Genomic DNA, 72,089 nt, shown 5'->3' with positions numbered 1-72,089 from the left:
TCCGTTTGTTTCATTGAAAACGTTTTCCGGAAAATGAAATCTGGAAAATGTTTTACAGAAATGTAAATCATTTTCCAGAAAACATTTTCCAGTGTTTGGATGGTACATTGTAAAATGTTTTACACTGTTTGGTTAATTTTTTTGAAAACAGTTTTCAGAATCTGTTTTAATAAAGAAGCATACATATTCGATATGTTTTATTCTTTATTATTTTTAAAGGTTCATTTTTTTAATATATATAATTATATTTTATAAAAATTTGTATTTTAGATCATATTAATAATTTATGTTGATTGTGTTATAAATACACTATTTTAGGTTTATTTTATGTAGGTTTATTTTATATAATATTAATAATTGATTAAAAATATATTATAAAAGTTTATAAATCCTAAGAAGGTTTAATTAATAGTACATCAAATTAAAACAACAATAGTACATAACATTGTAATAATAATAATAGTGTCAAAATATATAATTAAAGGGTTTATGAAAATTAAAATAACAATAATATCCAATTGTAATAATGCCAAGTCTAATTCATGGTATTTAAAATGAACTTATAGCAGTGATTGTGAATACTATAGGTATAATAGCGTTATTTTACAGTGGAAATAATTTGCCAATTGGGAAAAGGAGAACTTGCAAATCTAACAAATTGTTTTCATTTTATTGGCAATAAAAATGAACCAAAACCCTGAACAACCTTCAGTTTTGGTATGGAATTGACTTTAATCTGAGCAGGTTCCCTTTCTCGAACTCACTTGGTATGGATACAAAGGAACTTCTCATAAAATCAATAAGTTTCTGTATGGAGGAAAAACCATCGGTCAGTAAATACCATCAAACAGAAAGAATGAGAGAAACATTCACCAAATATATCCCAACATGTTATTATCGATGGAAATCAACAGTCCCACAGAAGTTCTAATAGATTAGTATCCTTTATGTTGGAAGCTTCTATGTTCCATTTCATGTAACAGCTGATGCATGTATACAATAAAATAAAAAAAATATCATACATTTTTCTAGAATAGAAATAAAGGGCAGAGCTCAAAAGGTAGATAAAGACTGCCTTAGCATCTTCATAAGTTGACATGTAGCCAATAGATACTCTAACCGCTCCAGTTGGTTTTCCATTTATTACATCATTGTCATCCCAGCAAACATGCCCAGCCTGAACTCAAAGCAAAGCAAAAGTAAGACAATCATGCAGTAGGAATAGGTAGGGTAGAATGAAACAAGAACAATAAATGGTTGTTGTTGCAAAATAAACTCTAAAAGGGGAGGAAAATATCCTTCATGCAGTCATGTCCTAAAGAAAACTCACTCGTTTTCCTGTTCTCTCTAACTGTCCACTAACTTCTGCAGTTCCATAAAATGAGGTACCAGCGGGAAGCTTAACAAGAAGCAAGTCCACCAGATCAATTAACAAATAAAGTGAACAAGAGAAGAGACTTAACTCTAAAAGAAAAATACACTATCAAAGTGAAAACAGAATATGCTGAATAATAAATGCACAATGGTTTGCAGAGGCAAAATATTCTAAAATGCAAAGCAGTATTAGACCTCAAGTTTGACAATCTGCTATCCTAGACTACACTCAAAGGAATGGATATAAAAAGGAGCCTTGTTGCTCAGAATTGGTACATCCCATTTTTCATTTTCGACAATCCAATAATTTCGCAACAAAAAGTTAAAACCAGAAGCAAGACTGAATATGATCGAGAGAAGCAAACAATCAAATAAACTAAGGCATGCTGTGACAATTGGGGAAATCATTTCAATCCATTCAGATCCACAACCTAATCCCCAATCCCTAATTCAGTTATTAACTTATCAACAATTCAACACCATACCTATGAACATTGAACAAGATTAAGCGCATTCGGAGCTATAAATCTCCGAGAAACCACAACAGATATGGGATTTTAAACAATGGGGAATCGATCAAAACAATCCCTAACCTGAAATAAGCCCGAAATCTGAATTGGGTCGGTTGAATCTCCCCACTTTGGACCCTGGAATCAAAGACCTGCTAACAAAGAAAGTAAACCTATATTCAGGAACATGCACATTCAGCATTTAAATGATTCAAGAGAGGGCAAAGGGTGGTAATGGGTGAAGAAAATTACCTTCGGTGAACTTGATAAGGGTGTTTCGAAAGAGGGGTAGGTGCAAGAGCTGCCATTGAAATCAGATGGATCTTAAAAAAAGCTAAAGAAAAATATAAGAGAATAATAAAGAGTGCTTTGGTGATGAAAAAGAAATGAAGGAATTAAAGGAAGAAACAGTGAAGTTTCGGTGTGGACCAAGGGACGGGAGAAGGAAGTTCAGAATCAGTGTGGAGCAAGGGACGGGAGAAGGTGGAAAACGGATTTCCAAACGGTAAGTCATTTTACCAAACGGTAAGTCATTTTACCGTGTTTTTCCTTTAAGTTTTCCGCTGACTGGAAAACAACATTGACCTTTTATTTTACGGGAAACAAACATAGGAAAAGGCCCCAACCAAACATACCCCTAAATGTTATTATGAAATCTATTATTACAAATATGAGAAAAGAATCTAGACCTCATTATCTCTATTTCTTTTTCCTCTTCCTCTTCCTCCCCATGAAAATAAAAGAGTTAGACATCAATTAACCGTTGTTCAATCACTAATTGTGGTTTTCTGCCCAAATTAAAAAGATAACTTATTTATAGCCAGCGGAATTTAAATGTTACTATTAGCAATACAACATTTATAATTGTAATTGTACGTATACGTAACAAGATTGAAATTTTTTCTTAAATTCATTGTAATAAAAATAAAGGACGATATATAAAAAATGATGTAGGATAGAAAAAGAAAGCGGTCTTCCACCTGAGTTGAGGCCAAGGAGAGAATCAAAGAATTTGGTGAAAAGTTGGGAGTGAGTGCGTGTTTCCTGGTATGGCACCAATACCATAATATCTAAGATGGCATGCGTCCATTTGCCACACTTTTAATTATTACTTAATTTCTTCTTCTTCCCAGTTAATTATACTAATCTGCCAATTAATTATTCTATTAATCCTCAAAGACCCATAATTATACACACAAAACTTAATTTATGTCATTGTTATGCTTGAAAACGTCACACATTGCGTAAAACTTGTACTAATTAATTGACACATTTTGTTAGGTAAACACTTTAGACCGGTAGGCAATTATGATACCAAAACCGACCAAAACTCATTAAACACCACAATTATACTAAAGATTAATCTTAACAGATACAATGAAATAAATATAAAAATTATTGTTGACGCGTGTTGTTTTAATGTCAAATAATATCATTAATCTCAAAAATATAAAAGAGAAAAAGAGAAATAATATAAAGAGAGTAAGGGTCGATCCACAGTGACTAAAGAAGATGCTAATGAAGATTGCTTTTGATTTTTGAATTGGGCGAAAATAAAAGTAAAAGTAAAAAATGAGGGTTTGAAAGAAAAAATTGTAAAGAAAGTAAAATAATTAAAGAAAAGAAATTTAAATTAAAAATTCAAGATGATTAAAAATAGCCTCAGACTTCCACTTTGCCTCAAATTCCAATCGATCATTGAATAGGATTTTACTTTGGTTAAATGTCGGAAAATCAAATCTATTTTAGAAATCTCAATCCTTGTTTGGATTAATTGCGACAACCGTTGTTAACTCAAAATAATTTAAAAACGCTTGGAAAAGCCTGACTTAAATTATGCTTTCTTTATGAAAGTCGAACTCTATCCCAATTTTCCCTTAGCATGCTATCGTTAAGTTTGTTCTAGGAAATTTGAATCAATTGATTTTATAATCTCAACGATAAACCATAACAACATCAAAGCCAAAATCTATTTTTAAAGTGAAAACGTTTTGATTTTAAGAAAGACCATCCGCCAATCTAATTTCCAGAAAATTGAGAAATGTAACCTGAAGGGTATGAGGTGTTTTTCAATTCTCACGTTAGGAATTGAGTAATCTTTTCAGCTTTTGGCTTATAAAAACTTAGTTTTGCATGTTTGGAACCATACTTAGCATTTTAAAAAGAAAACTTGCAAATAAAAATAAAATAAAATAAACTACAGTAAAAGAAAAGTAACTTTAGAAAACTAAAGAAGAAACAAAAAAATTCGGGAGATGAGAGATGATTTTTTCAGACTTACACCCGATGAGTATTTATAATCTCCTGAAAAATCCTAAAAGATAATTCTTGAAATTAAATCCTAAAAATAAAGATAAATCCCGAATTTAAATTCAAATTCGCGGCTGAGTCTTCTGTCTTCACGCAACTGCTGACTGAACCTTCTAGAAGATGCTGACTGGATTTCACATCAGTGCTTTCATGCCCGGTTTCATGCGCACTATGTTGCCCATGATTATGGAAAAATAAAAAAATTGCATAACTTCATCTTTTAAGTGTCCTTTTTAGAATTTAGGGTCATGCATAGAAAACAAGTAGAAACGCCCAAATAAATAACAAAATCTAATGAACAATGAGAAATTTACTATAAAATATTAACTATTTAAAACACTAATCAATTGTGCAAATGTTATTATGGTTGCATATGTTTGTTTGAGTTGTGAAAATATGAATTTATGTTATTATGGTTGATGGTTAATGTTTGATAGTGTTTAAGATTTATTTATGCAAATATTTTTGTGTCTTCTTTTTTTAATTTTTGTTTAGTTGTCGGTGACATTGATTTTAATGTTGGTTACCGCCCGTCAGTGATTATTAGTTCTCTTATTTTTTATATTATGCCCTTTATTTTTTTCTTGAGTTTTTCTAATTTTGAATAAAAATATATATCATTGTCACACATTTTTCTCTGTTCTTGCGGAATGATTCTTATGGTTTTTGGTGCGTTTTTCGCATACCTTTGAGTAGTGGCGGAGCCACAACTTGGTCAAGGTGGGCACATATCCGAATTTTTTCGATTAGTTACTTATTTTACTGATAGCGTGTAACATCCTCAATACCGGGTTAGTGACCAAATTGTAAAATTTTAGAATTTGGTGATAAAAGTAGAATAGTTGAATAGTTCAATCTTTATTTGGAAATATTTCCTAAAAGTTATTAGTAATTATCAAAGGAATTAAAGGGAAAATGATCATTTGACAAGAAATATATTTTTTCTTTCTTTGATAAATATGAATCATGTGGGGGGTGGGGGGAGAGTTATCTGAAAACTCTCTTCTTCTTCTTTCTTCTTCTTTCTCTCCTCCCGTATCTTCAAGCTCAAAGGTGAGTTTTCTATTTAGTTAATTTATGGTTAAATTTAAGGTTGAGTTATGATCATTATATGATAATTAAGCTTAAGGAAAGATTAATTTGTTCTAAAACAACAAGATGAAATGTATAGAAGAGATTAAAAAAAATAGGTTTTTAGATGAATTTCTGGAAAAGAGTTAATAAGTGAATTTGAGAAGAAATTTGACTTGTCATCACTAAGAATAAGAGATTTATGAAGTTAGAAAGGATTAATAACAAAGTTGAAAGTTTAGTAAAATTCTTAATTTTAAGAATCATGATGAGATATGAAAGATAAAGATGGTTTTTATAGATATAAGTTGGTTTAAGTAATGGTAGTTGAGTTTAATGACATGATAGGGGCTTAAAATAGAAGAATTGAGTGAAGAGTTGATGATTTTCGAACTTAAAAAGTGATTTTTTGGGCAAGGGGTATCGGTACCCATTCAATAGGTATCGACACACTCTTAAACGAAATTTACAGATTTCAATAGGGGTATCGATACCCTAGGGGGAGGTACCGATACCACCCTAAGAGAAAATGGAATTAAGCTTTTCGTTTAGTCCAAGAAATGAAAGTAACACTTTCTTTAGTTCAAGAAAGGAAAAATTGGAGTATATCAATTGGATTATTGATATGGATCTATGTATTGTTATGTAGATATAGAACGTAGTATCGTTCCAAAACAATCAAAGAATTAGGATCGAATCAAAGCAAGGCTAAGGTGAGTGCAATTTAATTTGTACTTATATAATTGAATAAACATTAGCTTGCGATGAGCCAGTGATGGAGTTACTATGGTAAGAAGTAACTCCTAAAATATTATTTGATTGGTGATCGATGTGATGATTTGTATGATTATGTGATATGTGTTATAAGACAATGATCTAAGTGACTACATGAAAATGTTACATGAACCATGTGATATATGCTATGAGAAATGACCCATGTGACTAAGTGTGAAATGATATAAGTTATATGATTACATGTATGTATTAATACATCTTGCTTGCATTACATGTTATGTGATATGATATGAACCTATGTGATCTGGGTTATATGAAAAGGGATCTATGAGATCATACAAGAATGTTATACAATGATCTATGAGATCATATAAGAATGATACAAGTGATATGAACTGTTATAAATGATAATGCCCATGTTATGTGATATGAGAGCTAGTGGTATAGTTGGCATGCCAAGAGTCGAGGGTTACCTATGTCTTTCGGGACATATGTACAGGATTACCTATGTTCTTCGGGACATATGGACAAGATTACCTATGTTATTCGGGATATATGGACATATTACCTATGTCATTCGGGACATATGGACAATTTACCTATGTTCTTTGGGACATATGGACAGATTATTATACGAGCTTTGGTGACAACATAAGTGTGCACAACCTCATAGTACTCGTATACCTTGAGTTCTCACGAGTGTACCATGGGCTAATAAATAGATAATAACAAATATAATATATGTGATGGAAATGCTTTTGGTGATATGAAATGCGTTATATGAATTATATGATGTTATGTGTGCATTGGTTATACAATGGGAAATATGCTTTTATATGATATGATAGTATTAATTATTTATGCTTTGATATGAGTAGAGTAATATCATATGTTTTTATGACTCACTAAGTCAACGACTTAGCGTGTGATTGTTTCACACGAAGGTTTGGAAAGCAAAAAGAGAAGTAAAAAGTAACAAGATAGGTCAGTTCTCCTTACCGAAGATCAGATCAGAAATGTAGTTGAATTACATGTATTTTGTTACATAGAATTTAGTTGGCTTGTAATATAAAACATTTGAATCCGATATACTCTGATCGAGTTTTTTAATATTTTAAACGTATTTATGTAAATGATAAATGTATAGCTATGGAAGTTTAAGTATTTTGTGAGTTTTATATGTTTTGCCGAAAGTTACTATAGTAAGGGCATCGATACACTGTAGCAGGGTATCGATACCATTGTTTAATTCTAAAAAAATTTAACATTCGGTACTGTTCACGATACTGTGCATAGTACTATTTACAGCACTGTTCATTATTGTTCACAGTACTGTTCTTACAGAATAATACTGTTCATACCATATATTACTATTCATAAAAACGTTTTTGACTTAAATTTTTATAAGAAAACATAATTTAATCGTATATTATTGTATTTTCTTAATATAAATCCAAATGATCTGCTATTTTGTAAAAGTAAAGGTTTTGAAATGTCAGTGTGACATATTGGACTCGTATCCAGGTCGGATACGGGTTGGGGTGTTACATAGCGCCCAACTTGAAAATTTTCATACTCACCCTGAAATCTAAGTTTTCTTCAATTAGTTACTTATTTTATGGATGATCGCGACCCTAAAATTTTATTTATACTCATCCCATTTAAAAATTTTATGTTGTTAACATATGTGCCCACCTTGAAAAATATTTCTAGATCCGCCACTGTCTTTGTGGTCATTCTGGTGCTCGTATAAAAATCATCACACCATTATTTTTTGATTGGTTTGCCGGTGATCATGTATAGACAGATTCCCTCTTTGGTAAAATGTTATTTCTCGATATAATTAGAATTGTGTAATGAAGCAGCCTACCAGATTGTTTGGTTCGCTCACCACTCCTTTACCACTTTGTAAAACATCCCATTCGACAAAGATAATGAGTTTTTATGAAGGCTATCAGGTTCTTTTGATGTTGGTCGTCATTCTAAATGGAAGTTTTTGCTTTTCTTCGTATCTTTAGGTTTAATATTTTTTGTATTGGTATTTTGGTGATTATTGTCTCCAATTTTCACTTTATATTTGAGTATTTTATAATTCTGATTCATTCCATTATTATTTTTTAATGAAATCCAATTGTAATTGTTAGAAAAAAGAGATTAGTTTATACACGATGGAATGATGGCATAAAAGCATAAAAGTGTATACATGGTAAGAAGAAAGAATAGCATGTTTATTAATTGGTAGGTTCTTCTAAGCTAAGTATGGAATGAATTCATAATTCTTAAATAATTCTTGTGATGAAAATCAACTATGATTGGTAAAATTTCTTGCACATGAGTAAATACTATGTTAATTGAGGGTATAAGTGAAGCTTGTGAAATGAAACTAAATAATGCTTTTGCTTAAATTCTACGATCCTATAAAGGTATAAATGTTTAGTTTCTATTAGTTTGAGGTAATGTAATGACACAAATGCATGAAATGCATCCTTACTGCTTGAATTATAATGGTGATGAATGTCTACTAATATTCATAGGTACATTTTCTAATAGGTGGATTACTTTAAATGCATGAATCTTGATTGTACGCTGGATTATTAAGTGCATGTTAAGTGTAATTTGATGACTAGTGTTGTTGATTTGAATAGCTAGGTGAAGTAGTAAATAATTTGAGTTTTCTAGAGTTTAAGAAAATTGTTTTTTAAGGTTCAATATCGAAACCTAGTGTTTAGTATCAATAATGGGGGGTTCAATGTTGAAATCAAACCCTTGATATTGATACTTAACTCTGAATTTTAAAATTTTATAATTTAATCTTTAATTCATAACTTTATCAATCGATGTCAGAATTGGTCCATATTTTTCAATCATAATTTCGAAAGATAGTGTGTATAAAAATGTGTCTAATCAGTAAAATAATTAATATATAAAATGACGCATAAATTTTGTAAAATTCATGAATTAATCCCTAATGATTCTAATAAGTGATAAGATAATATTTAAAGACTTTTAAGTTTGTAATAGCTTGGTTAAAGGCATATTTTGGTCTAAATAATATAATTATACTTTAGAATAATTTAAAAGTTAGTCTTCTAAGTTTTAGATAATTAGATTTGAATTCCTAAAGTTTGAAAGGTTTATAATTGGTCCCTAATCATTATATGGGATTAATAATGAATTAATAGGACTGATTATGCTTAAAGTCATTATATATGATATATTTCTATAGTATGATTTGTGCTTAAAGTTATTAATAATGAATTAATAATGAATTAATTGGTCCCTAATCATTATATGGGATTAATAATGAATTATATATGATATAATTTTAAAATAAATTGAATTTGGGTAAATAAAATGTTGTATTTGTTCAAAGATAACTCTCAATCATTTGACATTGAATGCTCACACCCCTTACATTCATGGTGCTTGAACTCGAGACCTCAAGAAATAACAATAATTCCTTTATTATTGAAGTCGCTTGGTTCGTACCTATCTTAAGTTAAATTATGATTAAGTTCCTAATGGATCACTAATTGTTAACATAACTTTTAAAAGAGTAATTTGTATGTTCTAAGTTCACATTTGGGTTAATTATATTCTAAATTAACTTAGTTGAGTTCAAAGTACTAAATCTATTGAACTATATTGATTTACATTTTGATCCCTAAACTTTTAAAAAATCAATATGGTCACTAAGCATAAATTCAACTTGTGATTTGCTAATGATGCATAAATATGATAATTTGGTTATGTTTTGTGTTTGTAATATGATTATAAATGATCTCTTAATGTTTGGTTCCGATTTAAGTTTAGATAACATCCCAATCTAGTTTCCGTCTAGCCGGGTTGATGATGTTACACATTTAACATAATTTATCATAATTTCACTTATCTTAGCCTATGGTAAGCAAGTGTATTCGGATACACAGATCTAACATCTCTTCATCAATGACAAAAATATTTCTTACATCTCACCAAAATACAAAGTCTTTTAAAAGAACACAGACCATCCCTCTACCTCACCAAATATAACCAATATCGTACATAAGTTCTATAGATCCTAAGTCAAGTTAACCAGGACAACAATTCTATCACATTTTCCCTTATCAATTCATTTGGAATGTAACAACCCGGATATTTTCAAAATAATATTTAATTGAAATTAAAGGTTTTAATTGTAAAAATCGGTAAATTATGGGGACTAAATTGAAAGATTTTAAAACTTGGAGCTTATTTTAGAGTTAAAGAAAATTCAGGAACCAAGCCCTGAATTTACCCAAGAAAGTTAGGTATGTTATGTTATAAACGTGATTTTCTGTTTCAAAACAGAAAACCACACCTCAATTTCTCCCAAATTCCCTTCCCCCTACGCCGGTTTCCGACTTAGATCCCGACGCCGTCCGAATTCCGATCGTCATTTTGAAATCACCATCGTGTTGGTTATCGAGTCAGGTTCAATCCCCTTAAATTAATTGAAGCGAAACGCTGCCAAACGTCAGGAATTTCAAGTCAAAGCATCGACGTTTTTTTTAGCTCTATCGCCGGGAAAATCTCAAATTCACCGCCGATCGTTGCTCTGCTTACGACACCTCCTGCACCATCGTGTTCCTTGTACCGTTTTGAGTCCGCCGGTGTCATCCTCGGTCTCAGTCGACGACGGCGCGTGAGGAGGTGGAGCAGTCAAAGATTCGGCCGAGTTGAAATCGAGCTCTCCGCCGTTCAAAAAATTTGAACCGATCTTTGTAAGTATCTCGAAATCGCTCAAAATAATTTTTAGAAATTTTTCCAGGATTTTTAGAGCCTCAGAGGAGGTCTCACGCGCCACATGCGCCGCCGTAGGGAGAGTGGAAGCTGGAAAACCGGTTTAACTGGTTTCGAACCGGTTTTGGTTTGACCGGTCTGAACCGGTCTAACCCCACCCGACCGACCCGACCTGACCGTTGACCCCACCCGACCGTTGACCATTGACTTTCTTTGACCAGAACCTTAAATGGCTTTGACCGACCCTTAAAAGACCGCAAATATTTTCCGAGTATACCTATTCTGATAGTTTTCGACATCCCAAATCCGTTTCCGAAGTCCGTTTCACCAAATTCGAACCCGAAGGCCTCCAAATCGACGGTCAAAGTGGTTGACTTTGACTTTGACCAAGATTTAAATTTTCGAAAAGACATACTTTATGTTTTTCGACATCCTGATTCCGATTCCGCAATCCGTTTGGCCAAATTCAAACCCAAAATCCTCCAAATTGATAGTCCAACCCTGAAAATGCTTATATACTTAAGAATTTAGCTTTGAACAATTAAGTAAGATTTGAGGCTGATAAATTATTATTATTTGAAGGTACAAGAGACTCTCCGGATCGTTCGACAACTCGACCCAGCTCTTCTAGATCAATTAAACCATGTGTGCCAGTATTCACCCGTAAGACCTGTAAATTTTATGATTTTAGAGATTATTTATGTTACACATAAGTAATATAGTGTTCTTATAAAATAAGTTCGAAAACTGTAGCAGAGCGTTGTGAAACCAGCAATCAATAGATCTACTATTTGAACCTATTATCGAGGTGTGTTCCCTAATTATTACTGAACTGTTTTATTGGTTTTAATATGAGGTACACTGAGTTCTTTGGTTACTGTTTTATTGATGCACCAATTTAATGTGTTGATTTATGGAATTTGTGTCATGGTGCAATTGAACTTTTGGATTGAATTACAATAGTATAGCTCTGATCAAGCTAATAAACATAATGAGCCTAATGTGACTCTTGGGGCCCCAAGATACATTAGGTTGGCTTCCCTTGTTGTGTGCTTAGGGTAAGCTATATGGACTTGGACTTACGGGCTTAAGGATACAAGCTCTAAAGATTATCCTTAGGTTGGCTTTCTTTTTGCTGTGTGCTTAGAGTAAGCTATATGGAAAATAGTTTTGGAAATTACTGATGGTGTACAAGAAAAGAGTTTAAACTATGATTTTCAAAAGTTAAACTCTTTTATGAATTAGTTTTGGAAACTTAGTCGAAACGTATAGGCCAGGTCTAGGGGGTTACATTTATTGGTATCAGAGCTTTTGGGTTTTAAACCGCGGACTGTGTATGAGTCCACATTGAAAATACAGTTTTAGAAATATTTTACAAAACAAGTTACTAAGGCCATGTCACAAGTTATTAAGATTTTAACTGTGTTCGAGACTCCAAGTGCTTGTCTAACCCTAAGTTTTATCTCCTGTAGTAAACTCGAGATCCACCAAAAAAAATGAGTGTTAGACGTGGTCGTCGAACTAGCCGTGGACGAGGTCGAGTGGCTAGATTTGCAGATCCGATCGATGAGATACGAGTAGATCCCCCACCTCCGATAGGTGATCCTGCTCCTACGACCCCAACGAATCTGTCTCCTGCCGTTGATATTGGCATGACTACACCGATCATAGGAGCGACCGATATTGAGTCAGAGTCTACCGGAGTTGCTTTGGATGAGAATTTTGGTAGACAATTTCTGCAGTTGATACAGGGAGCAGTCAGAGCTACTGGTGTTGTATCAGAGGTTCCTATTTCGCAGACTTTGATTTCCAATGGAGTTAGAACTTTTGGGGGACAGATTGGTGGATCTCCTACTGAAGCTGAGGATTAGCTCCAGAATACAGAGAGACGCATGTATCAGTTGGGTTTAGACTCAACTAAGAGATATCAGGGTGCTGTGGCGATGTTAGATGGCAATGCCTACACTTGGTGAGAGTCAGTGACCAGTAGTGTTCCTACCGATCGTTTGACCTTGAATTTCTTTAAGGATCACTTTCGGAGTCGTTTTCTGGGAGAGCGCTACTTAGCTCAGAGACGTCAGCAGTTTCAAGACCTGGTTCAGGGAGACGTGACTGTTTCTGAGTATGAGATCGAGTTCTTGAAGTTGCTGAAGTATGGATTCAGTATGGTACCTACTGAGAGAGATCGATGTCGTAAATTTGCCCTTGGACTCAGATACGAGCTGCGTAGGCAAGTTGTAACCCATCAGGATGAGATATTTGATGTGCTGGTGGGCAGAGCCAAAGATGCTGAAGAGGTGGAGGTTTTAGCTTCTGGTAGAGAGCGTGTTGAACAGGAATGATCTAAGAAATTTTCAGGCCCTATTGAGTCATCAGCACAGTCCGGAAAAAGGACTCGTACTTCAGTCCCTCAGAAAAACAATACACGTTTCAGGCCTACAGCATCCTCACCGTTAGTTGGCAGTCGAGGCGGTTCCTCGTCGTATTATCATGGGTTCCTCTGTGAGTTTTGTGGTAAACAACACACAGGAGAGTGTCGTAAGAAGATGGGTCTTTGCTATCAGTGTGAATCTAGTGGTCATTTTCGGAGGGATTGTCCTCAGCTAGCTTCGTTTGAGCAGACCGCTACCCAGACTCCTGTGCGTTCTCAGACTACAGTACAGACCCCAATTAGAGATCGTAGTCAAGGAAAGACTCGAGGATCAACATCCATGACAGACAGTAGAGCCCGACCTCAGGAAAATAGAGGGCCAACAGTTTCTGAGGCTAGACAACCAGCTTTGGTTTATGCCACTAGACGTCGGGATGACAGAGATGAGCCTGAGGTTATTGCAGGTACATTTACTATATATTCCATTCCATACTTTGCATTACTGGACAATGACTCCACTCACTCCTATGTATCGAGCTCGGTATCTCGAAACCTTCAGATTCCGATCGAGAACACTGAAAATAATGTTACGATTACGAGTCCAGTAAGATAGGCGATATTAGTGAATAAAGTATTTCGGCGTTGTCCTCTGGAGGTTAAGGGAGAAATGTTTCTCGCTGATCTTATGGAGCTTCCTTTAGAGGAGTTTTATCTAATTCTTGGGATGGATTGGTTGACTAAACACAAGGTAAATCTGGATTACGAGTACAAGAGAGCTACTCTGAAAACTTCTGATGGTCGGACTGTTGTGTTAATTGGTGAATGTCGTGGCTATCTCTCCAATATAGTTTCAGCGATGGAAATTGATCATATGATCCGGAAGGGATATGAGACTTTCATTGCTTGTATTTTGAACACCAAAGGTGCATTGTCAACGATCGAGGAGATTCGTACAGTTAGCGAGTTTCCTGATGTTTTTCCGGAGGAGTTGCCTGGGTTACCTCCTGATAGAGAGGTAGAGTTCGAGATTGAGACTTATCCGGGATCTGCACCTATTTCTATGGCACCTTATCGCATGGCTCCAAAAGAACTTAAGGAGTTGAAGGTCCAATTGCAGAATTATTCGATCGAGGATTTATCCGACATAGTACCTCACCCTGGGGAGCTCCAGTTTTGTTCGTGAAAAAGAAGGATAGGTCGCTAAGATTATGTATTGACTATCGAAAATTGAACAAGATGACGGTCAAGAATAAATATCCACTACCCAGGATTGATGACTTATTTGATCAATTGCGAGGAGCTACTGTATTCTCTAAGATTGATCTTTGTTCGGGGTATTATCAATTGAAAGTTAAAGGATCTGATGTTGCAAAGACGGCCATTCGCACTAGATATGGTCATTATGAATTCTTAGTGATGCCTTTTGGTTTGACGAACGCTCCTGCAGCTTTCATGGATTTGATTAATCGGGTGTTCCGACCATATTTGGATCAATTTGTGGTGGTCTTCATTGATGATATTCTGATCTATTCTCGTACTGAGGCAGAGCATGACGAGCATTTGAAGATCGTTCTACGAACTTTGAGAGAGCATCGTCTTTATTCCAAACTAAGCAAGTGTGAGTTTTGGCTTCAAGAAGTGTCGTTTCTGGGGTATATTATTTCAGGGCGAGGTATTCAGGTCGATCCAAGCAAGATTGAAGCTATTGTGAATTGGAAACGACCCAAGAATATCTCTGAGATTCGCAGTTTCTTAGGCTTGGCTGGTTATTATCGACGTTTTGTTGAGGGCTTTTTGATCATTGCTTCTCCTTTGACAAAGTTGTTAAGGAAGAATGTGCCGTTTGACTGGGGTGAGGCACAACAGGAGAGCTTTGAGAAATTAAAGGTGGTATTGAATCAAGCACTAGTATTGATTCAACCAGAGTCCGGGAAGGATTTTACAGTGTATAGTGATGCGTCACACTCAGGACTCGACTGTGTTCTAATGCAGGAAAGTAAGGTGGTGGCTTATGGATCCCGACAGCTACGACCGCATGAGTGTAATTATCCTACTCACGATTTGGAGTTGGTAGCAGTAATTTTTTCCTTGAAGATTTGGAGACACTATCTTTATGGAGAGAAGTGTTACATTTTCACGGATCATAAGAGCTTAAAGTATCTTCTGACCCAGAAGGAGCTTAATTTGAGACAGTGACGCTGGTTAGAGCTTTTAAAGGATTATGATTGCGTGATTGATTATCACCCTGGTAAAGCTAACATTGTAGCGGATGCTTTGAGTCGAAAGGCGGTAACATAGTTGAGATCTTTAATGGCCAGGATGAATTTATATGACGATGTCACTCTGTTAGCAGAATTGCAAGTTAAGCCAACCTTGGTTGATGAGATCAAGGCTAAGCAGCCCTTTGATAGCTCCTTGTTTCCCATCTTTGAACAAGTAGAGCATGGGACAAATTCAGATTACGCAATTGATCGGGATGAAGTTTTATGCTTTAAAGGTCGGTATTGTGTGCCGGATGATGCTGAGTTGAGGCATACTATCCTTATTGAGGCTCATAGTAGTCCATATACTATGCACCCCGGTGGAGATAAGATGTATCAGAATTTGAGAGAGAGGTATCATTGGGTCGGCATGAAGAAGGACATCTCAAATTTTGTGGTGAGGTGTTTGACTTGTCAGCAAGTTAAGGCAGAACATCAACATCCATCAGGTTTGTTACAACCTATCAAGATTCCTGAATGGAAATGAGAGCGTATTACTATGGATTTTGTTACTGGTTTACCTATGACTCCTTCGAAAAAGAACTCAATTTGGGTGATTGTTGACAGACTTACAAAGTCAGCTCACTTCATTCCTGTACGGATAAATTATATGTTGGACAAGTTGGCGAGGTTGTATATTTCAGAGATTGTCAGATTTGCATGGTGTTCTGTTATCTATCATTTCAGATCGAGATCCGAGATTTACTTCGAGATTTTTGAAGGTTCTACATACGGTTTTGGGTACGAGATTGGATTATAGTACCTCCTTCCACCCACAAACTGATGGTCAATCTGAGAGAGTAATTCAGATTCTGGAGGATATGTTACGGGGTTGTGTAATTGATTTTCGTGGTAGCTGGGAGAACTTTTTGCCTTTGGCTGAATTCGCTTATAATAACAGTTACCAGACCAGCATTCGTATGGCACTTTATAAAGCACTCTATGGGCGTAGGTGTCGCACCCCGATTTGTTGGACTAAGTTGCGTGATAGGAAGACTTTGGGACCTGAGTTAGTGCGAGAGACGGAAGGCACAGTCAGATTGATCCGTGACCGTCTGAAAGAGGCATTTGATAGGCAGAAATCTTATGCAGATCAAAGGAGGAAGGATATACAGTTTGACGTTGAAGATCAGGTTTTTCTCAAGGTATCTCCATGGAAGAAAGTATTGAGATTTGGATGTAAGGGTAAACTGAGTCCACAATTTATTGGGTCGTATCGTATTCTGAAGAAAGTTGGACATGTTGCTTATCAGCTAGAGTTGCCTTCTCATCTTAGTCGTATTCATGATGTTTTTCATGTGTCTATGTTAAGGCGATACCATCCAGATCCAGATCACATCATTCAAGTTGATGAGGTAGAACTGAGACCTGATTTGTCATATGAGGAGGAGCCCATCCAGATCTTAGAAAGAGATGAGCGAGTTCTTCGGAATAGGCGTATTCCAATGGTCAAAGTTCAATGGAGTAATCGAGGCCCCTCAGAAGCTACTTGGGAGACATTGGAGTCAATGGAGGCTCAGTTTCCTCAACTATTCTCATAAGGTAAATTTTGAGGACGAAATTTCTTGTAGAGGGGGAGAATTGTAACAACCCGGATATTTTTAAAATAATATTTAATTGAAATTGGAGGTTTTAATTGTGAAAATCAATAAATTGTGGGGACTAAATTGAAAGATTTTAAAACTTAGAGCTTGTTTTAGAGTTAAAAAAAATTTAGGGACCAAGCTCTGAATTTACCCAATAAAGTTAGGTATGTTATGTTATAAACGTGGTTTTCTATTTCAAAATAGAAAACCACACCTCAATTTCTCCCAAATTCCCTTCCCCCTACGCCGGTTTCCGACTTAGATCCCGACGCCGTCCGAATTTCGATCTTCATTTTGAAATCACCATCGTGTTCGTTATCGAGTCAGGAGCAATCCCCTTAAATTAATTGAAGCGAAACGCTGCCAAACGTCAGGAATTTTAAGTCAAAGCATCGACGTTTTTTTTAGCTCTATCGTCGGGAAAATCTCAAATTCACCGCCGATCGTTGCTCCGTTTACGACACCTCCTGCACCATCGTGTTCCTTGTGCCGTTTCGAGTCCGCCGGTGTCATCCTCGGTCTCAGTCAACGGTGGCGCGTGAGGAGGTGGAGCAGTCAAAGATTCAGCCGAGTTGAAATCGAACTCTCCGCCGTTCAAAAAATTTGAACCGATCTTTGTAAGTATCTAGAAATCGCTCAAAATAATTTTTAAAAATTTTCTGGGATTTTTAGAGCCTCAGAGGAGGTCTCACGCGCCGCCGCATGGTGAGTGGAAGCTGGAAAACCGGTTTAACTGGTTTTGAACCGGTTTTGACAGGTTCGAACCGGTTTGACCGGTCTGAACCAGCCCGACCGGACCCGACATGACCGTTGACTCGACCCGACCGTTGACCATTGATTTTCTTTGACCAGAACCTTAAATGGCTTTGACCAACCCTTAAACGACCGTAAATATTTTCCGAGTATACCTATTATGATAGTTTTCGACGTCCCGAATCCGTTTCCAAAGTCCGTTTCACCAAATTCGAACCCGAAGGCCTCCAAATCGACGGTCAAAGTGGTTGACTTTGACTTTGACCAAGAATTTAAATTTTTGAAAAGACATACTTTATGTTTTTCGACGTCCTGATTCCGATTCCGCAATCCGTTTGGCTAAATTCAAACCCGAAATCTTCCAAATTGATAGTCAAACCCTGAAAATGCTTATATACTTAAGAATTTAGCTTTGAACAATTAAGTAAGATTTAGGGCTGATAAATTATTATTGTTTGAAGGTACAAGAGACTCTCTGGATCGTTCGACAGCTCGACCCAGCTCTTCTAGATCAATTAAACCACGTGTGCCAGTATTCACCCGTAAGACCCATAAATTTTATGATTTTAGAGATTATTTATGTTACCCATAAGTAATATAGTGTTATTATAAAATAGGTTTGAAAACTGTAGCAAAGCGTGGTGAAATCAGCAATCAGTAGATCTACTATTTAAACCTATTATCGAGGTATGTTCCCTAATTATTACTGAATTGTTTTATTGGTTTTAATATGAGGTACTCTGAGTTCTTTGGTTACTGTTTTATTGATGCACCAATTTAATGTGATGATTTATGGAATTTGTGTCACGGTGCAATTGAACTTTTGGATTGAATTACAATAGTATAGCTCTGATCAAGCTAATAAACATAATGGGCCTAATGTGACTCTTGGGGCCCCAAGATACATTAGGTTGGCTTCCCTTGCTATGTGCTTAGGGTAATCTATATGGACTTGGACTTACGGGCTTAAGGATACAAGCTCTAAAGCTTATCCTTAGGTTGGCTTTCTTTTTGTTGTATGCTTAGAGTAAGCTATATGGAAAATAGTTTTGGAAATTACTGATGGTGTACAAGAAAAGAGTTTAAACTATGATTTTTAAAAGTTAAACTCTTTTATGAATTTATTAGATTTACTGGACTATGATTTGTTTAATGTACCTATTGTGATTTTAAGGTAATATTGGAACACACTGAGCCTAGCTCACCTTTCGAAAATGTTTTCCCCCTTTCAGATACTGTTGGTTAGATACATCGGTTCGAGCACTTGGAGGATCAACATATCTCTTGAAGTATATCTGATTGTAATGTTTTATCTTGCTAGTTGACTTTATTTTGGTGACATGGACCTTATTTTAAAGTATCGTATTTTAGGATGACGACACTTTTGCTATTACTATTCGGTTTATTGTGATTTTGATTTTGAAGACTTGTTTTAAATTAATTTATTACTTATTGGTATTATATTTACAAGTTGGGTTTTGATGGTATAATTTATTTCATGACATTTATAATGTGATTTTACATTGATTGAATAACGGTTTCAGAAAATGTCTTTAAGAATCATAATGTGATCCACTAGACTTAGTCGAAACGCATAGACCGGGTCTAGGGGTTACATGGAATGTATAATACTTCAAATAAGGTCATTTTCACATCATAATCCATATATTTGTTTGTCATTTTCACATCATATTTCAATTTCATAAGCTATCATGCTCGAAATATGAAAAACATAGAAATTCATATCATAAGCACACAAAACATGTCTTAAGGATTCACGGGTAGCTGAAAGCTTGATGCTCATTTGTGTTTTATATTTAACATATTCTAAGCATATTTCCCTACACAAATTAGGTCAATACAACCAAACACATTAACAGACACAACTATGACTACATTCGCCTAATTCGAGCTTAATTTATGACTAAGATGTGTCAATTTACTCGTTAGCTTCTTCTCTTCGAAGTTCTTACTTCTTCTTGAATGTTAAAGACATATTCAACACAAAGTTTTAAGGCACACATTAAACTCATAATCAAAGCTTATATTTTTAAACATACATGAACACAATCGGAAAGCTATCAAACTTATTTATTTGAAATGACAAAACAAAGAGAGTGTAAATTTATGTAGTTTAGTGTGATAGTTAATATAAAACAAATAATCACAAAATAGTAACTTATCCTTAACATACAAAATGGCATAGACACAAGTTTATATCCTCTTGAATTCTTTTTCATTAACACCATTCAAATTGGCATTAGGTGCTTTGAAATTATTACTTGTAGTTTTAACTTCTTCAGAGGTCCATTGTAATTTTGAGTTGAAGGATCTTATTCCATCTGTCTTATGTTCCTTGCCATAGTATCTCATCTAGGAACCTATTGAATGACTTTATTAGTAAAATATAATGTTATTCTTCCTAGAGAATAGTCGCGTCTAGAGTGTGCACGTTTTCTAATCTTCTACGTTTTCACCTAACACCTATACGCAAACAAAGTACCCACTTCACCACTCTACCAATTTTATGCTTTGATTTCAACTCACTATATATTTTAATTCATCTGAGTAATTATTTCGTAAAGATCAAACCATAAAACAAATCACAAACTTGCAAAAACAGTGTACGGACTAATATTAATATATATATAAGTTATAGACCCTCTCTGCCAGCCAAAAAGCACAAAAATGAATAGTAATTATGTCAAGACAACCTTGTAAAGCTAATTTGGTAACTTAGTTAATGAACTGCACAAATAAAAAAAATGAGAAAGAAAAGCTTAGTAATCTATAATTAATAGCTTATTCAAAAAACCTAGCTAGGTTATTAAGAAATTGATGCAGAGGGATCCGAGACAAATGACGTTGAGCTGTCATATTGCACTTTGATGGCATTGAGATATCATGAGTTGACATATCAACGCAAAGGCAGGAATTGATTGTGATATGTTTCTCATTGGGGTCGTTTTGAGTGTGTTTCAGTCTTTTAGCCATAACTTTAGGTACGGGTGTCAGAATCGCACATAAGACCCTAATCCGGAAAGCTCTTTTCGACGAGCACGCTGTCCACTCCATGTGGCCTTTTTTCGACCTCAAATTCTACCGTTTTCCCCTCCGAATCACTAGATTTAGATATTTTTTACTATTTATGGTAATATATCGATTGTCAATTAAGAAGTCATTTTAAATCCGATTTCGGCCGGATTTTTTGCAAATTGTTTATTTTATTTTGAAATTCAATTTAGAGTGATTTTCGGGATTTTGTTATTTTTGGTAAAATTCCAATAAACAAGATTTTTTGCTATAACAGTCCGGCTTGTAGACTGATTTTGGATAGTTTTGATTTTATAATATTTTATTAAACTCTAGAGACTTTTTTCTCTGGTTTTTTGATGAATTTTTTCTTGTGAATCATCTGTTCGAACTAGTCTACCGGATAATTGTTATTCTGTCTGGCGTCAGAAATGTAGTTTTATATGCTGTCTTACCTTGAGCAAGCTTTGTTTTCTGCATTAGTTTAAGCAGCCCTTTCTTCATAAGCTGATTTACATTGCATACGAGAACCAATAATTTAGACATCGAGGATAAAGCAAAAAAAAAAAAAAAAAGTGGGAATAACATTCATTAATTCTGTTTCAAAGAAGAGTATGTATATATAATATATCTATATATAATTTAAGTTACAGGGATTAATTATTATTTGTCTTGTTTTATGCATATATTGGACGGTATATACATTCAGTGTCCACAACCACTAAACCAGGAACAAACTCCAACAACAGAATAAGAGCAGTGAAGTGAGTTCAAAGCTCTGGGAAAATCAAGGTATGTCTGTCTGTCTCTCTCTCTCTCTGTGTGTGCGTGCGTGTGTGTATATATATATATATATATATATATGAAAATATAACTTCTGCATGCCATTGCGTATAAAAATATGTAGAAACTGTGTATTTTTTCACGTTTCGGTTGGTGGTTCTGAGTTTTCAGGGTTTTTTCTTCGATCTGTCTGTAGGTTAGTTCTTTGACCAATCAGTCTTTGCTCTTTGGTATATACAACATGTGCCCAGGAAGTGATATTGAATCTCTAGGAAAAGATTTAAACGGTGATCATCAGCACCAGCTGTTGAGGAGCTACAATGAGGAAACAGGTGATGGAGATAAATTAATTCATTCGTGTTTACAAATGATTAATGTCAGTCAATTTCTCAGAAGGTTGCCATTGAACGAGGCAAGAGAGCCTTTAAACCAGGCAAGTCTTCTTCCTCCAATCTTTCTTTCTCTCTATGTTTCATTAGTCATCATCAGCACCAAAAATCATTAACTTTTGGTCAGATTGAGAATTTAATGAATTTCCATTCATAGGTAAGAAAAAGGAAAGAGATTGAACTGTTTTCTTTTCTTTTCTTTTGGCTGTAAATCATGTTGTTTGAATTCCTCTTTTGGGGTTTCATATGAAAGAGATGCTTAGCCTGTTGATAGAAACCATTTACGTACAACTCAACATATTTAAGTAGTGTACTATGAAAGTGACCATACCAGCTTTGCAAATATTCCTTTCTTTTCTCTCTTTTAAATTCTAAGACAAGGATTTGCCCCTTGAGAATAATTCATGTTCCTTGGTTTATTTTCAACAAAATTTAGCATCATAACATTTGTTATTTCAAGTATATAAAACACCGCCTTCTTTGTTAATACAAGCAATTCTGGTCTGGGAATTGAACATTAAAATATGGTGTATAGTGGAACCCTTTAATTAATTGACAGACTAGTTTACATTAATTGTGTTACAGAGATTTATCTTTCCTTTTCCCTAAAAGAAATTTTTTCAATAAAGTTGATGTACTGAAATTTTGTTGTATAGAATAGCAATGGTACTATAATAAAAACTTCATTGGCCACTTGTACTTTTTAATAATAACCAAAAGTTGAAAGTGGGATTTTTTAAAAATTTCTTTTCCTTTTCCTCATTTCCCTAAGCTGGCCATGAGAAATTAACTGATGAATGTTGATAGGAAGCTTAGGACTTATGTGAATATGGTGAAAAAGTTAGCCGATGAATGTTGAATTCCATGCAGGTGGGAGATGAATTGCTGTCAATTGGAAAGATTTCAGGCCCAATAATGATGGCATCGATGCTTATACAGTCTAGAACAATTATTTCGATGCTTTTCCTTAGTCATTTAGGCCAAGAAGAGCTTGCTGGAGGGTCACTTGCAATGGGGTTTGGGAACATTACAGGGGTCTGTCATCAAAGGTCTATCCTTTGGGATGGATCCCATTTGCGGCCAAGCCTACGGCGCCAAACGATACTCGGTCCTTAGCCAAACTTTCCATAGAACATTATGCCTCTTGCTACTCATTTGCATACCTATCTCCATCCTTTGGCTAAATGTTGAACCCATATTTCGATGGCTAGGCCAAGATCCCGATGCTACGAAAATCGCCGAAGTTTTCTTGGTTTCCTTCATCCCTGAACTGATAGCACAGGCTCTTCTCCATCCGATAAGGATATTTCTTAAATCCCAAGGCATTACCACCCCTATTACAATGGCTGCTGTATGTGCAGTCCTTTTACACCCTTTGATCAACTACATTTTCACTGCGTATTTTCAATTAGGGGTGAAAGGGATTGCATTGGCTCTTGCTTGTACCACTTTCAATCTAAACCTTGGACTCATGGTTTATATGGTCGTGTCGGAAACTCCGTTGAAACCTTGGCATGGTGTCAAAGTTCTATTGATCTTTCAAGGTTGGAAGCCATTGTTAACACTAGCACTGCCTAGTCTCTTTTCAGTGTGCTTGGAATGGTGGTGGTACGAGATCATGTTGTTCCTTTGCGGCTTGCTTGACAGCCCGAAGGCTAGCGTTGCAGCAATGGGCATCCTCATTCAAACAACAGGCTTTTTATATAATTTCCCATACTCACTAAGCAGCGGCATTTCTACAAGAGTTAGTCAGGCTTTGGGTGCTGGTCAACCGTCTTGCGCCCATAGGGCGGCCAACATCGGTCTTGTCTTGGCCTTTTTATTCGGCGTTTCTGCCTTCGTTGTCACGACAGTCCTGAGATCATGGTGGGGAAAGTTGTTTACCGATGAACCACAAATTCTTGATCTGATATCCACTGTGCTCCCAATTCTGGGGCTATGTGAAGTCGGCAACTCTCCACAAACAGCGGCTTGTGGTGTCTTAACAGGGACTGCACGTCCAAAAGACGGTGTTCGCATAAATTTGTGTTCGTTTTACATTGTCGGATTGCCGGTCGCAATCCTCACAACTTTCACATTCAAATTGGGGTTCAAGGGTCTATGGTTTGGGCTTCTAGCAGCACAGATTTCATGTGTGTGCATGATGATCTACACATTGGTTCAAACCGATTGGAAGCACCAGGCTAAACGGGCCGACAAGCTAACCACGGCTGCAGCAGACAAAGATGATTTAGAAACCAGCCTACTAACCTCTGATCATTGACTTGGTTGATAGACTGCTTTTTTAACATTTTATTTTTCAGGTAGAGCAGTAGAACATATCCTTTTTATTGAGAAATTGCAGAGCACTGACAGATTAAAGACTAAAGCAAAGGCCAATATGGCCGAGCTAGATTCTTGAATTATTTGTTGATCTCAGTTCACTATCCAAAATAATTATATAAATGAGTCATTGAGTCCTCTTATAAGATAGTTAAGCACTATTTGATTATGTTATGATTTGCATCAGAAAAACAGACTCTGAAAGTAGTCAATATTGCATTTCATATGACAAACAATAGGTTCAATTAGCAAAGAAAAAAGGGTAACAAACAAGAGTAATTGTGTTTGGCATGAAAGAAAAACTATATTTGATCAAATGTGAAAAGACCAACAGTCACGGTTTGACAAAAAGCAGTCATGGATGGCATATTTGGCAGAGTGTGTATCTTAACATATTTTTTTCTCTCAACCTTTGAAATTAAGACCATGCAAAGTGGACCATTAAGATTCACTTGATGTAACGCTTTAACAAAAAATAATGGAAAATGGAAAAACCAGAATCATCGGAGGGGACGAAGAACATATATCCATAGACTAAAAATCAAACTTTTGGTCTTTGGTCTTTACAGCAGTTGATGCGGCAAAGTAAGCTTCTTGCGTTTGTATGTTATTGTTACTCTTTTTTTAACTTCACCAAAAACCAAACTAATTTTTTGTTTCCCCTTTTCTATTTGGAATCACAAAGATGAAATTTTAGGCGAGAGTTGTTTAGGTAATTTATTTTCTTTCCGAGACCGAGTCTAGAAGAATGAACGGTTAAGAACTCATGGAGAAATTTATTTGGTGACAAAAAAGACTTTTTGAGAGAGAAAGTCAATGAATTTTTGGAATTGGGACGATATTACAAAGGCTGGGGTTTTATTTTGCATTTCTCTGCTTTTTTTATCCCAATAAACAAGACAAAAAAGAGAGAGAATTTCAAGAGAAAACATCGGGTTGATAAGTTATATTTCAGAACCTTTCAAAATACCAAGTTGATTTCGAGAGAAATAACCTCGTGGTTTTGACTATCAGCACATATCCGTCTTTTCTCCACCTCAATTCTATCTTCGCAATTCATTCGATTTCGCTGGAATCCTGTAGAACAGAGGATTGGGTTTTGAGCTGAGCTTATTTGGTGAACTGGGTATGGTTCTGATCAAGGAAAAGACTGGATTCTGAAGGGGAATTGAAACTGGAATTCTGGTTATGATAAAATGGGGAAACTGGACATGAAAATGCAGCTGCCCTGCACACTGCAATGAACGCTGTGCAGGCATTAGGGAGGGGATTTGATGTTAACTTCGATACGAAGTTACTGTATTGTAAAGGCGTGACAGGTTCTAGGATAGTTGAAATCGATGATGAACATGGTAGGGATATCTACCTGGATAATCAAACTGTTTTGCCAAATGTTTCTAGAGATATCAAAAACTCCTCGGAGCCTTTTGACCGTCATAGTTCTGGGGTCTGCAACTTCCATGAGGTAATGTTCTGGTGTTTTATTCATAAATTATGCAAGGGGGTTCGTTCAGATTCAAAACTGTCTTCTTGTGTTTCAATTGTAGTCAAATATCTTGAGGCTATGCCTTCTTCCCTCTAATTTATCATGGTTTAGTTTTTCTCATGCATGAGCTTTTTAAGGAATTATTTGATGAAGTACAATTATCCATTGGTGTCAATTGTGAACCTAAAAATCTCTTGGAACTAATTCTGTTCGCCCTGCTAATTATCTCCTACCAAAATGCTTAAGGTCGTGGACTCATGTCTGATTGGTAGTGTCCAAGTTTGGTTTTAAGTGATTAACTGCTTCCATAAATAGTTAGGGTGACATAAAAACGTACATAAGAGTATCAAATTTGATTATGAATTGATGGACCTAATTAGTTTTAAGAGAGAGAATGCTGATTGAATTACTAACTGCACTGTGATCAATGATGAATTGTAGCATTAGCATAACTAATGTTTCTGATCTTAATATAATTACCTAAACAATTTATTTCCTATTATTTGTTTTACTCTTATTTCTTTGAACATGATTTGTGTTGCTTTAACCTATTCTAATTTGCTATTCTTAACTTCCAATTTCAGATGGTAGAGTATTTTAACAAAAAAGCTGATATCCCTGGTGGTTTTCCGCTTGGTAGTTTTAATTCTGCATTTAGCTTTACTGGTTCAATGACTACTGATGCTGCAATGACTACTGATGCTGCAATGACAAAGGCACTTGCTATGGATGGATTTTACATTCCAGTTGCCAAGTTTCAGCTTACAAAGACCCCATCATCATTACAAGAAAATGTTAAACAGGCTGTCCCGACATCTTGGGAGCCATCGACTTTAGCTAGGTATGAACCATTTGTTGTTAAATGAAACTTCTCTTATAGGTTAAGTTCCTAATACTGCTTTATTTGATAGTTTCATTGAAAGTTTTGGGACTCATGCTATTACTTCAGTAACTATTGGTGGTAAAGATGTGATATACGTCAAACAACATCATACATCACCTTTGTCTACCAAGGATATTAAAAGCTATGTCCAGGGTATTGGAAACCAGAGATTCTCCGACAAAGAAAGCCTTACAAGTTCAGGTCAAATCAAATTGAAGGATAAGGCTAGTTCCAATTTTTCTTTCATATTTTTCCATCCTTCGGTTTTCTTACTTTCTTGACCTTTGCTGACATAATATTGGAGCTCTGTAGGGTCTTGATTCTGGCATATTCAACAGTCAAGGGATATACCCTCAGCCTACATCCTTGCCACCTCTTAATGGGAAAGAGGTATGAAGATGTCTTGACATTTTATTAGTGGAAATCAATTTGAATTTGCTATGATTGGGATTTGGGATGCTATTTTGTTATATTCTGTGCCCTTGGGGTCATAAAGTTGAGAAATCTAATTTGGAAAAGAAATTTTGCATTGTTCTTCATACACATAAAAGAGTTAGCATCAGTGGCGGATCTAGAAATTAAAAAATGGGGGTCCAAAATTTTAATATCCTATTCTAAAAAATTTGGGTATGCAAATTTTCTTATTTTTTTCTATTCCTATTAACAAATTAAACTAAATTTAACATTTTTCTCAAAATAATGGGTGTGCAATGGCTCTCCTAGGGAGCCATGTACATCCGCCCCTAGTTAGCATGTAGGATATTAAGAACCAGGGGGTGATTGTTATTTACGTTGAGATTCACAACTGAAACTAATTTAACTGTCAACCACAACTGCATTTGCCTGCACTATTTGTCTGAAACTCTTTTATTAAACTTGTTAGTTTGTATTCACGGTTTGTTTTTGCCAATGATTCAATGAATGTGGTAGCTTCATGATTGGTTTCATCGGAGTGGATGGTGCATTTACTGTTTTTCCCATTATTGAATCAGATCCAGATAGCCAACACTGTGTAGTAGGCCATGGTTAGTTTGGACATCTGGCTGTTGTAACCATTCCTCTTAAAATGTTCCCATTGCGATGTATTGAACTATTATGAAATCATTGCTCATTACTGAGCATGCTGGAGTGCCTAATATGTACACTTTATTGGTTTTTTGTTGCCAAATGATATTCTAGCATGACTTGTTGTAAGATTAGATTGTTGGTGCAAGCTGTTTATAATGTTAGAACAAGCACATAGCTGCTGGCCCCTGGCGAGAGAATTATTTACGTGATTGAGGAGCAAGCTTATCTGCTTTCTACTATGAAATGTTTGCTTTAGTGTTTCTTTTTCTGTCAATTCCAGATGTTTAGCTTGCCAGACCTTATTTGCATTAAGTCTATGAATCCTTGATCTCATTTTCTGGAATTCTTATTGTTGTAGGATTTTACTGTCATTTTTCGGAAAAGGGGAGGAGATGATCTGGAGCAAAACCACACCCGGTGGGCGAAAACTGTCTGGCCCTCTCCTGATGTCATTGAAATGACTTTCTATCCTATAACGGCTATGCTTGATGGTGTAGCTGGAAAGGAGCATGTAGTTCGTGCTATCGGTCTCTATCTTGAATGTAATACAGCTACATCTTTGTGGTTAATTGAATACAATCTTTTCTTTCAACAAATTCTTTGTACTAACTGGATTATTTGCTCTGATTGTCGGCAGACAAGCCTCCAATTGAAGAACTGCGATATTTTCTGGAGTTCCAAATTCCTAGGATATGGGCTCCTGTACAGGATAAGATTCCTGGCCATCAGAGGAAGGAACCTATCTGCCCATCTTTGCAATTCAGCATGATGGGCCAAAAGCTTTATGTTAGCCAAGAGCAGGTATAGGCTTTTGCAACTTAGCTTTTCATATAAAAACTTCATTCATGGTTTTGCAGCATATGAACCGATCAAACATCATTGTTATGATTCTGGAGTTTCTGGTCATAGGGCATTCATTATAAACAACCCCATGAAAGTTACAAGGGAATTTTGAAATGAATCGTTCCAACAAAATTTTGGATTAATCTGGGCTCAATGTAAATGCAGATCTCAGTTGGGCGTAAGCCGGTGACAGGCTTGCGGTTACAACTCGAAGGGATCAAGAAGAGTCGTCTGAGTATTCATCTTCAACACTTAGCTTCTCTTCCAAAGATCCTGCTTCCACACTGGGACACGCATGTCGCAATTGGTGCTCCCAAGTGGCTGGGACCCGAGGAGCAAGACAGAGATGGTTTGAACCTGTGAAATGGAAGAACTTCTCTTGTTAGTACTGCACCGGTTGAAAACCCGGAAACCTTTATAGGTGACCTCTCTGGCATCTACATTGTGACGGGATCACAACTTGGAGTCTTGGATTTCGGGTCGAGAAATGTCTTGTACATGAAGCTCTTGTATTCTAAGCTTCCTAGCTGCACAATACGAAGATCTTTGTGGGACCACACTCCAAACGAGAAATCAAAGAAGGCCATTGCTACTATGGGTATTACCAACTCCGGGGACTCAGGTATGACCACACAAGAAACATTTCAAACAAGTTGGCAAAATTCGTCGATATGTCTTAGATGAGCAAAGGGCCGCAAGATCCACCCGGTCATTGGTTAGTTACCGGTGGAAAGCTTGGTGTTGAGAAAGGCAAAATTGTTTTGAGAGTGAAATGCTCCTTGCTGAATTATTGAACCTAGCCAAGGTTTTGCAACAAGCTCTTTTTTGGCATGTACATTGCGTTCATGCTTGTAAAGAATTGTGCTTTGATGAGAGTTTGGTTGGAGTAGGTGGTACCTATTAAGTTTAGTTCGATTCGAGATAAAAGGTTGAACCGTTCGTTAGGCTTGTTAATCAACTACGTATTAGCTCAATTATTTATAATAAGAACTCACCAATTATTTATAAATTATAAAGGATATTAATCAGAAAACCATAAAAAAATATGGTCAATCAACAAACAAATTTCAGACATTATCTTATGGATATTCCCTCCAAAGTCCAAACTTAGTAGTTGGAGGGCACTATGCATACATTGAAATGTATATATATATAGGCTATGGCACTTGCTCGCCTATTTCACACATAAAGCCAGCGGGATCCACCTTGCTACCTCTGCGTAAAACTCTTATGTGACCTTATACAATAATTTTTCAATTGAATTTGTCTTAAAATTGGCCTCCTTCAAATGTTTGTCCGAATTGCCAACCACCAGGCACCACATTGTAGTTTGTGATGGTCCTGCTATCGCTGGCTGTGACTTTGAAAGGCTTTGGCCATTCAGGTAGGCATTGCTCTGCCAATTTTGGCCCCAGTTTCTCGACTTCGGTAGCCACTCCGTCTTCGAACCCTTGATCGAGACCGATTTTATATCCCCAGCACCTCTGACGTTTGTTATCAGAACTAGGTTGAAGTATGAATGCCCACTAATGGTGTATCGTGTGCCTCCTTTCTTCACACGAGATCCTGCAAAAGGTTAAAAGAACACTAGAGTATGGTTGAAGATATGATGAGTGAGTGATGATTTGAATCGAGCTGAATTGTGGTTTATGACCTTCTGTAGAGAACGGGTACGATTCCGGCTCGATATTCGGCAATCTGCAAGAAAGCCAGTTTGGCCAAATCAAATTGTTCTCGAGGGGGATTGCACCAGCCACCATTGTCACTTGATAAAGCATAGTTAGGGGGACAAAAGTTGGTGGCGGTCACGGTTATGGTTCGAGTAAAACACCATTTAGGATCATCATTGCACCGGAGCTCGTAACAGGAACCGCAGCTCAGGCCATTGTTGAAAAGTGAAGTGCTCAAAGCTACTGTGCTCGTTCCATACCCTTGATTATACAAGTTCCCATAACCACAAGCTCCCCCTAAAACAAACATGTATAACACAGAAGTTCCCTTTTTTATGTAGAGGGAAAGTTTGAAACTCACCCATCGTGCCGGTAGCATCAGCACCACCGTAGAATGTGGCATGTGAAGTTTGCAAGCCGCCATTTTCGGCTCCATTAATGCTATCGAATCTGCAGTTGCAGACAAGAAACAAGCAGAAGAAGAAAAGGGGAAATAGTTGCAATGTTATCGTTTTGGTGGCCATTTGAGTAAGAGCTAGCTATAGCTCAAACAACCGGCTGAACTTATTGCTTGCACCAATAGGTTGAGGATCCGAAGCGGAAAGTGTGTAACTATTTATACAAAAACCACCATTGCTATGAAACGTAGGTAAGCGGTGAAAGAACAATAATTAGGATTAATAATTAAGCGATGCATAAAAAGGGCACATGCAAAATTTTATTTTGCATAGGACCTCTGTGATTGGTCCCGATCTAGCTGCCATGGTATTCAATATTTGCTCAGCGCCTTGTTTTAATGGATATAAATTTAGATAGATAGATACATAATGTTTACTTAAAACTTTTATTTCCCTCCAAAGGGAAGCCGTAACTATGAAGGAAGGTTGAGCAATGAGTAGAGAGCACTGATCCGAACGTGCAGTTTTCTAAGTCACGATGAATAGGAGTGTCGGGCCGGCTAAACCCTTAAATTACAATATAATTTTTTAAAAATACGAATTATGACATAAAATCATACATCTCAAAGTGTTGGCCGAGCTGAGTTGTTCTATTGCAGTCTCGTAATTGCTTGCAGTTGAAGCCACTTAAAACAAAACTAAAAACTGTAATGTCCAACCACCACCTCAACCATCGGAGGAGTTAATTTCCCTATCATTTATCAGGTATAATTATTTGAAGTTGGTTTGATGAATGGTGAATTGGTGTAGTGTTGGTCGATTTTCAGCCACCTATCATATTCAGGTTTTTCTTTTTCTTTTTCATTTGTGTTGAACCTTTTTTTAAATATATTTGTGTTGAATGTTAAAAACAAATTAATATGGAGTTATTGTACAAGATAGTAAATCAGGTGATGTGATGGGTGATTTATTTTACCATTATTTTGTTGATAATTACTTATATCTAGTAAACTCGATTCGAACCCGATTATCCGAATTAATTTACTCGACTTAATATTTGATATTAACCCGAACATGATCAATTTTTATCCAAAACCCTAACCATACCCGATCCAAAATTTAGCAGACCCAATATAGATACATATCTAATTTGACTCGAATAGAAAACAACCTGAACTGAAATTTACCTAAACCAAAAGCAACCGGAATCGAAAATAACACGAATCAAAGACAATCGGAATAAAAAATAACTCGAATCGAAACCAAGCCTAACTGAATTTATCCCGATCCAAAAGTAACCCAAACTGAAATTAATCTGAACCGAAAGCAATTCGATCCGAAAATATGTATATATTTTATTAGAATTATAACTGAATTAAGCCTAAATGATAAGATCAACAAACAAGAACACATATTTTTACAAGAATATATCAATAATTCTATATATATTTGATTAGACTTATAACCAATTCAATTCGAATTTACGTAATCCAAAGGTTGACCCAAATAAAAAATCAACCGATCTGATATTGACTCAATCCAAAAGAAAACCGATCTGATATTGACCTCACATAAAATCTAATTGATCTGGTATTAACCCGACCAAAAAATCAACCGATCTCATAGTTACCCGACTCAAAAATTGACCCACCCGAAAATTGACCCGACACACTACCAGACCCGACCTGATTTACCATACACCCGAACTAAATCCGAACCAGACCTAATCCGACCCAAATAAAATTAAACCGAAGATAATCTAGACCCGAAATGATCCGACCCAAAATAAAATGACCCAAACCTAATCCGAATGACTCATTTGCCACCTCTATAATTACTCCTTGTTGTTTCATTGATATTGTTGATTTGAGTTGTTTTTCTTGAATTTTATGCAAGACTTTAATTTTTAAAAACAACATTAAAAGAACAAGTTATGTAGTTTTTATTTTTCTGAAATCAAGGTTGGACTCATGAGCATGATTTGGGGCATGACGATGTCCGACGTGACAGATTTTGGTGGTCCAGTCAGCAGCAACTTCCAGAAGGCGATTCAATCAGCATTCTCTGGAAGGATGGACGGACGGAAATTACTTAGGATTTAAGTTTGTGTTTGAATTTGAAATGAATATTTGGGGATTATCATTTTATTATTTAGGATTTTATTATTCGAATGATTTTAAGATTTATCTTTAGTTATTTCATTTTTCTTTAGGTTATTTGAAAGCTATAAATACCTCTTAGGATAAAGCTTAAAATGTAGATTTGTTTTTGTTTTATTTTTATTTTATAAAAGTTTTCTTCTTTTCATCTTTGTTTTTACTTATTCTTTACTTTATTTTATTTTAAAAACGTTAAGTATGATTTCTATCATGCTTAGCTAATTTTCTCATTTAGCCGATGACTTAGCGATGACTCAATTCATATTATGAGAATTGGAAAACACTTAATATCTTCGGATATCATTCTTAATTTTCTGCAAACTTGGATTGGCAATCGACCTTTCCTTTAAAAATCTTAACACTTTCATTTCAAAAGTCAATGTTGGCCTAGATGTTGTTTTGATTTAAAGTTGGGAGGAAGAATAGGCTGGTAGCAAGTTCGACTTCCTATGAACACACTTAGCGGTAGTCCACTAAGGGAAATTAAGATCAAATTCGATTCTCATTAAGACAACATAATCCGAGTCGGGCTTTTCCAACACTTAAAGTTATTTTGGTGCTAACAACGATATTCGTAGTTAGTCTAAACAAGGACTGAATTTCAAAGATTGACTTGGGAATAACGGTTTACCGGAGAGAAAAGTTATTTACAAGGGTTGGACCTTGTAGATTGTAACCGACATGAATTCCGAAGCAAAATCTCTTTTGATGATCAAAATGAATTGAGGCAAAGCGAAGCTTGAGGCTATTTTTCATCATATTGTTTTCAACGGTTATTTTCACTCTTTGTTATTTCTTTACTTATTTAATTTTACTTAGTTTTTATTGCCAAATTCTCCTTATCTTTTTTCTACAGTTTCCCTAAATCAAAATCAAGACAATTCGACATTGGAAATTTCTAAGTTCCTGTGGATCGATCATTTCTTCTCTATACCACGTTTCAATTTATTTCATTTGAGAAAAAAGAACATTTTATTGACAATATATGATGTTTGTCATGATGTTATCAACTAAAATCAAATAAGATTAAAGAATTAATTTTAATTTACTATTTTTGTCTTTAAACTCATGATTCAATACGATCTTAATGCAACTCATGTCATAATCTTTTTTATCTCATAATATTTTAATAGCATATCAGGCATGAAAAAAAATTAATTTTTATATTATTCTATCTTTAATTTCTTGATGCCTAATTAACTAACTAAACAAATAATATTGATCTACATCAATTCATTTGAGCACGTTTATACATTTCTCACTTACAATCATTGAGGAGCCATGATATATATCTTTTATGATTACATAAACAAATTTCATCTTAAGCACTCACATCGCACTACATGTTTATTGTCATGTTCAAGCACAACATTTATAATTGTCTGATTAAAGACAATGCTTGACAATGTTAAAACATAATAATCATCGTGTTGAAAACCGTAATAATTTCATGTTTAAGTTAAATAATTGTTGAAGATTAATATATAATATTGATCCATGTATTAATCTAAAAACGAGATGACCTAATATTTGCTCTCAACACATGTATATAAATTTGATTTATAGCTTATTCACATATTCATCTCATGAAAATTTATCAGAGTTCATATTAATCTTATTTTATTATTGTTCTCACAATAATAATCGATTAGAGATATTTATAATAATTGATAATATTATTCAATAATATTAATATATAAGAAGAAAGCAAATTTTGATGATAATAAATTTAGTAATCCAAACATTATTATCATACAATAAGCCTATGCCATTATTACTAGCAAGAGGTGGACGAAAAGACTCATGGACTCTCTCATTTGATGGACGAGAATCACATGCTACCGCCTGCCTCATCCACTGAGTTGACTCAACAACTAAAACTCTATTAACCAGCTCCTAAAAATCAGACATACCCAGAGCTGTAAAAGAGATTGAATTTCATTATTCAGACCATCCATGAACATACATCACTTATCTCCCTCTGTCTTGATGTACCTGCAATCTATGAAATTCTTGCCAGCACAGTTCCAGATGGCTGATGTGTTAACTAAACCTTTACCTACTTCTTTCTTATTGAAGGTTTGCAGAGAGAATTGTTGCCAGCTGGCTTGGTTGTTACGTTGCTATCAATTTGTTTGGGCTAATTGACTGTGGTTACTTGATCTTTCTGCTCCTAGCTTTAAAATTGGGTCAAACTCTGGTGTTGATTCATAGCAGCAACAGGCTATATTAATTGAGGAAGAGTATAGTGCCAAGATCAACTTTTGTCTTCTAGGCAAATGATATCTTATTGCCTAAATTTCCCTTCCTTTTTTTTTTATCTGCCGATTCCTTTTTCCCTGTGCTTCAGCTTTTGATCTTCCATCTTCATTCAGTGTATCTGCTTGAACTTCGTAGCAATTCAAGAAGGGCTGCTGCTTCAACAACTCTCTCTTCGGGGCAGTCAGAATAGTGGTTTCCCACTAATTTTGTAACTCAAGGTAACTGCACACTTCAATTTGTGTTTATTAAGAAACGAATCTGTTTCTCCAAGATCTACAAAGTATTATCCAACCAGGATTCAGTGGTTATTTTCCTTATCATTACTCAATTAAAAAAAAGTAGTTATTTTCGTTATCATTAGATCATGTAAGTATATTTGAAGCAATGAAAATAAAGCGTATAATATCACTATAGAAGACGCGGATATATTAATAGTAAAAGTAGGTAAAAAGATGATATTATACAACGTTACATGAGTAAATGAGATAACATCGACTAAAAGTGCTATCCCTATGGATTCTTAACATCCATTTTTATTATGTAGCTTTCATTAGCTGACGAACTTCCATGGCCAAACTTTCACGTGACGCTGCAAATGGGACAGCAAAAATAAAACATTCACCAGTTAATAAATTGAAAACCATAACCAACGAACTCGGTGAGCATTAAAAAAGAAATTAGAGGCATAGGAACCTTTTGCAGTCGGTGCTGGGGCTGATCTGGTAAGGGATGCTGACACCGCACTTGGCTGGGAGTCCACTTGCAAGGTTTAAGTCGATGCCTCTTATGCTGTTAGCCGCACTTTTGAGGCAGTTGCAAGCTGCTTGGCGGTCTGGTGTTGTTTGGGCTTCGGCGTTGAGGGCTTTGATCCCACTGCAGCATGCTGAAGGAACAGTACCACCGCCTGGACCCTTCAAGTAAGGAATGCAGGGTGCCAATTTGGTTGACTTCACCACAATTCATGGCTCCTTGAGCCAGGGGTGCACCAACCACAACCAAGCACACCACCACCACACATACAAGCTTAAGGGACATAGAGCTAGCCATTTTGATTGATTACAACAAGAAAAAAAGCCGATCTTATACAGCTTGTAAGGAAAGTGCTTAGTGGGTGCCAATGCTGATTGCTGATTTCTGGTTGCCGATCGTTGTGTGATTACCGGTTATTGCTCGAGGGTTTTTATAGCCGGGAAGTTGAGAGAAGGGTTATACGACAGCGTTGGGCGTTGGTGGTTGGCTTAATTCAATGCAACATCAAATATTTGAATCCACATGATCATTTACCATGTGGATTGGGGTTATTGATCTAAAAGCCCCCATTAAGACCGCATGAGGAGATAAAGTGTTTTCCCAATCAATTATGGGCAACCGTCACTCACTTCCTGCTTGATTGCTGTTTTCTTTCAATTCAATTAAAAATCATGCCCAAGGACTGAAATATTAGTTTAATTTTTTCTACCTGCCTTCTCAGAAATATAACCGTTCTTTTAAAACTAATCAACTTATTTTCGACATTTAATCTCAAAGTATTTGTTTTCTTTGATTATGGGATTAAACCTCGCATAAATTTAGAGTAGTAATGGATTTAGAAATATATTTTAAGGTGGCAACACATATGTTAATAACACAATTTTTTTATGAGGATGGCATAAATAAAATTTTAGTGTGGGCACATCAATAAAATAAGTAACTAATCGAAAAATTCGAACTTCAACGTGGGTCCGTGCCCATCCTAAGTATATTGTGGATCCTCCATTGATTTCAAGTCCTATTTTATCAATTATACTTTGATTATATTCAACATTCTCAACGGAACAATTGGATTGTATTGACTATTTATGATTTATCTTTTTTTAATTTGGACATAAAGTTGTAATTGTTGATTAAGTGATTATTGGTCGATATCAAGATCTTTTGCCTTCAAGAGGAAGAAGAGTGAGAGTAGGACATGCGGTGCTTTCTCTCCCATCTCAATCTTGGTCGATAGGTTTCGTAATGATTTTTAATGTTGATGTCAGACGCAAGATCATTATAACTACTTTTAGGTTGATGGATTCAGTAGATATGATTGACTGATAGTATATTTAATTATGATAAATCACCTAAATTTATTAGAAATCATATTAAGAGATCACAATCTTCTAAGGAGGTCAGATATTTGAGGTATTTGATAATGAAATTAAATATTAGATAAATTTTGAGATCAGCTTTATCTACTTTTATCCTATTGAACTTGTTAAATAATTATTTAGGAATGATAAAATGTTAAGAACTGTAAAAGTAAAAGTAAATATATTGCAATTTTCAAAATTTATAAAGAATCTTTATATTAAAATAATTAATGTTAGCTTAATAAGTTAATTTTTAACTAAATAAATTAACCTAAAATAATGTTCAAAATAATTGTTTTTTAAAAATATGGTACATACCTCAACCAACTTCAAACTGATTTTAATGACCTAGAGCCTATGCGTCCCAATAAACGAACATTCCAGACCTCAACCTCAAATTCATTTTAATGGTCTTGTATACGTGTCCCACCAAATAATCTCTAGTGGTGATTAATCATCCATATATACTAGCACAAATTTAGTTTTCCTTCATATGCTTTCACGAACAAATTAGAATCTGAAGCAGGGGCGGATGTACATGGCTCCCTAGGGGAGCCATTGCACACCATTATTTTAAGAAAAATATTAAATTTAGTTTAATTTGTTAATAGGAATAGAAAAAAAAATAAGAAAATTTGCATACCCAAATTTATTTAGAATAGGGTATTAAAATTTTGGATCCCTATTTTTTTATTTCTAGATCCGCCGCTGATCTGAAGAATCCATATAATAACCACTATAAGTTATAAATTTAATTATCTTCTCATATCAAGCCCTGAGTGCTTGCTTCAATCCATAAAGTGGCTTTCAAAATTTATAGACATAATCTGAAAATCTCGATTTTAAAAACTCATTGGGTGGTTCATGTAAATATCACGATCTAACTTCCCATGCCAAAATGAATTCTTCACATAGATTCTAATCTTTACTAGCTGCTAGTGCTAGTAGGACTCGGACAATTATAAGTTTTGTCATTGGACTAAATGTTTCATCATAGTCTAGTCCATATTATTGAGAGAATCCTTAAGCTATCAATCGAATTTTATTTCTCTTAATCAATTTATTTGTGCAATGTTTTATCTTGTATATCCATTTATAAGAAATATGCTTTACATCTCTTGGCTTTGGTATAAGCTCTTAAGTCTGATTTCGATCAAGTATAGTAATCTCGTCTCTCATTTTTCAATCCATTCTACCTTTTGAGAAGCTTCTTCAAAAGTATCTGATTCATTTGTATCACATTTTTTATTAGGGTAGCGTTAACGTATTTTGAATTTGACTTTTTTTATCCTTGTTGATCTTCTAAGTGGTGTTGGTTCTTGTATTTCACTAACCTCACCATCTTCGATTGGTTGTTGGTGAACATTATCTTGTCACGGACTTTGAGTTACCTCTTCTCCTTCATTATCATCAATAATTTTAGTTTCATCTAGACTCAATTGAACTCCAAAAGTTACAAATCTTTTCTAAGAGCATATCAATCTGGCATAACTCTTTTTCTGAAGACCACCATAAAGATGATTCATCAAACACCACATTGCGAGACACAACATTTTTTACTTGTAGGATCACAACATCTTCACCCTTTTCTTAAATGTCATACCCTACAAAAATACACCTAATAGTTTTCTTGTCCATTTTACGTAAGCGGTCAAGTATAAATAACAAACACTTCCACAAAAAACTCAAAAATAACCGATTATTGATTCCATTTTCCATAATTTTAAAAAAAAAAGTTGGAAGAAAATGTAACATTTGTTGAGGAAGTTTGTTGATTACAAAAGTTGCAGTTTTCATTACTTCCGTCCAAAAATGATTTGGAACGTTTCTTGTATAAAGCATGTTTCAACATATTTCTATCAAATGTTTATTCTTCCTTTCAGCTATATTATTTTGTTGTAGAGTGCCAACACATATGAATTGATGGTATACTCGACACTCTTAAAGAAAGCCTAAAAACCCGTCTGAAGTGTTCTCTCTTCCATTATCTATGCAAAGAAAATAGATATCGTTGTCAACTTCTGCTTTAGCAACTCCTTTAAATTCTTTTAACTTTGAAAAGGTCTCAGATTTTTTTTATAAACTAGATTTACGCATATCTAAAAAAGCCATCAATGAAAGTCATTATGTACTTCATTCTATCAATGAAGGCTTGTTTAACAGGCCCAATCACATTAGAGTTGATCAACTCTAATAACTCAACTACTCTATATTTAGACTCTTCATATAGTAATTGATATGATTTTTTATATCGGCAGTCTACACATATTGTGTCTACACAATTGATCAGGTTTAATTATTTGAAGTTAGCTTGATGAACGGTGAATTGGTGGCGTTGGTCGATTTTTAACCACCTTATCAGATTCAAGTTTTTCTTAATGTTAAAAACAAATAATAAGCAAGGAGTTATTGTCAGTGTATAAATTTATGGGTAAATTGTACCCATTACAACTTGATTACAGATAGATTTTATTTTGACCACTAATATTTTAATTTTATCAATCATATTATTTAATTATTTAAATATTATTAATAAAACTATTTACCAATGTTATTAAAACCGGACCGGACCGGCCGGTTCGACCGGTTGAACCGTGAACCTGTGGCCTGTCCGGTCCGGTTAACTTCCAAAACCGGCTGTGCACAGAACCGGTAGAACTGGCTGAGAACCGACAAAACCGGGGTGAACCGACAAAATCGGTGTAAACAGCTGGTTCTCTTTTTTTCTTTAAAAAAAATTAAACCAAACGACGTCATTTGTTAAACGAGCCGAGTCGAACTCAAGTACTGCTGAGTTCGACTCGAACTTGAAAACTTTAAAAGTAAGCTCAACTCGACTCAAAAACTCACGAGCTAAAAATTATCAAGTTCAACTCGAACTCGAAATATAATATTGAAACTTGAACTTGAAAAGGCTCGAACTCAAAAAAAATTTAGAAGCTCGATTGAAGCCTGAAATTCGAGCTCAATTGAAGCAAAAGAATAGGTTGCTCCATGCTCACCAAAAGGCTCTATGATTTTGAATGTCAAATTACCTCTAGTATTTATAGAAGTCAGTTGGGATGCTCTTCTATGTTTCTTAGCCATGTGAGATTGTTTTGTTCTCATATTTTTACTCTTTAGACTTTTGGGATGCTCTTTTATGTTTTTTAGCCATGTGGGATTGTTTTTTTTTAAAATTAAACCAAACGACATCGTTTGTTATGATTTTTTTTAGCCTCAAATTTATTTTTTGATTATAGTTATATAATTATATTTATTATTTAATATGTTTTACCTTAAATATTATGTTGTAGTTGATTTGAATCATTTTGTTTCACTTGATTTTATGTTTTTTAACTTATATATGTTATGACTTGTGGTATTTTTATACTTTTTAATATTGTAAACTTAAAAAAATGTTATATATATATATATATAATATTGCTTTGAATATTATGTAAAATTTTAAAAAAATATATTATTTTATATAAAATCTGGTTGAACCAGTGAACCAGTACCTTCACCGGTTCAAGGTTCGATCCGATTTTAAAAACATTACTATTTACCGTTAATATTTGACAAAGAACTGACATGATAGTTAAAAAATATAATATATTTACATATTTAGTTTTTATTACTTACACATTTAATAGTTCTTATCACTTTTCCTTATTTGGTCCTTGTGTGATCTTAAGTGGCTATTTTTTGTGTCAATGATTATAGGAAAATATCCTAATCATAATTTTTGGGTTATACTTGTAAATCTTTATTGTAATTCTATATATTTTCTATTTTTAATAAAACTAGCGACTTTCTGTAAAAAAAAAAACGCAATGGTTGTCAATAAATAGGTTAACCTATATTACTATTATCTAGTAAGATAATTTTTATGGGAAGAGCAAACCAATCTTCTTAGAAGATTACAATCACTTTCTAAGCGATCTCTAACAATGATACATATATCCTTTCACAAATCTGGTATTATATTTTATTCTTAATGATTTAACATAATCAGATAATGAGTTTTGATTTTATATCAATTATATTTTGGTTCCATCATTCGAAAGCTTGTAAAACTAAAATTATGAATCAAATAATATTTGAAAATATAGAAAAAATATTTTTTTTATAGCTCGATCAATCAAATAAAAAAAGCTAGGAGGGGATAAATTGACTATTTAGATTTTTTTAGAAGCAAAAATAAAAATGAGGTAACAAAGCGTAATGATTTATAGTGGTTCAATTTTATATGAATTTTATTTCTATTGCCTTTTAACTTTTAAATTTAAAAATTTTCTGAAATTCAATAATTTAGTTTAGACGATAAACTGTAACCTTAAAGACTATTTTATGGTTGCTACCAAAACCTTAAGAACAAGCCCTCCCAAACAATGATACAAGCAAGCAAAAAAAAAAAACAATCCTTTCAAGATTTGAATTTTTGCACAATAACCACAAATCCAATTGAAACACTTGAACAATGAAAATACAATAAAAACTTATATAGTTCTTCACATGGAGGAATCGGCTCTTGACCTATGTGGAGAGAATTAGACGCGGTATATCATCGGGTCCTAATTACCCGATATGTGGAAAATCATGAAAAGACCATCCTTCACACTCTTCGGGATTGCTCAACAACTGGAAATGCCTGGACGCAAATCATGCCAAGCCAAAGAGCAGGGAGATTTTTCATCCTTCCCCTATTTGATTGGCTGAATAACTTAAATGTTAATGCAAGTACTGATTAAGCTTCCTATAGGTGAAGGCATATGTTCGACATCATGATTTGGAGAATCTAGAAGCAACCAACTTCATTTTTTAATGGCGAGAGCTGGTCCTCGGAGGCGATGGTTTAGAACGCTCGTGCCTAGGCCCAATCTATCTTTTCCAGATCGAAGAATTATCTCCAGCAAACCAATCGGATGAAAAGCAGTCTAGTTTGGAGACTTCCCAACAACCCTGGAGCGTTTAAACTCAACACCAATGGAGCGGTCAAACAAAGGACCATGAAAGCATCTAGTGGTGGCATCAACCACGATAGCAACTGGATCGTGGGTTATAGCCGACATATTGGACGTTGCTTAGTGCTCCACGCTGAACTTTTGGGACTGTTGGTTGGTCCCCATGTAGCCTGGAAACATGGAGCTAGATGCCTTATGGTGGAGATGGATAACGCGGAAGCCATTAGACTGATCACCACCCATAGCCAAGGACATGAGTTGATTCTAATCCGGAGGATATGAGAGATGATGCAGAAAAGCTGGACGGTTGAGTTTACACTCATTGCCCGGAAAGCTTACAATGTCGCCGACACTTGTCCATTATGACTATACGTTGCACATAGGGCTCTCTGAATGACAATATCCATTTGGTAATATCCGTTCGTTGATTCAAAGTGACTTGCAGACTAGGAGAAGAACCCCCAATAATAGTTAAGCTTTTTAATTCTCTTGTAACAAAAAAAAATACAATAAAAACTTGCAAACGTTTACAAGAAAAAGATAAAAAAAATTAAGCTTAAATGAAGATTTTTTACTATTGAATATTGGTAATAGCTATGTTTAGTTTAGTTTAGGTTTTATTAATTGATAACCAGACTCATCTTTTTATATGCGTAGAATGTAATATGTCACATGGTTCTAAAATTTTAGAGGCTCACACTATAATAAAATTCGTTAATAAAAAAATTGTATTTTCTCAAAAAAAAAATATGTTATCATTCCTTTATTAATTCTCATGATAAATTTTAAAAAATATTTTAGTTTTCTTCTCTACTATTTTAATAAATGAATTGTTATCATTCTTCCTAAAAAAACTCCACTAAAATCATGATGACTAGCGGGGAAAGTCTTTTTTTATATTTATTCTAATTTCGTTCTTTTTCAATTTCTTCATCATCTAAAACCCAAAAAATGAAAATTTCTACTACTACTTTTAATTAATGTTTTGAATGTTGAATTTTTAATCGATGAATTTAATGATTTTGAGAATTCGAAGGTTGTTTATTCTCCAATTTGATAGTCCCGTTGAAGACTTGCAATTCGAGTGTTTAAAAGTGTCATTCTTCTAAATTTTCAGGTTCTTTCTATCTTTTTGGTTTTTAATTCATCACTTGATCTCTTTCTTTGCGAATTTGATCATGAGTCATGCAATTAGAAAACATGATTTCGGATGTGAAAAAAGTAAAGAAACCAAAAGAGTTAACTCAATCTCAAATAAGAGTTCTTGATAAGTTCTTTGTGAAGGAATTGCATACTTCTGTTGAAATTAATTTGAATGATTATTATGTTAATTTAAATGACAATGATGATAATTGTGTTGATTTTACTTCTAAAAGTGTTCGGAGAATAATATTTTTTAAATAAAATATCACGATTATAGAGTTATTTTGTGATATTATCTTAATTTCACATGTTTAATTTTTTTATAAGAAATATTAGTAATATGATAAATTTTGATATTTTATAAATTCGTTTTATTATAAAATATTTTAGGGACATTGTTTAAAAAAGTGGCACAATGCATTCACATCTTTTTGGACGGACCTGTTGATAATATACACACTTACAAACGTAATTGATCGAACTCAAAACTTCTAAAAAGGATGATATTTTTTGCCACTAAGATTATTTTATGAATTCAAAAGTCAAAATTTAATTAATTCTATAATTTAATGATTAAATTGATAATTGTCCAGATGAAAAAAGTAATATATACATACATACATACTATAAATGCAATCCCGTTAAAGAGATGGAGGAGTTTAATTGTTGGGACACGTATGCAATATCATTAAAATAAATTTGAGGTTAGTTGAGGTAGGTACCGTATAATTAAAAATAATTATTTTGAACATTGTTTTAGGTTCATTGTTTAGTTGTAAAATTAAAGTATATATCCATGCTTTTGTTTTATATATATATATATATAATTATATGAACTACGCGAACCAAATTAATTAATGGTTAAAAAATTGTTGTATTTTTAGATATTTCGGTTTCAAGCTTAGCGACTGTAGCAAGGGTGATGGAACATTCATTGTCAAATGGTTGAGATTATTTTGAGAAAATAATTAAACTTAACTTAACGTGTTAAGGAAAAAAAATAAAAATTTTGCATACCTATTATTTTAAAAAAAGAAAAATGAAAATTTTGTACTCTCATTCTTATATTTTTAGATTCATCACTGACAGACGTAACTGCTACAACCGAAGATCTTTAAAAATAACAACATTTTCTTTAATAACTAACTTTAAAAAAACAACATTTCTTTAATAACTAATAACCTGACTCAATAGATTCTTTTATATATTCCGTTTGAATTGTGTTTTAATCGAATTGAAAGAAAAGAACAATGTAGCAGGAAGTGGGTGACGGTTGCCCACAATTGATTGCGAAAAACACTTCATCTCCACCTGAGGTCTTAATGGGGTGTTTATATCAATAGCCTCAATCCACGTAGACGTGGCAAATGATAATGTGCATTCAAATATTTGTTGTTGCATTGAATTGAGCCAACCACCAACGCCCAACGCTATCCTATTTCTCCGTTTCTTTCCACAACCCTCTCTCAACTTCCCGGCTATAAAAACCCTCGAGCAATAACCAGCAACCACACAACAATCACAACCAGAAATCAGAAATCAGCACTAGCACCCACTAAGCAATTTCCTTGCAAGTTTATAAGATCGTTTGTTTTTTTCTTGTTGTAATCAATCAAAATGGCTAGCTCTATGTCCCTTAAGCTTGCATGTGTGGTGGTGGTGTGCTTGGTTGTGGTGGGTGCACCCCTGGCTCAAGGAGCCATGAATTGTGGTGAAGTCACAACTAAATTGGCACCCTGCATTCCTTACTTGAAGGGTCCAGGCGGTGGTGCTGTTCCTTCAGCTTGCTGCAGTGGGATCAAAGCCCTCAACGGCGAAGCCCAAACTACACCAGACCGCCAAGCAGCTTGCAACTGCCTCAAAAGTGCGGCTAACAGCATAAGTGGCATCAACTAAACCTGCAAGTGGACTCCCCAGCCAAGTGCGTGTCAGCATCCCTTACCAGATCAGCCCAGCACGACTGCAAAAGGTTCCTATGCCTCTAATTTCTTTTATAATACTCACTGAGTTCGTTGGTACGGTTATCAATATATTAACTGATGAATGTTTTATTTTGGTGTCCCATTTGCAGCGTCAAGTGAAAGTTTGCATGGAAGTTCCCAGCTAATGAAAGCTACATAATAAAAATGGATGTTAAATCCATAGCGATAGCACTTTTAGTCGAAGTAAATCTCATTTACTCGTGTAACGTTGTTAGGTCGCTTTATGCGACCATATGATATTATCTTTCAACTACTTTTATTATTAATATATCTTTATATTAATATCGATTTAATCAAAATTCTTATTTAGGAAAATGAAAATATATAAACACAAGACAGATAATCCAGACCTAACGAAAAAGTTCTATTATTATAAATAATATAAAAATCTGCTTAACTTTCTGTTCTCTATCTATTAGCAGTTGATAGCCATCTTGTTTCACCAACCGATATCAACGCAATCACCGAGTTAATCCATTGTATGAAACCAAAATACCCTTGTAAATATTCCTCTCTTGAAAAATCAAATGAGAAAATAATACTCATCAACTCAATATATTCAACTGAAGCTTTTCACTTAATTTTACACAATCCATCGAATACTCACCCCTACCAATTACTATTATTAAATTTTACAGGAAAAAAAAGGAATAAAAGCATTATTTAAATATTTCCTATCTAAATAGTGACTCGTTGTCTCATCCATTACAAGCCCTCTACTCGCAAATTTATCTGACGATGGCTCCACACATTCCATGCGTAATCCGGAAATGCACGGCATTGATGGAAAAGCACCGGCCTCTCCTCACACTTCTGGTAAATGTTGCAGTGTTGACTGATTCAAGTTAACCTCTTGTCCATTTTGTACTTCTACTTTACCCGTACAAGTACTATTCTCCCCGGATTCTATATGAAGTCCAACAGCCTTTACCATGTAATAACTTCTATTAAGTGATTATTCAAGAGCACAACCAAGCAAGGAGATAATAACTTATTCACCTTGCATAACTCTGAAAACACACGCAATTGATGGAAACTTCGTGGCCTCTGTTTCCACTTCTGGTATATTGAGATGGTGTTAACTGCTTCAAATGATCCTCTTGTCCCTTTTGAAGTTGTACTTCACCGGTATTAGTCACGTCTGATTCTAGGGGAAGAAGACCAACAACCTTTAACAGTAAAGAACTACACAATCAACCGATTGTTCAAGTGTTGAAGCACACTAAGCAAGAAACTCGAACGAATAATTAACTGAATTAGATAAAGAGGAGGTAAAACTCACCTTGCTAGTAATCAATTTCTCTGAGTTCTGGCACTCTGATGATCTCCACAGAATCCTTGTAGTGCCGAAGAACCTGAAGTTGATGGAAACCCCACTGTTTGCACTTCAGGTATATTTTGCAACCTGTTGACCGCTTCAAATTAATCCATTTTCCCTCTTGTACTTCACAGGTATTGCTCGACTGTTCTACTTCATGTCCACTAACCTTAACAGTAACAGGAATATTAGAGCCTGAAAATTATTTGGGGTTTTCACTAAACAAATAATTAAGCAAGGAACTCACACCAATAATGAACCACGGTCTGAGAGGATTGTCTATACTGGAACTCTCAACCTCCAATAACTCGTTGAAAACATCAAACTGTAACTCCTCAGCAGACGGTTGAAGATGCCATGTTATCTGTTATACAGATTTAAAATTAGCATCAAATGCTAGAAAACACTAAAAATATTCATGGTTGACGCTTGCACCTGATAATCATGCAGTTCCTTAAATTTTGCAGCGAACCATTGTCTCTGATGGGATTTGCTATTTTCCCATCGGCATGCACGGGGAAACATCAACTGCCACTCTATCAAGTCTGATCGATCCAGGTCAATGTGCTCATAACACCATATATTTCACAATAAACATAACAAATAGTATATAAATGATAGCTTACATAAGCTGAAATCCTTCATGATCTCACATATAGAACCAGTCCCCAAACCCTGTATTGTTTTTCCTTTAAACCGAGGAAGAAAAGGCAGGGAAAAGGGAGTTTGATTTGACTGGCTTCTCTAAGAATCACGAATTTCAACAAAAACTACGACTTATTAGCCTCTTAACTAGTAATCTCAACTTACTTGAAGAAGTATAAGACAACCTCCAACATATTGCACATTTGACTCTTTTCTTTTGTTCAACCACATAACCATGTCCCCGAGAACAGCTGCACCCCATGCAAAGCGACCAATATCATCCACATTTTTCATAAAATGAAGGTAACGGGAATCCACTTTTCCATTTGCATTGGGAAAAAGTATAGTGCCAAATGTGAAGAGAATGAATGTCCTAACAAAGTCTTCGTTAACTACTTGTCCAAGTGAATCGAGTCTACTTTCAAGGGATGCAATTGTAATCTTCCTCTTCCATAAGGAAGCTCCATAATTAGTTTGAAGATCCGAAAAGGCTTAATCCTCCTTAAGCAGTATAGGATCACCAACCACATGAATCCCCAAAATTAGAGCAACATCCATCAGAGTAATTTGACAATACCAGGAAGCAGCATAAAACCACGTTCCTCGGAATTCCATCTCTCCATCAATTCTACCAGCAAACTCTTGCTCAACATCTGATTAGTTATTGAAAGCAAATTGCCAAAACCAACTTTCTTTATCGCAGTTCTTTGATCATCGGTGAGTTTCTCAACCCGATTAACAAATGACGACAAGGAAAATCTTGTACCAAAACTCCCAGTCTGTACATTTATGGATAAGCAAGCCCTCAATTATGCACGGTTTCATATCAACAAGGGGGGAGGGGGGGAATAACACTAAGGGAAGTCAAACATAAAAGCCTCATTTAAATTCATGTTCATTTAATTGGTGATGTAATTTCAATTTCTGCACAATATTTTCATTATTTGACTAATAATCAGTTAACACGCCAAATATTACAATTATACATAGATATAAAAGAAACAAGGCAGCTAAGCTTTCCAACGTTCCTCTACCTCTAAGCCAAGCAACACTAAAGGAAGAATTCTTTCTTTTTCATCTTTAAAAACTAACAATCTGAATCATTAATTTCCTATCACAAACTTGTGATTTTCCAGGAAAAATTAAAACGGGAAGCATATTTTTTTGAATGGAAAATGAAAGTACCGGTTTTGAATCGAGGCGTTCTTCGACGCCTAATCCTATCCCCATGGAAGACCTCCTCGTGGATCTCCTCATTGTAGACCTTTCCGGGAAAATGATAATGGTTTTTGAAAACCCTAAAGATAATAGATATCAACTGTGACTGTGAAGCTTGCCAGAGAAGCTTGAGAGAATTGGCGCGAAACAACAAAATTTGGGAGCGCGTCATTCCACGCATCCATTCTTACCGACATCTCGCTGTTATTTTTCTTCAGTTCAGTCTTATGGTATAATAATATCTTGATTAAACTACACATTTAGTATTTAAAGTTTAAGTTTTTGTCTTTTTTAGTACTAAAGTTTTATTTTTTTTAAAATCATACATAAGGTTTAATTTTAGCACCCTATAATTAAAAACTTAATAGATGGGGTGATGTGGAATTATTATTCTGTAGTTGGTTTTCCACACATGTTTTTATAATCCATGTTAGCATCTCACGTGGAAATATGAAAAATGAAGGGGTTTTTTTTGTTGAATATTCAACAATGGTCGGCATCGTTGAAATTGCAAATGGAATGGTTAAATGTGGAAAACATAGGCTGCTAAATTATTCAAAATTAGGCAGTTATTTTTGTTGAATTTTGTTCATGGGAGAATTGCAATTAGTCTCTGCACTTTAGGATATTTTCAAATATTAGTCCTTAAGCTTCAACTATAAATACCTTAGCCCATTTAGCATTAAAATCATCCCAAATCATTTCTTTCTCCCAATACTAGAGAACTTTCTTGTGAGTTGTGAGTGTTTGGTAAACACCTATAAAATTTTCTCTCTTCAGTAAAAGATTTGCAACAGTTCGGAGACGTAGGCATAATTGGCTGAACTCCGTTATCAATTTCGGGTATTATTTTTCCGCTTTTATTTTGCATTCTCATTAATCTAGTTATAGGGAACTTGAAAAAATTAGTGGAGCTCAAAATCCGGTAGACATGTTAACAAAGACGGTGATAACGGACAAACTGAAGTTGTGTTCAACTTCAGTTGGCATGCTAGAGTAATAAGACCAGAAATGTTGCTGCATTGATCGATGTGTGAAGACATTAAAATCAGTCTTTAAGTGGGAGATTGTTGAATATTCAACAATGGTCGGCATTGTTGAAATTGCAAATGGGGGTGGCTAAATGTGGAAAACATAGGATGTTAAATTGTTCAAATTTAGGTAGGCATTACAGTTGAATTTTGTGCATGGGAGAATTGCAATTAGTCCCTGGACTTTAGGGTGTAGACACCCGTTTTTTGTCCGGGTCTTTTCTATTTAATTTTAATCTTATTATTATTATTATTTTGTTTATTATTATTATTTTGTTTATTAATTATTATTATTAATTACATATTACAACATTTTTGCATGCCAATCCCGAGGCCCAAACCAGAATCCAACTGGAACCCAAATCACTGGGTCCAATCTAGCAGATAACCCTAATCCTAAAACAAAATAGGGTTTTAAACCCTAAACCAATCTCCAGTCGCCGCTATGTGACTCTTCAGATTCCAGCCGAGCTTCACCCCGACAGTTTCTGACGCCGCCGCCGTCCTTCCTTACACCAAAACAGTAACAACATACATCCAACAGTGACAAGAATCAACATCAAGTCAGAGAATGATTATCCTAGAAATATAGGATATTATTATCCTATTTTTGAGGCCTCACATCCAACAACAAATCAACATGCAAAGCAAGATAAAAGGAAAAGGGAGCAGAGAGAAAAGGGGAAGAGGAAGATTCGGTGATAACAAAAAAAATACTATAACAAATTTTCTTATTAGTGGCATCTAGGTTATTGTCACTAAAACTTCAATTTATGTCACTAGATGTATTTTGTGACGTAAAAGTCAATGTCACGACGATCGTCACCCTAGGTGTGTCACTAAATATCAAAAGTGACGATGTATGTGTTATCGCCATATATTGTTAAATATATAGTGATGCTAATGGATAACGTCACAGTTTAATTTGCATTCAATGACAATTGCTTTTGTCACTAAATGATGTACATTTTCGTCATTAATAAATCATATTGTCACCAATAACACAATAATTTCATTGAATACGTGACGAAAAGAAAATTGCCACATTATTAGTAACATAGTATATCGTCACCTAATAATAGCATGAATGACATTTATATATAACGTCACTATACAATTAATATTCAATGACAATTGATTATGTCACTAAATTATGTAAAATTTCGTTATTGATGATTTATATCGTCACAAATAATGCATTAAAATCAACTTATATGTGACGAAAGAGATATTGTCACATTTTTAATGACATAATATATCATTACCTAATAATATTTTGAATGATGATTATGCATAACGTCACCATATATAAGGTCATAGTGGCAAAACTAAAAATTGTCACATTTTTAATAACAATATATATTAAAATATTATTTATACAAATCTAAATAAAAAAATAGTTCACTTATTGCAAAATAATAAGATTTAAACAAATATTTCACTAAAAACATAATAATTTCATTTCTATAAATATAAAAATGTTTAAATGTTTACATAAAATAAAAATAATATGATAATAATATGACTTGTGGAATATTTCGTTGTAGCAATCTCAATCCAAACCTTGAGTCGGTTGTGATTCTGTTAATGTTGTGTTCGTGGTATCATTGGTAGCTACAAATTAAAATAATCATCATTAGTTACTACAATTAATATTATATAATAATTTTTATTTGATTAACCATATCGTTTACCTGAAAATTGAAACGATGGCACTTGAATTCCAACAGCTAACAAAACAGATCAAATAGCTTCTATTTGAGTTTGAATCAATTCAAAATTTGACTTATAGTTATTAAGTTTATCTTCTTTATTCTTCAAACTCTTTTTTAACTCAATTGTATCTGCACTTGAATTTGCTTTTTAGGCTTTGGCCCATATACAAGCCCCGAAATGTATCTTGGTCTAGTACCAAGTACCTCATCCATTATATCATCAATATTCTTAGGTTCTGCTCCTTCAGCCGGAGTTGATTGCAACTCCGCCATTTTCTCCTAAAAAAAGTCATTCATAAATAAAATAATTCTTAGATGAAAATTACAATTTAATACTTAATTTTGTGAGGTTTTACATATTTTGTTTGTGCCTCAGATGTTGTCCATCCTTTGTCATTTGAATAATGAGTTGCCTTGAAGAAATCCATCCTATTTGGTTCTTCATCCTTGCGCTATATGATTTCAAAATAAAATTAGACTTTAAAATAAAAAATAAACTTTATAATAAATATCAAAAGTGTCCAACTACCACAGGATTTTTCTTAAACAATAATAGCATTAATGTTGCCAAGGTATTTACTGAGATGACAGTGAAAATGAACAATATACATTTCAATTCCCAATATCAATGGAGTTACTAATATTGATATGGTTTATGGAATATTTGTTTCTATCTTATGTAAACGCACAACACATGACTCGCCTCTAAAAATGCTCAAACTACATATCTTTATTTGACCTAGGAAATTTATTTACATTGAGATAAAACGTAGAGGAACTTGATTGGAAAATTCCTCAACAGTTTTTTGAACAAAAGAACACTCCTCTTCCTTTTCTAATGCTTTTCCTGAATTTCTACACCTATCTTCATGTATTGTTCACAGCCAAATATGAACATGCAATCAATCCAAGACTGCCGTCCTTTCTTCTCTTAATTCACTCCTAAATCTTATCTCTTGTATATACTATTCACAAGCGTTATACTTAAAGTCACATTCGCAAGTTGAAGCTCGGAGAGCCTTACCCATTCTCAGGTCGTTGCCATGGAGGACCAAGAGTTGGCCCAGGAGTAGTTTGAATTCTGACTTTGGAACCATTGCTTGGTTCAACTTCAGACTCCTGACCAGGTTCTAGATATGTGACCTGAAAGATTCTAATGCAACAGTGAACGGAAGTAAAGCCATATGCATGGATACATCGAACAGTAGCAGATTCGGTTGAAAATTACTTTAAGACCAGATGCTCTACAACTAAATATATTTAATAAAATGACAAGTTGTCCTGAATTGTTTACATTTAACATTATCATCAATTTATGATGGTATATTCAATGAACCAAACCACAAAAATACTGTGAAGCGTGAACCATAAATAGTAACAGATGCCTAGTAGAACCCCTGAAAACTAAATTAACGATTTAACTCACATTTCTGAAAAGAGGATCCAGCAAAGGCTTGGCATTTGGAGTTGCGAAGACTCTAAGATTTGGGGACATTTCTGAGAAAGGTTTTAAGGTCCTTAAATGGCAGTATTCATCAAGGTTTTGTGTAATCAGTAAGCAATCAAGTTGAGGAAGATCAGAAAGCTGCACAAAGGAAGTTACACCGCAATTACAACAAACACACTTATTAAACAACAAAGCAAATTATATATATATATATATATATATATATAACATGGATACAAAAAAAAAAAAAACCTTGAAATTCCTAATAAATTTCTTGGCAGCGTCATAGAGCAATGGAATGTCGAAGTCCAAGTTACCAACCAGAATTGGATCAACCAAAAGTTTAACCCCACTTACATCCCACAGTCAACTATTCCCCTAAAAACCAAAAACTAAACCATGTCAACAACAAAAAAGAGGGTAAAAATTAACTGATAAATCAAAAAGAAAAAGAAACCCACCTCTAGGTAAGTGAGGTTGTATACATCAATCCCAGAAGAGCTGGACCCAACAACACTCTCTTCAGAAACAACAGCAGAAGCCCCCTTATCCCATCTGTGAAACCAACCCAAAACAAAAAACATATACATATAAAGACTAAAACATACAAAAAGAATCGTAGGTTTTGGTTTAAAAGTTAATGAATACTTGCAGGTTGAGAGCTTTAATCTATCTGAACGGAAGCTGAATGGGTTCGAGGAATTGAGGATAGACGAGCGGGTAAGAGAGCGGGTACGGGTCTGGGGCCTCTGTTTCTCAATGGTTTGCAACACAGAGGAGCGAAATTGCAATGGACCGCCATTCGTCCTTCCTTGACGAGTAAATTTAACGTTTTAGGGTTTCCAAAGACCTTTGTAAATTGTAAAAGTCGTGGAGCGATTGAAAGAGTAGGACTGGGGAACGCAGAATATTAATAAATAAGACTTGTGTTCTCGGTATTGTAGAGTGACGAATTTAAATGAGTAAATTTAACGATTTTTATGTTTTACTCTAAAAATTTTTGAATGTGAGATAATTTAATATAAAAATAATATCAATAAAATAAAAAGTATAAAAAAATCTATAAATTATATAATTTAATAAGGTTGTTAGATTATTTTTTAACATTAACTGACATAATTTTATGACGTCTTTTAAAATCGTCATATAAAAAAGAGAGATAAAAAGCAAGAGACAAATAATTGATTTCGTCGTGCTAAAACTATTTTTATGACAATAATAAAATGTTACTTTTAGTGTCTTATAAAATATGACAAATTAAATTGGTACGAATAAAACTTATTAGTGACAAATGTGCAACGCCACTATTTCAAATTCAATCGTCATTATAATAAATCGTCACTAATACTTGTTTTTTATTGGAGATGATTTTACAACGTCATTATTTTATCTAAATGTCATTAAAAGGTTTCCCACCAAATAATTTAGTGGGAAGATTTTGGTGCCAAACATATAGTGACAAAAATTAATGAACATTTTTAAAAGAGAAAATCGCCTCAGTGACCAAAAAAAAGTTATAATATACGATTTTAACCAACTTTTTTTGGATTTGCCAAAATGACCAACAAAATCGCAACGCGAAATAAAAATCGCAACGCGATCCCCAGAATCGCAAATCAGTTTCCAAAATCGCAACGCGATTCTTGAAAATCGCAATGCGATAGTACAAATTCGCATTGCGATTTTCCAAAATCGCAACGCGAATATGAAAATCGCAACGCGAACACATAAATCGCAACGCGTATCCGTAAATCGCAACGTGTATCCGTATATCGCAACGCGTATCCGTAAATCGCAACGATAATACATAAAATCGCAACGCGTATCCGTAAATCGCAACGCGATATTTAAAGCGCCATTATAATCGCTACGCGTATTTTATTTCAAATTACAAAAACGAATATTAAGACAAAATCCCGTAATCGCAACTCATAACCTAAAACCTAAAATCACAACTCAGTCCCATCTCCATCTCTCACTCTCTACGGCGAAGAAATCCGTCCCCATCTCCGAAGATTTCCGTCCCCATCTCCGGCGAAATCCCTCACAACCATTCACGGTCAGAAATCCCTCACAATATTCAGAAATGGAAAATCAACCTCCGAGGGTTAGTTTTTTTAATTATTTTTATTTTGAAATGTTTGCATTATTGTAGGTTTTTCATATTGAAACTGATGATATGTTTACTGGTCATTTCAATAATAGATTAACCATTTCACTTAGATTTCATTTCGCGTTACGATTCTGTCGTTGCGATTTTCATTTCGCGTTGCTATTCTCTCGTTGCGATTTTCAAGTTAGTATTTGTCTTTGTCTTTGTTCTGTCTTTTGGTTGAAGTAATGCAATCCATTCAAGTTTCAATTTGCAGAAGAGTCGCAACGAGATAAATGAAAATCGCAACGAGAGAATGACTGTCGCAACGAGAGAAATGAAAATCGCAACGAGAGAATCGCAACGCGAAATGAAAATCGCAATGCGATTTTGGTTTCGCGTTGCGATTCTTTCGTTGCGATTTTCATTTCGCGTTGCGATTCTCTCGTTGCGATTTTCATTTCTCTCGTTGCGACAGTCATCTCTCGTTGCGATTTTCATTTCGCGTTACGATTCTCGTTGCGGTTTTCATTTCGCGTTGCGATTCTCTCGTTGCGATTTTCATTTCAACCAAAAGACAAAACAGTGTTGCAATTTAGTTTCAAGAATAAACTACTACTTTTATGTTTATTGTTTTTGGTATATCTTCACAGTGTAGTTTTGGTATATCTAACTTGGTATGTTTATTGTTTTTGTAGAAATGCGATTCTCTCGTGCGATTTTCATTTCAACCAAAGACAAAACAGTGTGCAAATTTTAGTTTCAAGAATAAACTACTACTTTTATGTTTATTGTTTTTGGTATATCTTCACAGTGTAGTTTTTGGTATATCTAACTTGGTATGTTTATTGTTTTTGTAGAATTTTTTTCGGCTCATTGACCTTGAGAAATAAAGTTAGCCTGGCCACTACAATTGCTTCGAAGCTTTCACCTGCTCAAAGACAATTGTTTGAGGAAACCTGCTTCGGGCCATGGCTGAGAGTACAGCATCCGGGTGGATATGCTAATTTGACCCATTTGTGCTTCAGACCATGACATCAATCTACCCGACAGTATACAACGTGGTGAGGAAGATATGGTTTCATTTTTCCCAGCGTATACTTGTTTTGGGCGGAAGGAGTTCTGCTTAATCACTGTCTACGATTCGGACACGATGATGTAGGCCGGTACACTCGTCATATCGCCCGCCCATCATGTTATCCCGGGTTTTTTCCGGATGAGTCAATGGAGAAGCCGAACCTACATGTCGACGACCTGAAGAAATTGTTTTAATAAGAAAGCTGGTTTTCACCGGATGGATGACGTCGATGTTGTCCGAGTATGCCTTCTACTACTTGTGTATGCCGGCTTTTTAGCAGAGAGGCCAGACAACCTATTCATCGGGAGCTAATAATATTGGTAGAGGACCTGAATGCATGGAATCTGTTTCCGTGGGTTCGTATATATGGAAAGCTACCTGGACTAAGTTGTCGTCTGCCTTTGATGACCGCAAAAGTTTGCGGGGCGATGGGTCCAATACACTTTGTCAGGCTTGTTTGGGCCTTTAAGGTAAGAATTTCATATAATGTTTCTAAAATTATAATTAATTATTTAAACAATTACTAATTTTGTTATTATATTGTTTTAGATTTGGATATTCGAGGCTTTCCCCAGCATGCGTACATAGCAATAAAACGTCAAATGATATTCCCAGGGCTATTTCCTGGAAGAGGAAACTCTGTTGGATTGGGAAGACTTAATACCATATGCGACAATAATAATGTAAGTTAACACAAATACTTTCATATATATAAAACAAGTTATAATAGTAGACGTTAACTTTGTTTGTTTTTATATTTAGGAGGCCAACATTCCATTACAAAGACTGACACCCACGGAAGAAGAGCTTGCCACTGATTGGTGGCAAGCTAGTCAGTTTTTTGATGGCACGGATGATGAGCAGCATCCACTTCCTCCATTCGAGAGCCATCACCTCACCTAGCCAGCCATCACCGATCGACCCGACTATACACCTCTAGAACGAGAGCCATCACCTATCCCGTCACATCATCGAGCCTCTTTTCCACCATCACCTCATGATAGGCGACCGACAAAGATGCCACGACTCCTATCTCCCTGTTCTCCACCTCCACCTCAAAGGGATGAGTCAAGGGAGTTACGTGATGAGGTCATGCCTTGCGTGAGGAGATCGGTACTCTACGCGATAACGATGGTGCATGGCGTGTGGAGTGTCAACTTTACGGTGAGGTTGCCGCTCTACGTGATGATAGTATCGTTGCAGAATGAGGTTCATCCTCTACGCAACGAGGTAAGTTTAAGATTTTCCATATTTAACTTAATGATAAATTTACTCGTAATTTCACTTAGATTAGCCATTTCACTTAGATTGCTTAGTAAATTTATTCGGTTGCTGCCATTCTGCTAAACTGTGTATTCTTTAACACGTGAAATAGTATTTGTCTTTGTTTTGTCTTTTGGTTGAAAGTAAATTTGTTCGGTTGCTGCCAATTCTGCTAAACTGTGTATTCTTTAACACTGTGAAATATTTGTCTTTGTTTTGTCTTTTGTTGAAAGTAAATTTGTTCGGTTGCTGCCAATTCTGCTAAACTGTGTATTCTTTAACACTGTGAAATAGTATTTGTCTTTGTTTTGTCTTTTGGTTGAAAGTAAATTTGTTCGGTTGCTGCCAATTCTGCTAAACTGTGTATTCTTTAACACTGTGAATATATTTGTCTTTGTTTTGTCTTTTGGTTGAAGTAATGCAATCCATTCAAGTTTCAATTTGCAGAAGAAGAAATAGTTTACTTTCGCAACACGAAACTTAAAATCGCAATGCGAAACCAAAATCGCAACGCGAAATGAAAATCGCAACGACAGAATCGCAACGCGAAACCAAATCGCAACGACAAGATCGCAACTCGAAACCAAAATCGCATTGCGATTTTTCATTTCGCGTTGCGATTCTTTCGTTGCGATTTTCATTTCGCGTTGCGATTCTGTCGTTGCGATTTTCAGTTCGCGTTGCGATTTTGGTTTCGCGTTGCGATTTTAAGTTTCGTGTTGCGAAAGTAACTATTTCTTCTTCTGCAAATTGAAACTTGAATGGATTGCATTACTTCAACCAATAGACAAACAAAGACAAATACTAACTTCAGGGTATTAGTTTGAAACATATTTTCTTTGTTATCTGATTTTGTGAACTATGATAGAATAATGACTTGGGTGAATACAATGCAAGTTTGAAACATTTGTCTTTGTTTTCACTGTTTAAATATCATGTCTGTTTATTTACTGATTTTTGTATTTTAATTATTTAGCGGCCCGATAGAGTGGATGCTTTACGTCGGGTTATGCTTGCACGACGGAGTTCACGCATCAGACAGCGTGCACGTGCTATTAAGTCTCCGTACACCCCAATAGTGCGAAGACACCGCAAGAGAAGCCGACTCGCCTGTCATCCCTCAAGAGTCCCTCCTATCGTTGAAGAGGCCCCCCCTATCATTCCTCGAGAGTCCCCCCCCACCGTTCAAGAGGCCACTGTCATCATTGAAGAGGTCCCTCCCACCATTCAAGAGCCCGATTCACATGGCGTCATATGTAGGCTTCTTGAGAAACCCTCTGACGTGCCGGACATGATGGATTCAAGTTGGCTCTCGTATGAGTTACGGCCAGTACCATACCGGTATCTGAAGAGGAGAGGGAACAACTACGGACACAATTCTGGATAACACCCTTTGGGCTAAGACCGCTGTTGATTTTTATCTATATGAGCAGAGCCAGGGGTGTTTCACTGACATATGCAAGCTCACGATGATATCTATTGTTGCTTGATCGGTCTTGGGTGGGGCGTATTATTAGGGTCGAAGACAATGGCTATTTCGATGGGGGGGTAAGTCTTATATTTTTCTTATATTTCAATTTGATTAATTTTTTTTTAAATTTATGTAAGTCACTAATATATGTCTTTTTTTGTAAAACAGCATATCGATGCGTGGGTGACACGTCTTCTAATAATAAGAAAACTTAAGAAAAATAAAAATATACGATATACAATTATGCCGACGTCTTTTCACGCCGTTCACTTGAAGAATGCACGAGATGAATCATTTGATTTGGGCAATGGACAAGCTAAACTTTATCCTGCATGGTGGGAGGTCGATAAGGTTAGTATTATTTTAGATTGAGTTTAAAGGTTTTATGAAATAAGTGCGCAAATGAATGAATTATTACTTATGATTGCAGGTGTTTATCCCTGTTTTGGAACGTAAACATTGGATTCTCGTTGAGCTTCAGCTCCCATCCCTTAAGACAATAGTGTATGACAGCATGATAAATTACATATCATTGGCTGATTTAAGAGATGTTATTAAGGGATGGAGCTCTCATTTGGCTAAATTCTTGGATGCGATCAATTATTGGACTCGTTCTGGAAACAAGAAGCCAAAGCTCAATATTACAGTTATTAGAGACGAGACCGCGCCACAAACAACGAGCGGAGCCAGAGGATTGTGGTCCTCTCGTATGCTTGGCGTTGGAGCGTTTGACGACGGGAAGCATCAAGTATCTACCTCCCACCGATAGAGATAGAGCTGCAGTAGGCTTGTGGTTTCGGCATTATATGGCTAAATCGATATATACGAGACGCGCCTACCTGCATCCGCTTTATAAAAATGTCCATAAACAATTGGTAAGTTTATATACTTTGGTTTGAAAATGTTTGGTTAAGTACCTAGAATTAAATAATTTGCTGTTTGTAGGTTTTAGATGTGTAGAAAGTGTTGTTTGAGCAAATTTGGTTTTGCAGGTTAATCTCAGAAGTGAACTGCATGAAATGATGTATGGCTGCAAAAGTTGATTCAATAGTTTAATTGATTGTTTTTTGATTTTTTAATTGATTTGTAAAAGTTGATTCAATAGTAGATGATCGGAAATAAGAATTATTGCTTATTTTTTGATTGTTTAATTGATTTGTAAAAGATGATTTGTAAAAGTTGATTTGTGTAATTGATGCGAATATAATTCTTATTTGTGCTTGTTTAATTGATTGAAATGTAATGGTTGATTTTGTTGATTTCAATCTGCATTATGTTGAAGGCAAAATTGACTATCGCAATGCGAAATGAAAATCGCAATGCGAAATGAAAATCGCAACGAGAGAATCGCATGCGAAATGAAAATCGCAATGCGGAAATGAAAATCGCAACGGGAGAATCGCAATGCGATTTTAATTTCGCATTGCGATTCTCTCGTTGCGATTTTCATTTCGCATTGCGATTTTCATTTCGCATTGCGATTCTCTCGTTGCGATTTTCATTTCGCATTGCGATTTTCATTTCGCATTGCAATTCTCTCGTTGCGATTTTCATTTCCGCATTGCGATTTTCATGTTGGGATTTCATTTCGCATTGCGATTCTCTCGTTGCGATTGTAATTTCCGTGTTGCGATAGTCAAATGCATGCCTAATAGTGATAACAACTGAATAACAAGAGTTGGTTAAGTCAAAATGGTTTGCCTGAGTCATTAATTCAACTGAAAATGTTAAAAGTTCACACATAAAATCCACATAATACAACGTTTGCATTTAAAAATCACCTAAGTTAACAGTCCCAAAAGGTGAAGCCAATTGTGATTGGGATTTTAAAGATGATTGCCTTTTGCTTGACACCATATGAGCTTTGGATTTTGATGAGGATCCATATTTTGGTAGAGGAAAAGATGATTTTGATGGCACTGGTGATCCACATGTCAACCTTGTATGACCACTTTCCTTGCACCGACTACATGTCGATCTCTTCTTCTCTTCACCCTTAGACGGTATACGATCGTGACTTTTGGTCGGCCAGGTACCTTCCAGGTCTGGTGGCAAAACTGTTTGTAAGTCATCTGGTATGTCCCACTCAGAAGGATGTGGAATAGGGTAGACAATCTCGGCATAAGTCTGTCGATAAACTTCTGTAGTGTAGCAATCCATAGCGTATGCGCTTGAAATCATCTTGGTTTAAATGAAGAGCAACTTTTATAACATGGTCACACGGATAACCAGATGTTTGCCATTTCATACAACTACACGTCTTTGCATTTAGATCGACTAGCCCATTTAAGTTATTATCCAGTACTTGAAACAAAGTGTTTGAACATGGTTCAACTCTCCATGACGTTGACTTCACAACACGTTTCGTTATCTTTTTTTCAGTCCATGGTGTAACACGATGTTCCAATGTTCCTGTAAATTAAATAAACAATACTTAGTAAAATATATAAATATGATAAGTTACGAATTCAAAGAATAATACCTGCATGGTTTCTTTTCTTGTAGTACCACTGTTGAATAGAGGCTCGAAAAAACTCCATTAACATAGTAATGTAATTTCCGGGAATGACGACTTAGAGCGTTGATTGATTCTGCATTATTAGACGTCATGAAACCATATCTTGCTCCAAGTTTATGTACTCTTGACCATCTTTCAAACCTGACATCTTCTAGTGTTTGAGCACACTGAGGCAAAACACGTCTTAAACAATTTATATGCTTATGAAATCCACTTCCCGATAAGCTTTTACAGCCTTCCAGTATGTCCATTTGTGCTTTTTTATACCAGCACCTTGATTTTAGATTTCTATACAAATGAACACCACAAAGTCCATGAAAAGCATCTGGGAAACACCTTCTAACAGCGTTGTCAATTGAGTTTGCCCTATCGGATATGATTGTCAGATTGCTAATAGGACCTATGCAATCCCTAAGATGCCCCATAAACCATGTCCATGAATCAGAGGTTTCAGATTTGCCAACCCCGTAAGCTATTGGCAATATCCCATTGTTAGCATCCATGGCTACTGCTAATAAGTTTACTCCAAGGTATCGACCTTTCAAATGTGCTCCGTCACTATAATAACTGGGCGCATGCAAGTAATAAACGAACGAATCTACAAAATAATATACACAAGAATATATCATTTAAATGTGAAATGCATGTAACTAACAAAATTGAGTCAAAATTATATTGATTTACTAACCGTAGCACCAATGGCGATAAACAGCAACTCAAAGCGTCCATCTCTATCTGTTTTGATATGAGTTACCGACCCGGATTTTTCAGCTTTAAATTGTGACAATAAGCCGGCAGTTGGGCAAACGATGCTTCTGGCGACCCCCTCAACAATTCCAAGGCATAACATTTGGCTCTCCAAGCTTGAGAATATGATATACTAATCTTGAACCGAGCATTCATGTCAGTCATAATTTCATGTCCCCGATATACCCTGCCATTCAAAAACATTAACTCAGCCAGAAAACCACCAACACCTTTTGTTTGCCTGTCTATGGTGAGGAAAAACTTGGGTTCTTGAACATGTATGTTTATCAATAAAAGTCCTAACTTGAAACATTTCGCAATCTTTATTTTCTTTGCAATCATACGCCACATACAGTTTTTGTCAATCATACACCTTGTTTCGAAACGATCTTTGCTTGATTTGTTAACTTTTAGTTGATAGCCATCTTCCACACATTTCGTATACAAAGCTATCTTCAAGTCTTCCTTTGTATCAAAACAATCATCTTTCTTGATACGAATAACTTTTGTGTAACAATCAACTGCTTTCTTTACCAATCTTCTTCCGGTATCTGAAGTAATTCTGGCATATTCCAGTTATACGCCCGTGGCATTTTCTTTCTTCGGGGATTTTTTCTTCTTCTTTTTCTTCTTCAGGATATGAATTACAGAATGGATGTTCAACATGTTCATTCACAGTCGTAACTTCCTCCTCATTATCATCAACAATACATTCTTCGGCAACGGCTGTTTCATCATCAAAACTCGGGTATTGACCAATATCAAAATCATTACACGCAGGGTCTGTTTCTTCTTCTGAAACATCATCAAAATCCGTGTATTGACCAATATCAAAGTCCGGATATTGACCAAGACCAAATTTCGAATACTGACTAGTACTCACAATTTTTTCTGTTGGCTCATCATCGTCTAACTGGTCAATACGAAAACCGAAATTTGGTGCTGAAAGTTGATTGGGATTTGGATTAGAGAAAGGTTGTGGGTTTTGAGAAAAACTTAGTTGATTACTACCCGCTACTGACCCAACAATACTACTTCTAGGTTCAACAACATACAATGTAACATCATCTTGTGAAACACTAATGTAAGCAATGAATCGTTCAACATCTTCATTTTCGGTTAACAAATAAACTTACCATTTCTCTGATAAGATAGCCTAAATCCACTTAGGGGCTCTAAATTCAATTTATTTGAAACACGTAGCATTAGAGTTTCATAAGTTAACTTTTGTAAAGACAATTTTAGTTGAAGATTCATGGGTAAAGGCATATATTGTAAAACACCATGAACATTATCCCATGACCCTCCAAAACACAAATCTATCCAAACATGATCAACATTAGATGATTTCATGGTTGTAAATTAATTTACTAAACAGACGAGCTGCGAAACTAAAACCTGTTGCCGGATTGGGAAGGATGTCGTTGGATATAGGAACGGATGTCGCCGGAGAGAGTGATTAATGGAGATGGAATGAGTTGCGATTTAGGGATTTAGTTTATGATTTCAGTGTTATATACCCAAAATTTCAGTGTTGTGATTTACAGATTCTCGTTGCGATTTACGGATTATCGTTGCGATTTACAGATTCTCGTTGCGATTTACGGATTATCGTTGCGATTTACAGATTCTCGTTGCGATTTACGGATTATCGTTGCAATTTACGGATACGCGTTGCGATATACGGATACACATTGCGATTTACGGATACGCGTTGCGATATACGGATACACGTTGCGATTTACGGATACGCGTTGCGATTTATGTGTTCGCGTTGCGATTTTCATATTCGCGTTGCGATTTTGGAAAATCGCAATGCGAATTTGTACTATCGCATTGCGATTTTCAAGAATCGCGTTGCGATTTTGGAAACTGATTTGCGATTCTGGGGATCGCGTTGCGATTTTTATTTCGCGTTGCGATTTTGTTGGTCATTTTGGCAAATCCAAAAAAAGTTGGTTAAAATCGTATATTATAACTTTTTTTTGGTCACTGAGGCGATTTTCTCTTTTTAAAATTGTCATAAAAGATATACCATTAATCAATAAAATATGACGAAAATAAAAAAAAAGTCACATTATAACATATTTTGTGACGATATAAGTAACATCATATAGAAATTTTGTCATAAATTGACAAATTTGTTGTATATCGAAATAAAAACAGAGGGAATCCAACTAAAAATCCCTCAAACTGATTCGAACAAAACACCAAGAGAGAAAACATAAAAGAAAAAAATCGAGAGAAAGTAGGAAAAGAAAGGAAAATGAGACTTTACATTTCAGGAAAGAGTGGCCATCGACGCTTCATTGGAGTTAGGAGGGTCGTCGGAGCACTGAAGGTAATCCTTTTATTTGTTGGGTTCTCATTTGTTTAAGAATGGGGTTAAAAAAAGAAGCTTTTTAGGGTTAAAGACTCTAAATCGGGGCTTAAGGAGATCGTCTGGGTAGGAAAGCCCCTCATCGGAGCGGTGAAGGGGCGATGGCTTTTAGGTTTCCTCGTCTGTTGAAGAAGAAGAGAGGGGAAAGTAGATAAGAGGGGGAACACGGCTGAAGGGGATTTGGGAAATGATTTGGGGTTTCAAAATAAACCCTTAAAAGGGATTATATCCCTACTCTTGTACGCAGTCGTTTTACCTCCCCAACCTCACCCGTGTTTTTTATTTATGGGATAACCACACTTTTAATCCCTGGGGCTTTGTAAACTCATGCGTGTTCTTTAAGGTTTGAGGGGAAACTACACGTTAAGTCCCTCCTGGTTTGTAGCATCTCGTTGTAGCCATTAATGAAATTTCATAATATTTTATTCTGGGCATTTATATTTTCCTTTACATATTTTAGTCCTTACTTCTTTGTATTTTACCATTTGCGTGAATTTTCTAATTTGGTTGTGATATTTATGCATATTTCATTTTAGTCCCTGATTTCATATACTGTGTATTTTATGTGATATTTGAATCTTGACACCATGTTTGTAAAGGTTCCATTTTTGTCACTAATGCAAGTTTCGATTTCATGTTTTGAGTTTTAAATTTCATCATTCTTTTATTTCGATCACTGAATACAATTCCATATCATTTTATTTCGAGCCTTTTAATTTTCAATGATTTCATTTCAGTCATTAATTTGTATATTATGTTTACTGATATTATTATTTGGTCATGATATTTATATTTATTTCATTTTAGTCATTGTTTCAGTTTATTGTGCATTTTTCTTTGATATTCGGATTTGGTCATGAAATTTGCAAATGTTATATTTCAGTCACTGTTTGATATTTGGTTTAATTGCTTTGAGCCCTTTAAATTTCTATTTTATTTATTTTAGACCCTTAAGTTTCTGTTTTTACTATTTTAGCCATTTAAGTTTATGTTTTGGCCATATTAGTCCTTTAAATTCCTATTTGTACTATTTTGGTCCTGTGAGCTTATGTGTTTGATATTTTGGTTTTCTTATAATTTCAAATATTTACTTTTTGGTTTATTTGTATTTTGGTCTTTAATATTTATTTGTTTTCATTTCAATCCTCTATGTATGTACATTTTTTATGTTTTGTATTTATTTGTACCATGTGTAATTAAAAATACTTAATTTTGTTTGATGTAAATATTTATTACGCATATTTATAAAGTTTGTTAATTGTTAAGTCTTTTTTATTGTACACTGAACAATGCAAGTTATGTATTTTATTTTTTCTGCAACTTTCAATTTGCCATTAATACTTGATATGCATCTTTTACATATTTGACGATAGAATATTCTTTAACAATGAAAAATAGTTGAAATAGCTTTCCCGAAGGAGGATTGCTAATTTCAAGGTTTTTTTTATCGAATTAAAGGATTTTCTTTAAATAGTAAATTCGAAGCAAATTAATGTTCGATAAATGGATCGTAATTTAACTTTATATTCGATTTATAATTTTCACCATGTACGACAACGTGTTAGCGACACAATACAATTTTGGGCGTTGTGGGGTGCTTACCCTTCCCCACATGTAATCGACTCCCGAATCCATTTAAATGAATCTTTGGTAACGCATGCCATTTTTTTCTTAAAAATGATTTTTACTTAAAATTGTTTTAAAAGACGTTTTTAGGTATTTGACCTACCTAATCCAAAGGTCGATGACGACTTTATTCAATTTATTTACAATTATTTTCAAATCACCCAATTTTTTCAAAATAAAAGTCATAATTGTTTTTAAAATAATATTTAATTGTTTTACATAAAAAAATGGTTATGACAGCTTGGCGATTCCGCTGGGGACTTTTTTAGAGAGTCAGGTTGTAGGTCGCTTACACATTGTCGTTGTGGTCGAATTTATGAGTTCGAGTCTTTAGTTAATCTATGATCCTTTTATTGAAATTTTTAATTGCTTCATTTTTATTTATTGTCATACTAACATTTTAATTTTTGCTTTCAGCTCTATCCAAGTTTTTGTTGAGAGTTTTTATTTGTTCATCTTTTGCGTCAAAGGTAGGTACGCTCATCCTCACACACATCACGTGCATCTGCATAACATGAGCTATAGACACGAGTTTCGATCCAAATTAGTCAGGGTGGTTGCTTTACTCTCGTAAGAATTTATTCTTCGTATGAGTTTTAGCAATTAACCCATGGGATACATACCTTACACCTTCGTAGGGATTTATTCCTCGTATGGGTATAAGGCAGTGAAACCCCTCGAATTGAACTCATTCCATTCGATACCTGTAATGGGTGAGGATCGAGGGTCTGGCAGCCCAATGAGGCACCGACATTAAGGACAATTCGAGTCCCCTTTTCCTGTTAGAGCCTAAACCATGCATATAGTGAACAGTACAACGATCACCCTAAGTATAGTCATATTGAACCTTTGTCCGTCAGTAAGCACCCAAAATAGGTGTACACGAAGGAGGAACGACTCTAAACCTTTACATTTCGCTTTAAATTTATATAATATTTTTTTTCGAACAAAAGCATGCGAACTAGACAACATGTGGTTAGGACCAATTTCTTAAAAATAGATCATTGTGGGTAGAAAGCATGTCCGGGTAGGATTTCTATCTATTGAAAGCATGTTTGGGTAGATATCATGACGGGGTAGCTGTTATATTCATCTTTGAATAACATTTTTACCTGTATCGATTGTCTTACTTGTACTAACTAATTTTTTTCTTTTATTTGTGTACATTAACTTATTTCGTTTATTTTGTTTGTGTCATTTTTTGCATTGCATTGCATAAACATAACATAATGCGAAAATGTTGATCTGCAAGGGGATATTCAAGAGAAAATTTTCACAAGGAGAGATAAAACATTTCAATCAAGCAGTCGTATTTACATGCATGCACCTAGGGTTCAAAGAAGCTTAAAATACAAGAAGGAGGTTTGCTCGAAGATCGTGTATTATTTGGGACTAAAATGATGATCCATTGATTCGAGGAGTAATCCAACAGTGGAGTCTTATCTACAATCATGTCATCTCTAGTCATCAAGGATCGACACACTAGCTTAAGCACCGTCGAAGCATTAACAGAGTTATGTTACAGAGCATTGAGGGATATCATTTTTTAGGATGAAGATCCAAGACGAAGCAATTATCCACTTCAAACTCAACATCTAAGTGAAGGCATGTCTACGAAGTGGATTGCCTTGTAATGTGAAGGTTTTTATTTGTGGTGAAAATTATTCTACGATATTCATCGTTGGGATCAACATTTTTGTATTTGCATTCGCATCATTACATTCTGCATAACATTCATTTAAGTTTTTTTACACGCATTAATCATACCTTGTGGGAAACTTTGAGGAAGCGTTTCTAACTGTACAACTGTATTCTCACAGTATTGAGAATGGATGCAAAATTCGAGCAACTGAAGAAAGAGCTGGAAGAGAGTTTGCAAAAGATGCAAGCAGAGTGAATGGAGCAGGTACAAAAGGCCACCATGGACCATATCTTGCAAAATCAAAGTGACCTAATGGATCAAATGGTAGCAAAGTTGGTTGGGCTCAACTAAGAAAGAGGCAAAGAGAAGATTTCCTCGACCAGAGGAAACTCTGATTGTGTGATAACCTATGCTAGTCCCCAAATAATTATTTCTCCCCACAACCTTTCTAGCCATCAAGCACACTTATCCACCACTAAAACTCATGTAAATGTGCTAAATCCTCAGGTTAATTCTATTAATCACAACATGCCAAATTCTGATAAGATGAAGAGAGCCAACAATGAGATCCTGGAGAATCTGAAACAGTGGTGCAGAGAGACATTCCAGGGAATGAGAGGACAAAGCTCTCACCACGGAATGGATGCAACATAATTAGTACTAGTTCCTAACTTGGTGTTTCCGCCCAAATTCAAGATGCCCGATTTTGAAAAATACAGTGGAACCAGTTGCCCTAATGCCCATCTCACGATGTTTATTCGAAGAATGACTGGGTACATAAACAATGATCAGATGTTGATTCACTACTTCCAAGCCAGTTTAATTGGACCCGCTTCAAGGTGGTACAATCAACTGAGTCGTACTCAAATCCACTCTTGGAAGGATTTGGCTAGTGCATTTCTGATTCAATACAAGCACATGATCGATATGGCCCCTGATCGAACAACGCTGCAGAATATGGAGATGAAGAATGGTGAGAACTTTCGACAATATGCTCAACGATGGAGGGATGTCGCGCGTCTCAGGCTAGTGCATTTCTGATTCAATACAAGCACATGATCGATATGGCCCCTGATCGAACAACGCTGCAGAATATGGAGATGAAGAATGGTGAGAACTTTCGACAATATGCTCAACGATGGAGGGATGTCGCGTCTCAAGTGCATCCACCAATGACTGAAAGAGAGTTCATTACTCTATTCATTGATACGTTGAAGTCTCCATATATCGACTACATAATAAGAGCTGCCACCAAGAGTTTCTCTAACATCGTCATGTGTGGAGAAATTATCGAAAGAGCAATCAAGAATGGCCAGATAGGAGGCACTAGCCGTACCGACAATGAGGAAAGAGCTGAGATTAACATTGAGGGATCTTATCTAGCTAGGTATGGGGACCAAACCTCATAAGGCATTATGTGAAAAGACTCACAGCAGTACAATTCCAATGACATATGAGGAGTTGCTACCAACGCTAGTTGAGATGAATCTGGTGACTCCAGTTCAATCCAAACCAAGAGAAGCCCCATATCCTGAAGGCCATGATATTAACGCCATATGCAACTATCACATTAGGAGCTCAGGGCATACCACTGAGAATTGTAGGACATTGAAATGCAAGGTCCAAGATTTGATTGATTCTGGGGCACTGACATTCAATGTGTGATGGGGCATTCTGATCGGGAGTTGTTCGGGGCATCCATCAGGAGATTTTGTTGCATTCTCATGCATGACATCTTGTTTGAATTTGTTTTTCTTTTGTTCTTCTTATGTTTAAATGTTTGTAAGTCACTTGACGTTCGAACATTTTAAATAAAATACTTCATTATGAGAAAATGACAATGAGCAAATTTTAATCTTGAATTCTTTGAATATTATTTTAATTAAAAGCTTTTTAATAATTGAAGGTGTAAATCTTTGACAAATGACAAGATTGAACCCCTGCAAAACAAGGACCCCATTATCCTAATCTAAATATGCACCAGAATATATACCCCTCTCTTGCAGGGACCGAGCTAACCATCTTTTCGTATGTACAACCAATTAAAGTCTTGGCATTTAGGTATGTGTTAGGAGCAGACAAAATGGGGCAACTAGCACATGAGATTGCAAAACTAATTAGTTTATACTTCTGTTAATGATGTTCAATGATGATCATAATCTTCTCAGATGGAATGGTTACGTAAATGAATCTAATTTAGGTCAGTTGCTTGGAAATTGAACTATAACGATGAGATTTTCTGACTTTCAACAAACACCGGGACTATAACAGGTTTTCCTCAGCAAACTTAAGAAATTGAATCTGTATACCCAATATAAATATTATATTATATAGGTATACAATAAGGCTAAGCTATTCCGCTAAAGCAATTGGTTATAGAGGAAACTCAAAGCCCTGGCTTTATGAATAGATTGCATTCAAACCATGATATTGATCGGGTATTTGGCAATCCGGTGTATGCTCCACTGTGGTTGTCAAGTCGAAGACTTTGTGACGACATGAATCCTTCAGCTAGCCTAATAAAGGCAATTATAAAAATATATGTACAATAAAGCTGAATCCAGCTAGCCAAGCAATGGAAAATTAAATCAAAATTACTAAATAAGAAGTTTCGGTGAATATAGACTAAGGGAGTTGAGGAACACATGTTATAGTCAAACTCACACGAGCACTCAGTAATCTCATTTTTAGACCGATATTTCTGCACTACCTTGACTAGAGGAGTCTATAAAACTTGAACAGATGAAAGATTCCAGAGAACTGAAACAGAAGTGTTCTAAAAAATCTAGCTATTGATTGTGCTAGTTGTGCCATTTTATTTGCCTCCGATCAAAAATGCCAAACTCAGAAAGAGGGGCATGCTATGATCTTCACGAGGACCAATCGATGAAAGAAACCGTAGAATTTAGGTAGCCAACCTCAAAACCAACATTTCGATCTTGATATTTGTCAAAGATTTACAGCTATTAAATGTTAAATAGCAGTTAAGTCTTTTGAAATCCAATGAACTCCTGTTTATGACTTGTTTTAATTGTGAAACTTAGAAGAATACAATTTTTTTAAACTTCCTTCTGATATTTTTCTAAGTTTTGAAAATTCAAAGGAAGAAAAGCATTTTCAAACAAGAAAAGTTCTCTGGAAGTATCTTGGAATTCAACGAATATCTCAGAGGCTCAGGATTAAAGCTGGGGCAAGAGAATTTAAATATAGGGAGCAAATTTTTATGGGGGCAAGGAAACAAATTGTCTCAGGTCGAGGTTTGCAAGAGTACCCTCTGGTGAAAATGCAGACAAATTGAATCAATGATAGAGTGAAGATTGCTCTCGCAACCATTCTCTTTACAGATTGAGAAAAACATACATCAACACATACATACATACAGACATACACATACATATATGATACATAAATTTTGCATCAACCATTTATCATCATGTATATTAAAGACAATTTTCTCCTCTCTTGAGGACAAATTCAATAAAACTTCAAATATATTTCATCTTGACATCCATCATAATATCAAAGATTAGGCATCCATAAATACATCATTTTGATCTCTCAGGAAATCAAAGCTCAGAAATGACCAGATGTCTCTAACTTGAATAAGCAATTATTTGGCTTCCTGAAGTCAACAATCAAGACATTTCCTCAACATGCAGGAACAAACAAACTTTTTATCACTTTTGAGGGTGTTTTTCTTGAAACAAAATTTTGTCTCGCTTAAGACACTTTTCCATAAATTTTGAGAATTTTAAAACAAATTTTTGTCTCGCTTGAGATAATTTTTCTCAAAAACAATTTTTGTCTCGTTTGAGACAATTTCTCTAAAAACAAATGTTGTCTCACTTGAGATAATTTTTCAAATTATGAATTTGTTTCACTGGAAACAAACATCATCTTTGAGTCGTTTCTTTTGAAACAAAGGATCTTTGAGTCTATTTCTTTTGAAACAAAACTTTGTCTCTCTTGAGACAGATTTTATTGAAAAATCTTTGAGTCTGTTTCACCTAAAACAAAATGAAAAAAATATTTGGGTATGTTTCTTTGAAAACAAAATTTTGTCTATTTTGAGACAGTTCCTTTTAAAGAAAAATCTTTAAATATGTTTTTATGAAAACAAAATCTTGTCTCTTTTAAGACAATTTCTCTTAAAACGAACATCTTTGAGATTGTTTCCCTTGAAACAAAACCTATCTTTGAGTTTGTTTCTCTTTAAACAAAAGTCTGTGAGTTATTTCTTTTGAAATAAAAATCTGTGAGTTGTTTCTTTTGAAATAAAAATCTTTGAGTTGTTTCATTTGAAAAAATTCTTTGAGTCTGTTTCTTTTGAACCAAAGTTTTGTTTCTCTTAAGACAATTTCGTAAAAAAATCTTTGAGTCATTTCTTTTGAAAGCAAAATCTTTGAGTTTGTTTCTTTTGAAACAAAGTTTTGTCTCTCTTGAGATAGTTTTTCTTGAGAAAAATCTTTAGTTTGTTCCTTTTGAAAAATCTTTGAGATTGTGTCTCTTAACAAAATCATCTGTGATTCTATTTCTTTAAAAACAAATTTTGTCTCTTGAGACAATTTTTTAATGAAAAAAACCAACCTTGGAGATTGTTTCTTTTGAGAAAAATCCTTGAGTCTGTTTCTTTGGAAACAAAATTTACAATCTTTGAGTCTGTTTCTTTTGAAACATCATATTTTAATC

The 72,089-nt window shown here is 35.0% G+C and overlaps 1 protein-coding gene, 4 long non-coding RNA genes and 3 pseudogenes across 5 annotated transcripts; 3 read left to right on the top strand and 5 right to left on the bottom strand.

The window, feature by feature from the left end:
• Positions 1–583: 583 nt before the first annotated feature.
• LOC120212656 lies at positions 584–2,371 on the bottom strand. Its single transcript, XR_005524730.1, has 3 exons — positions 2,136–2,371; positions 1,968–2,035; positions 584–1,177 (listed from the first exon to the last, which is right to left on the bottom strand). It is a non-coding gene; the product is annotated as an uncharacterized LOC120212656 (long non-coding RNA).
• A 20,426-nt stretch (positions 2,372–22,797) lies between these two features.
• Positions 22,798–24,199, top strand: LOC120212661 (annotated as a pseudogene).
• A 1,254-nt stretch (positions 24,200–25,453) lies between these two features.
• LOC120212742 lies at positions 25,454–29,470 on the top strand (annotated as a pseudogene).
• Positions 29,471–29,591: 121 nt separating this feature from the next.
• LOC120212662 (expansin-A8-like) lies at positions 29,592–30,780 on the bottom strand. The gene is made up of 2 exons (XM_039210885.1): positions 30,193–30,780; positions 29,592–30,104 (listed from the first exon to the last, which is right to left on the bottom strand). The coding sequence occupies exons 1-2, from the start codon at positions 30,642–30,644 to the stop codon at positions 30,065–30,067; spliced, it is 492 nt and encodes a 163-aa protein (XP_039066816.1). The 5' UTR covers positions 30,645–30,780; the 3' UTR covers positions 29,592–30,064.
• Positions 30,781–35,538: 4,758 nt separating this feature from the next.
• LOC120212663 lies at positions 35,539–36,007 on the bottom strand. The gene is made up of 2 exons (XR_005524732.1): positions 35,721–36,007; positions 35,539–35,616 (listed from the first exon to the last, which is right to left on the bottom strand). It is a non-coding gene; the product is annotated as an uncharacterized LOC120212663 (long non-coding RNA).
• Positions 36,008–44,744: 8,737 nt separating this feature from the next.
• LOC120212741 lies at positions 44,745–45,308 on the top strand (annotated as a pseudogene).
• A 1,497-nt stretch (positions 45,309–46,805) lies between these two features.
• Positions 46,806–48,565, bottom strand: LOC120212664. Its single transcript, XR_005524733.1, has 3 exons — positions 48,358–48,565; positions 46,963–47,951; positions 46,806–46,891 (listed from the first exon to the last, which is right to left on the bottom strand). It is a non-coding gene; the product is annotated as an uncharacterized LOC120212664 (long non-coding RNA).
• Positions 48,566–51,312: 2,747 nt separating this feature from the next.
• LOC120212657 lies at positions 51,313–53,151 on the bottom strand. Its single transcript, XR_005524731.1, has 5 exons — positions 53,045–53,151; positions 52,836–52,961; positions 52,563–52,721; positions 52,161–52,279; positions 51,313–51,588 (listed from the first exon to the last, which is right to left on the bottom strand). It is a non-coding gene; the product is annotated as an uncharacterized LOC120212657 (long non-coding RNA).
• Positions 53,152–72,089: the final 18,938 nt, after the last annotated feature.

This window comes from Hibiscus syriacus, unplaced genomic scaffold, assembly GCF_006381635.1.
Source record: "Hibiscus syriacus cultivar Baekdansim isolate YM2019G1 unplaced genomic scaffold, ASM638163v2 tig00110015_pilon, whole genome shotgun sequence".
Classification (NCBI taxonomy): Eukaryota; Viridiplantae; Streptophyta; class Magnoliopsida; order Malvales; family Malvaceae; genus Hibiscus; species Hibiscus syriacus.
Note: the sequence above shows the minus strand (reverse complement) of the source record. Positions and strands in the feature narration are given on the sequence as shown.

Bases quoted from the DNA above. Each gene is read 5' to 3' on its own strand.
- LOC120212662 (XM_039210885.1), bottom strand. From the start codon at position 30,644: ATGGAGCCGAAAATGGCGGCTTGCAAACTTCACATGCCACATTCTACG. The intron at 30,105-30,192 runs GTCATAAACCAC...AACCTTTTGCAG, and splicing joins GTACCCGTTCTCTACAGAAG to GATCTCGTGTGAAGAAAGGA.